The following is a 53,787-nucleotide window of genomic DNA, read 5'->3' on the forward strand; positions in this document are numbered from 1 at the left end:
TTGTTTCTAGTGATTTATCTGTTCCAGGCTTTGTTAGTTTTAATTTTGAAGGGGCTGGATTTTTTATTTGACGTCTTAATTTGTCCATCAGTGAGCAGCAGGAATTGCAGTCCTGCCTGTGCTGTGGATGCTGCAGGCAGTGCTGGGGTCCCTGGGTGCAGGGGGCTGTGTGCTCTGGCTGCCCCAGTGTCCTGGTTTGAAGGACAGGTGTCTGCCAAAAAAGGCAGAAGCTTCTTTGAAATTGAGAATGCAAACCCCCTCCCTCCAAATTATTACAATTTTGAAATTAAGGGACTCTCAGGCAAAGATATGGGAATTAGAAATAACAGTTCTTTACTAGGAAAATTAAAATAGAAATGCAGTATTACACAGAACAATCCCAAACCCTGCCAGAGTCAGAATCCAAGCTGACACAGTCAGTCAGGGTGGTGGCACAGTCCCATTCCATAGTGGCTGCATCCTCCTGCAGGGGCAGATGTGGCTCAGCTGGAGCAGTGCTCCTGGAGAAGGTGCAGTTTCCTCTGAAGCTCCAGGGATGATGTGGAAAGGTCTGGTTTTCCTCTGCAATCCAGTGGAAAGATGGATAACTTGCTGTTCAAAGTCTCAGTTTTTATCTGGGTAGGAAATGTTTGGCTCCTCCCCCTGGGTGGAGCATCTCCCAGTGGGATGATGTAATTTTATCAGTCATGCACTGGGACTCAATGGCCATGAACAGGAGATATCTCCTGGAGGGAGGACGGGTTGTGGGAAGATAAAGATGATTGCCCCAGCTGGTTTAAAGATGGCCCATTAGCAGATAGTGTGTGCCAGGAGATAAAGATCACTGCCACACCCAGTTTTACACAATGGCCCATTAACAGGAGATATCTCCCACAGAGGTAAGAATCACTGCCACACCCAGTTTTAAACAATGGCCCATTAACAAGTGATGTTTCCTGGAGGGAGGATGGGCTGTGGAAAGATAAAGATGATTGCCCAGCTGGTTTAAAGATGGCCCATTAGCAGAGGATATCTCCAGGAGATAATGAAATCACTGCCCCACCCACTGCAACAAAAGGTGATAGAATTGACGTTCCCGGGCAGAGCTGTGAGTGCCCCGTGTCTCTCCCCAGGCGCAAGTCCCGCTCTCCCTCCCCGCGGCGCCGCTCGTCGCCCGTGCGCCGCGAGCGGAAGCGCAGCCACTCGCGCTCCCCCCACCACCGCACCAAGAGCCGCAGTGCCACCCCTGCCCCCGAGAAGAAAGAGGCCACTCCTGAGCCAGAGCCCTCCGTGAAACCAAAGGAGACTGTTGTGCAAGAGGCAACTTCAAACAGGTGAGAATTGCCTCTAAAAAAGTGGAATTATTATCCTAATGCCTCGCTGGAGCTTGGCTTGGGCGCTGCCTGCTCCTCCCTGTGCCCCTGCAGCAGCCAGAGCATTTCTTTTAGAATCTCAGTGAGGTTTCTTTGTGCTGTGTAGAATTCTAAGTGCTGTGTGCTTTCCACCGCTGTGATTTAATTGTCTCGGTCATCACTGACACTTGTGACAATGTCATCCTGACTTCCAGCTGCTTGTCATCATGTAGCCTTATGTTACTTATTCTCCTTTTGGAATCATTGTACCACATTCTAACTCTTTTCATAATTCTGGAGTGATTTGTCAGAGAACGGGCAGGAGAATATTTGTTGTAGGGGAATATCTTGGCAGCTGCTAAAATGTTACTCAGCAGTCTGTGGTTTGTATGTGCTTACAAATGAAATCCTTACTTTTAACAGTGATATCCCAAAAGCTCCTAAACCTGAACCTCCTGTACCAGAGACTAAGGAAACTTCTCCAGAACGTAATTCAAAGAAGGAGAGGGAGAAAGAGAAGGAGAAGACTCGTCAGAGATCCCCAAGTCGGTCCAAGTCCAGGTCAAGATCCCGATCCCGTTCTCCATCTCATTCTCGACCCAGAAGGCGCCATAGATCACGGTCAAGGTAGGGCTTCAGCTGCTGCTTCTGAAGGATATTTCTGCTGAAGGTGCAACTTAATATTCTTGGTTAGTCATGTTTTTAGAGGTGTTGTTTTGGGCCAAATGAGAAGGATGCTTCTGGTGCATAAATGTGTTTGGGAGTGTTTTGTATGTACTGATTTATGAGAAGATGTTCACAGTGACCAGTGCTGACTGGAGAAGGAATTGTGCTGCTTAATATTAATAATGGGAGTTGGGCAGCTTTTCTTTAACACATGGGTTTGATACTGAAAATGCTGTGAAATTATAAAAAAAGGTGAAGAATATATTATTCTACTACTTAATACAGAGATGTTGTTAAAACTTCAACATCCTGATTGTGTCTGTACATTTGACATCCTCCCCTAAATACAACCTTAATACAATGCATTTGGAGGAAAGCAACTCTGCACTCAGTGCCCCGAGGATAAATTTCCTCTACTAGGGAAGTTAACTAGTTGCTTTTCATTGGGATTTGTGGTTGTGACAGCTCTTCCCTCCCCTAGAAGGCGACCCAGCCCGCGGCGCCGGCCGTCCCCGCGCAGGAGGAGCCCGCCCCGCAGAATGCCTCCCCCACCCAGGCACAGGAGGAGCAGATCCCCTGTCAGGCGGTAAGAGCTCTGCTTTTTGAGACAGCTGCAAGTGCTAAACCTGCAAAGTTGAAGGGAACTGTAGCTGTGTTAGCAAAATTCCCAGGTTCAGCTCACCTTAGTGCTGGCAGGTGTGTGGTTAGAGCGATGGAAAAACTGCCGTGTCACATTTCCTAAGTGTGTTGTGGGGCAGCACAGCTGCAGCTGTGAAATGATTTCTTCTGACTTAGGGTAGGATGAGAATTCCACCTTTTGGAATAGTGGCAATTTCAGAGCTTTGTTTCTTTTTTACTTTTTCAAATGGCTCTGGGTAGCTTCCAACACAGACTGACCTGACATCTCTTAGAGCTTTTTTGCTTAAGTTTTAGTACTTTTCTTTCCTGCCTGGGGAAAAAAAAAAAAAGAGAAGTAATTGAATTTTACTCGTTGGGAATTTTTAATTATGACTTGTGTTTCTAGCACATAAAATTAAATTTGGACTTGAAATATGTTTCTCCTTCGTGATCTCTTACTTAAGATTCTTCAAGATTTGCCCTTTGGTGTTGAAAGTCACATTTTCCACAGCATAAGAATTGATCTAGAGGCAAAGCTCTTAGCTGCCTTGCAGAGTAAATGATATGCTCTTGGCAGTGTCAATACAGACATTTTATTTCATGGGGAGAGAACAGATTCTGATCCTCTTCATGGGAAGAGAATCAAAGTGATGCTTCTTGTGTACAGCAGTTGTTTTTGAGGAAGGAACACTTGTCTTCCTTTCTGTGACAAGGTGATGACTATTTCCTGAGTTTGTCAATATGTTCATTTCACACAGTTACTGGGAAAACTGTGAAAAGTATCAAACATGTATGTTGCAAGATGTACAAGAGCTCCCTTTCAGCAAATGTTTATCTCACTCAAGGTAGGGTTTCTTTTTTCCAGGTTCTCAGGAATTCTGCAGCCAAAGGTGGATTCTGCAGGTACACTATTGCAACAGAACTTGCCACAAATTTTGCCGCAGAATTCTGAGGCCCTACCTTTTAAAATTGCAAAGTAAAGATGAAAGACTAAAACATAAGGATGGATAGATGGATTCTGAATTGTTAAGTTGTTAAGTTGTCTGAAATTTTCACCTCCTGGTGTAAAACATTTTGGTGTCTTTGCACACTAAACTCTTACCCAGATCTGCTCTGGGGATCAAGTCACATGTGCTAACACAGACAATTCTCTTAACCACCCAGAACTTAGAGAGCCCAACCAAAACTAATTGTTTCCAGGGGCAAGGCTTAGCTGTAGCCTGTAGATTGACGGAAAGCCAGTGAAGGTGACACTAACAATTTTTAGCTCACTATTGTAGTTTAAGAATAATTGTGAAAGATTGGTCGTTATCCTCCTCTTCTCCAAACGGAGTGTTGCAGGCTGTCCACCATGTTTGGGAAGTGCTGTTGTCTGTGGCTCAGTGTCTGTGCTTGCAAACAACTGCAGTTCTTTGTTCATTGTGCTGAGATGTTCCCTGTGTGACCGGCCAGGAGCTGATGCGAGCTTTGATTTGCAGGAGACGACGCTCCTCGGCCTCGCTGTCCGGCAGCAGCTCCTCCTCGTCCTCGTCGCGCTCCCGCTCTCCGCCAAAGAAGCCTCCCAAGCGCCCCGCGTCCAGCCCCCCGCGCAAGACGCGCCGCCTGTCCCCCTCTGCCAGCCCCCCCCGGCGCCGCCACCGGCCCTCGCCCCCCGGCAGCCCCCCGGGCAAGGCGCGCCGCTCGCCCTCCCCGCCGCCGTCCAGCCGCGCCCGCAAGAGCCGCGCCTCCGCCTCGCCCGCCCGGCCCTCGGGTGAGCCTGCCCTTCCTCTGCTCCTCCTGGGGCTCCTCAGGCCTGGCAATGTGTGCACCTCTGGCTGAGCTGTCTTGTTTTGTCTTGTAGCACCCAAACATAAGAGTGCTGAGAAAAGAGAATCTCCTTCGCCAGCACCCAAGCCCAGGAAAGCTGAGTTGTCGGAGTCAGGTACGGCTCTGCTTTCTCAGCTCTGCTGCTGGGGGGGGGGGGTTTAGTCAAAAATGCTTGGGCAGGGAAGTGCTGAGCCCTCCTGGAAGTCTGGCACTGAAAGCAAGAGTTTTCACAACTCTGAAGGTGGTCACTCCTACTGCCTCGTTCTGTCCAAGATTGCTCAGAATGAAAGTTCAGCCCGAGTGTATCCCAGCCCTATGTTATCCTAAGATTTGAGTGGGGGAAAAGGCCACACCTGATGGTCTGCTGTCCATAACTTTGCTTCTGCTTCCATAAGGCAAATCTGTACCCTTGGTTTAAGTGCCCTGTCCTTGTGTGTCCTTTCAGAAGAAGACAAAGGAGGCAAAATGGCTGCAGCAGATTCTGTGCAGCAGAGACGCCAGTACAGGAGGCAAAATCAACAGTCTTCATCTGGTATGGAGCACAGAAATTCCCTAAAACTGGGCTGTAGTTTATTTTGCAGGAACTAGTTAACCTCAAATAGAGATTAAAACTGTTTGCTCTGTGCTCTGCAGTGCTATTGTAAACTTAATTACAGATTTGCCACTCATAATGAGGTCAGTTTAATTATTGCTCAGGAAGAATGAAAGTATGACTTTTAAAGGTTATTACATCTTTTGTTAATGGGTTTGCAACTTTAGAAGTTGTGCTTTTAAACTCTTAACATCACACACAAAGATTGTGTGTTGTGGATTACCTCATCTGTCCTTACTTTGGACTCTTTTATGCTTGAGATCAGTAAATTCACCTGGGTATTTTTGTCCAGAAAAAAAAGCAACTGCAGTTCAGCTTTTAAATTATCTGTCTAGCCAAATTTTATAGGGACAGTTAGCTCGTTGCTGGTATTTTTATGAATCACTGGGAGGTTTATTTATCACTTCAGTTCCACCACATCTGCTCTTAAATTTCAGCTTCTCATTTTGTGTGAGATGAGCTGTCAGTGAGCAGTGTCCCAAGGACCATTTCCCAGAGAGTGATTGTTCTACATTTGCAGATTCTGGTTCTTCATCTTCCTCAGAAGAGGAGAGGCCCAAGAGGTCGAACGTGAAGAACGGGGAGGTGGGGCGGCGGCGCCGGCACTCGCACTCGCGCAGCCCCTCGCCCTCGCCGCGCCGGCGCCAGAAGGACCCGTCCCCTCGGTAACTGCCCACCCTCAGCCCTTCAGCCCTCACAAATACACATCAACTCATGCCCACTCTGCACACTCTCATTTCAAGATTTCCTTCCCATTACGCTCATTTGGTAAAAATTGCTCTGATTTTTTTTTTTTTTTTTTTTTTTTTTGATGGTGTTCATTTTTGACTTGGATCCGTGGCAGATAGATCTGTTGTTTTGTTTTGTTTTCCCTCCACTGCTCTCAGGATGCAGATGGAAAAGAGGTGGCAATCACCAGTGATGAAAAGGTTGGTTAGAAATTCATCTCTTAAGCAGGCTGTCATTTATTTTGGCATGGATAAGCATTTGCCATCCTTTGTCCTTTGGATTTGCACACTCACGGTGAGGGAAATTCAGGCTGATGTGTTGGACCTGGAACCATTTCACTGGCAAAAAGAGAAGGAACAGCTCCTGCTCTGTGTCCCTCACTGCTCACCCCTTGTCAATTCACATCAGCCTGTGCCATCAATAACTTTGATGTTATTACATCTCACTGATATCTAAAACCAGCTGAACACCTGTGTTCCTCCTTGCTGCAGACACCCAGCTTTGGGTGAGCAGTGTTGGATTCCTGCTGCCACTGACTCAAACCCTCCTGCACAACATGCAGCAAACAATTAAGATCTTGATCTTCTAGGTCAGAGATGATTGGAGTTTTCAAAACTCTCATTCCTCAATTCATGAGATATCTGGGACTACTGGAAGTAGACAATCAGTAAAACAGCAGTGATTTTTTTCATTTGTGACACTTTTTGCTGTATGTTGATTTAGGAAGACAGAAACGTGCAGAAAGCTTGATAGGTTTATTAATTGGATTTAATGACCCTTGAGCAGGCTGTAATTAAGCCTTAGCTAGCAGATACTCACAGACACATCATGATGTAGGAGATAAGGATGACTCCCTCACCAATGCAGACCTTCCTAATTATGGATCCTGTCAAACACTTGTATGGAAAACAGGTTCAAAGGCTTTGATCTTGTTTTGTAACACACTGAATTCACGTACTGCCTGTTGCATAAATACATGTTTAATTAGGACTCTTAGTACATTTGAAGGCTGAGGGGTTTTTTGGATCATAAAAGAACATTGTATTTTGGAGCAAACTCTTATCTATAAAATGTTTCTCATTGCTTTGGAGAACAATACTCAGCATATTTGAAATCAAATCTCACTTCATGTAAATGAGCTGCTTTGCCTTTTAATTGCTCTCATTTTTCCCTTAACCAATCATTTTATCTTAATTGCATTTTTTAAAAAAAGGAATATTTCACTTTACCAATATTCCTCTCCTTTAAAATTCTGTACAAGTATGTGTTGGATTAAAATTCCCCCTTCCAGAAGTCTGTTGTAAACCCTCAAAGCAGAAAATGGCTCATTTGATGAACAATTTTAATCCAGAGCTGCAGTTTAGCAACCACTCTGGGTTTTTTTCACCACATTTCAAGAAATAAATAATATCAGCTTTCAAATGAAGCACAGTTTCACACTGTGAAGAACATTAACTCCACCCAAGGCAAAGTCAGCACATGATCCATCACTTATTGCAACCACTTGGTGTTTCTCTGGCTACAAGGTGGTGATGGATCAGATTGTGCAGATGTGGGATTGTGTCCTGGCTGATGTGGTGGATTCAGGGTCACAGTCAGACACCTGTGATGGATTCAGGGTCACAGTCAGACACCTGTGATGGGCTCAGGGTCACAGTCAGACACCTGTGGTGGATTCAGGGTCACAGTCAGACACCTGTGATGGGCTCAGGGTCACAGTCAGACACCTGTGATGGATTCAGGGTCACAGTCAGACACCTGTGATGGGCTCAGGGTCACAGTCAGACACCTGTGATAGGCTCAGGGTCACAGTCAGACACCTGTGATGGATTCAGGGTCACAGTCAGACACCTGTGATGGGCTCAGGGTCACAGTCAGACACCTGTGATGGATTCAGGGTCACAGTCAGACACCTGTGATGGATTCAGGGTCACAATCAAACACTCACCATTTCGCACTCTTCGGGAGCATTTAAGTACATTTCTTTCCATTAGTGCTCCCAGTAGAATTCCATTATAAGGTGCATGAAGGAGCAGATTTGAGCCCAGAGCAGCTGGTGGCTCAGCTGGCAGTTGCCTGACCTGTGCCTGTTTCCTGCAGCAGGAGGAGGAGGAGCCCCTCGCCGCCCCCCGCGCGCCGGCGCCGCTCCCCTTCCCCGGCGCCGCCGCCCCGGCGCCGCCGCTCGCCGTCCCCGCCCCGCCGCAGGTACCGCAGTCACCATCACTGCTGCTCTGGCCAGGGGAAAGGGGCCTGCTCCCAGTTCCTCACTGGGAAGCTGAGGGGGCTGTGTTGTGCTGGGAGGTTGGGTGTGGTGGGTGCACGCTCTGGATGTCATTGGGTTGCTGCTGCAAATTGGGAATCACAGAACGTTGGGTTGGGTTGGGTTGGGAGGGACCTTCCACTAGCCCACATTGCTCCAAGCCTTGTCCAGTTTGGACACTTCCAGGGATAACAACTTTTAAACAGTTTTTTTTTAAACTCTTAAAACTTCTAGAGAATTCTAGTTAATTTTTTGGGACTTCCTCTTCCCCCTCTTTGGGTGCACTGACTGCCATGCCTGGGTGAACGTGCCCTAAATGTTTATTCTCTTTGCAGGTCTCCATCTCCACCCCCGCGCAGACGTTCTCCCTCCCCACGGAGATACTCCCCCCCAATCCAGAGGAGATACTCCCCATCTCCCCCTCCCAAAAGGAGAACAGCCTCTCCTCCTCCCCCTCCCAAAAGAAGGGCCTCCCCTTCCCCCCAGTCCAAGCGCAGAGTCTCCCACTCCCCACCACCAAAACAGAGGAGCTCCCCGTCTGCGAAGCGGCGCTCCCCTTCCGAATCTTCCAAGCACAGGAAGGGGTCTCCTCCCAGCAGATCCAACAGGGAAACACGTTCTCCAGCCCAAAACAAAAGGCATTCACCTTCACCACGGCCTCGAGCTTCCCACCCCTCGTCCAGCCCCGCGCCGCGCCGGGGAGCGTCGGCGTCGCCGCAGCGCAGGCAGTCGCCCTCCCCCAGCAGCCGGCCCATCAGGAGGGTCTCCAGAACACCAGAGCCCAAGAAAACAAAGTAAAAACACTCACCTTGTCTGCTTTGGGTTTGATATGGACTTGTTGTTTAGTTGTAATGCAGTGAAAGTAGTTGAGGAGTCATAGGATCCCACAATGGTTTGGGTGGGAAGGGAGCGTAAATCCCCTCCAGTGCCAACTCTGCCATGGAAGGGACACTTCCCACTGTCCCAGGTGCTCCAGCCCCAGTGTCCAGCCTGGCCTTGGCCACTGCCAGGGATCCAGGGGCAGCCACAGCTGCTCTGGGCATCCAGTGCCAGGACCTCCCCACCCTCCTAGGGGAGAAGTTTTTTCCAATATCCCACCTATCCATGCCCTCTGGCAGTGGGAAGCCATTCCCCCTTGTGCTGCCTGCATAAAAAGCTCCTCTCCCTCCTTTTTATAAGACCCTGGAATGCTGCCACAAGGTCTCTCCAGATCCTTCCCTTTATTTGCTGGCTTTAAAGAAAACTAACTGTGAAAGGGGACCAACACTTCTCAATAGCTCAGAAATAATTCCATAATAGGCTGTTCATTATAAACTGCTACAATTGTAATTATTTTCATCTTTAGTAAGATGCTACTTTTCTGAGCAGACAGTTAAAAGTGTGGTGCTGGCTTACAAATTTTTTCAGAAGGAAAATGTAGCTGAAAATGTAGCCTTGCACAATGAAACAACATTGCTGTTCCCTTGACTTTTAATGTGATAACTCAAACCAGAAAGGCAGTGATCAGTGCTGAGCAGCAGCAGCAGGATTGTTTAACAGATTTCAGGCTGCATTATGGATCCACTCTGCTATTGGATTGTTTTATCACATCAGCAAAGTAATTAATAATTTTTTTAAAATCAATTTAAATTTTAGTGCAGCTTGTCCAAGTCAAGGTGTTCATCTGTCTCTTGTGCTGCCCTTGCCTTGCTGTGTCCCCCCTGTGACTGTGCTCTTGTGTCCCCAGGGCTCCCAGCCCCAGCCCCCGGCGCGCGTCCTCGTCCCGCTCGGCCTCGGGCTCGCCTGAAACAGCTCCCAAAAAGCACCAGGGACCTGCATCTCCCACCCGCTCTCGCTCTCCTTCTGCCAACTGGTCACCTGCAAAAAAGGCCAAGAGCCCAACTCAGAGCCCATCACCTGCCAGGGTATTTGTCTGCTCATCAACAGCTCTGCTTTGGGTTATTCACAAGGGGGAAACTCTCATTCTTCGTAGCTAAAAACAATTTGTAACATAAATTTTTTTAAGCTTAACGTCTCCAAGTGTGGAAGAAAATGGTGTTCTGTAGAAAATGAGACTTGTGGGAAAAAGTCTGTTCCATTTCATGAATGTACATGAGTTTCATGGTCTGCAAAGGGAGGGAGGTTTATTTATGCTCAGCATCCTGTGTGCAAACTCAGAGTATTCCCAGTGGGAAGAGAACAGATTGTTTGGGATCTTCACCTCTTCTGAGGTGTTTCCCTGGGGCAATTCCATTCTTTGCCAGAGAAGTTCAAAGCCTTAGAGATGAGTTGTAACATCTGTGGAATTATTTGTTACAGAATTCAGATCAAGAAGGTGGTGGCAAGAAGAAGAAGAAAAAGAAGGATAAGAAGCATAAAAAGGATAAAAAGCACAAGAAACACAAAAAGCATAAGAAGGAGAAGGCAGCAGCAGCTGCAGCAGTTGCTGCTGTAGCTGCAGCAGACACCACCTCAGCACAGGGAGAGCAGGAAACAGAGACAGAACCCAAAAAGGTGAGAATTTGGGGCTTTGTAAAGGCCCAGTGTGAGCAAACAGGGGGGTGTGTGCCCTGCCCTGTTCTGGCAGCCCTAATTCCAAACTGGGATTGGGGTGTGTGGTTCCATGTGGGAATGCAGTGCTGGGAGGGCTCAGCCTGGCTGGGCCTGGGGTGTTTGAAGCAACTCTTTGTGTTTGTTTGAAGGAGACAGAAAGTGAACCCGAGGACAACCTGGATGACCTAGAAAAGCACCTGAGGGAGAAGGCCCTGAGGTCCATGAGGAAGGCACAGGTGTCCCCCCCCTCCTAGGCCAACCCTTTGATATAATGTACATTTTATTTGGTTTGTACTCAGAATTCAATTTCAAATTGCTAAATGTGTTTGAGCTTTAGAATATAACATTTGTTGTAATAATTGCTAGGTTGAGGTTCACCATGTACAAAGGGCATGGATTTACATTACAAAAGGTGTCCACAGTGTACTAGTGACATTCTTTCATTGACAGCATAATTTCATTTAGAGTGAGACTTTTTAGAAGCAGTAGGAATTTGTTTTGGAGGTTTGAAACATGACCGTCAGTTCCCTCGTTTCTTTGAAATCCAACAGAGCCTTGAGCAGAATTTGTGAGGGTCTCATTTGACTTCTTTTGTATCACTTACATGATGCTACTAACCTTTGTGGTTTGTAGGCTTGCCCAGGAGTAAAACCACTGCAGAATTCAAGGAAGTACATCTCTATTTTAATGCTTTCTACTGTTGCCTGTATAGTTTCCATTCAAGCCAATCAAGAATAGCAATTTAGAGTGGTACATAAATGAAAGCATGTTGTTTACCAGGACACTGTGGGTTTATATTGATGTAACATGTTGATTTGGAACACTGGAATTTCATTTGTATTTTTATGTTCTTTTTTTAAAGGGCAGTTTCCATGATCAGCAATCCCAGAAAAACAAAATAATTCCTTCAGTTCCATAAATTTTGTTTGTGAGCTGTCGTTGCCCCATTCATAAATCTTGTCTCGTTACGGTTCTTCAGAATGGTCTGAGCAACTTTCAGAGCTGTGTTCTTTGAAAGTTTAGAGGAACCTGAACTTTGGATATTGTCATGTTTTCACTGTTCTTTGTTTTTGTTTTTTTAACTAAAGCTATATAAAGCTTGTGGATTAAACAAAATAAATTTCTAAATTTAAACAGATGTTGGCTATTTTTATCTGGACATTTACATTTGCTAATCAGCTTTGTTTTGTGCAGGATTAATGACTGCTCAGAGATGAGAAAGAATTTGATCCACTCTGCTGGCTCTGGAAAAATTGGGGCTTTTAAGTGACCTGGGGGAGCAGGAAAAGCCCTTTAATTAGTGATGCTCCTGTGGAGTTCTTGCCAAGCACAGGAGTCCCACAGCCTCACCTGGGCAGTGCTCTGAGAGGATGGAGAAGCTCAAACTCAATATTTGCTGTGAAAATTGCTGGTCAGAGCAGGTCAAGAAATGAACAGCAGGTTTGATTGACTTGGAGAAGGAGCTGTAGTGGTGAGAGGAGTTCTGCTTTACCATAATCATGGAATCACAGAGTGGAGTGGGTTGGAAAGGACCTTGCAAACCATCCAGTCCCAACCCCCTTGTCATCCCACTGGAAACTGCTGGGTTGCTGCTGTGAATTCTTGTAAAAACTCGAGCTGTGTTTGTGAAATCAGCTCAGCTCTGAAGCCTGAGGTTCCTCTGGAAGGTGCATTTGAATTCTTTCAGTGCTGCAGCAGCTGTGATGTCCACAGTGTGCAGATTGATGAGTCTTTCCTTGCCCTTGTGCAGGGTTTGAGCTGAGACAGGGCTGCTCCAGGTCCTGGCAGGGAAGGGAGGTTTTAGAGCAGCTCCTGCACTTCCCTCTGTGCTGAATCTTTTGTTTCTTCACATGAATATCATTGTGTGATAAAGTACTTGTAAACTTCCTCCAGCAGCTGCAATGCTGAGCATCAGCTGTTACTAAAATGTGATAATTCCATCAAGCTTCTGGACAGAGACAAAGTGCATCTGGGTGAGTTTGGTGCTCATGGAGCCACAGACCTGAACTTGGGACGTGCTGATCCTCATTGCCTTGGGTTTTCCCTGGATGTCCCTGTGCCTGCAGGGCTGCAGCAGCTCCCCAGGGTTTAATGCCTCCTCCTTTATCATCCCCATCTTGCTTCCACCCAGGTTTGGTGACCTCTGAGTGCCTTTTAATCTTAGCACTAATAGAAGTTCTTTAAATACATTCAGGACCTGAGTCAGTGCTTATCTTCCCTCACACCTATTTCCATCTCCTGCCTCCAGGACTGATAAAGGGCTTCTGCTGGGTTTGGATGGGCCAGGCCTTCCCTCCACCTTCCCACCTCCCCTGCAGTTTCTATTGTTGGTGCTCCCTCTGCCTCTTTTATCATCTATCCATAAAGAATGGTGTAGGCTTAAAAAGAGCAATTAAATGCAGTGTTTAAAAAGAATGTAACTTCTAAATTGTGTTTAGCTTAGTATTTTAATTCCTTCCTACTTACCCATTCAAGTGCTAACTTTTCATTTAAATACCAGTTGGGATAATGAGCCCTCTCCTCTCCTGAGCTGTCCCTCTGTTGCACAGAATCTCTGCTGGGCTGGGTTCCATCTGTGTCCCTGCTGTTCATGACACCACTGAGTTCACTCCTGATCCTCTGATTGAGCTCCCCTCACCCAAACCCTAACTTGTCTGATCCCTTTTCCATCCCAGCTTCTTGATTAACCTCTTCTCTCTGTTTTTAAATCCTTGTATTTGTAGTTCAGAAATCACCCTGCAGGTGCCTGGTGTGATGAGGCAGGAGCTGCCTGGATCTCACTTCTTGTTATCCTGGATCTGCTGATGCTGAATTTTGGCTTCTTGACCCAGGCCATCCTTGTGAAGTGACAGACATAGGGTCTAGGTAAGGGACTTGCTGCACTAATTGTGTCCAACTCCACAAAAATTTTAATGGGGCTCTGTAATTGCAATGCAACTGAGTCCTCAGGAGTGAGTGTGGGGCTGAGGTGAGTCACAGGTCAGTCTCTGTAGCTGCTTGTGAAGAAAGATGTGTTTGTTGTGTCAACAGGTGAGACAATGGCAGGTGTGTGTGTGCAACAGTTTCAAGTTTATAGAAACTCAGGCCTGGGCTGTTAAATTTTTCCACTTGTGTGACTTTGGCAGTTTGCCTGGGAGTGCTGTGTGGAGCTCCCTGAGCTGAGGGATTTACCCTGAATTGCCCCAGGACACTGAACTGGGCCCAGGGATAAATCCCAGCACCAGGGCTGAGTTTTGTGCTGGGAGCCATCCCAAAACCTCCCTCACCTGACACAAATCCATGTTCTGAGCAGTGAGGGCTTGGAGGGGCAGTTCTGCACTCTGACTTTATTCCTACAGCACCAAACACCAAATCTCTGTGTGTTGGTTTAAAAGGAGCTCTGGGAGGAGCAGCTCAGCAGGGCACAGAGCTGTGTTTTGGTGGAGTTCCATTCCAGCTGTTGTGTGTCATTACTTATGATTTAGCACAGGATCATCTCATAAAACCTTGCTTTGCCTGCTTGAAGTCCACTGTGGATGTCAGCAATGTCTCAAATCACTGACAATTCAATGGAATTGTGTTTCTCTTAAATGGGGTCTTACTCATTCCAATAAATTACTATTGGAAGTAATTATATCTCTTCCAGGATAGTAAAAAGATGAATCTCAGCACAATGGGATAGGGAGTTGTTTATTCCCAGACTAATCAGCAGTTTGACTTTTGAACTTTATGCAACAACCCTGAATGAGTTCAGAGAGGCTGGAAGTGCTGGAGTCCCTTCAGCTGGGTGTGAAACAACAGCTGGGGATGGTCCCCCCCTGGCTGGAGGCAGAGGATGTCCTGTACCAGCCACTCTTATCTGGACTCCCTCTGCCTCAGGGATCAGAAAGTCCAGCAGAGCTGAGCTCCTTCCTGCCTGTTCCACTCAAGGGGTAGCACAGCTCAGCTGTTCTGCAGCCCTGGGTTTGTTCTGAGCCAGGATCTGGGGGAAAGAAATGCTTGGCTTTGTTATCACTTGTTCAGTTTAGTTCTGATTTGAGCCAGAGCATTTCCTTTTGCTGTGAGCAGAGCTCAGGGAACATCCAACATGGTTAAAGATCTTCTGGTTCACTTGTGATGGTTTGTGTCTGCTGCCTTGGTGGCTGGAGGCAGGCAGGCAGATATGTGGTTAATTTTTCATATGTCCCATCCTGAGTGTAGATTAAACCTTGGGAAGATAGCTGGGAAGAGTGGGGCTAATTTTAATTGCTCTTTAATTAGGAGAACAACCAATATAGAGAGGGAGATTATGTTCAGTTCTCAGTGCACCTAAACAGCCCCGAGTGGCTTTGGCTCTATCTCACTGGGCTGGGGATGGGCTGGAAGCTGTTCCTGAAGGGATGAGGATCACAGTTTGTCTTGGAGCTGGAAAAGAGGCTTTGGGTTTTTCTTCCCTCTCTTTCCCAGTCTTTTATTTAAAATCAAGAGCACAAAGTGCCTCCTCTGGGGTTTGCTGGTGTGTAGGGGCTGTGCCTGAGCAGCACACGTGAGCTGTGTGGCTCCAGCCATCTCCCAGGGGGAGAAAACTGAAATTCTTCCTTAGCTGGGAGTGTCGGATTTTGTAATGGGAGCCGGGCAGCTCCCGGGGCAGGTGAGTCAGGAGTGAGCCCCAGCCCGGCGCTGCAGGGTGACTCACGGTGACAGTGACACACCAGGGGCCACCCGCGCCCCTTTGTGCCTGCTTTGGGCTTGTGCCGAGCTTCTTCGGGGCTTTGGATAATCCTAAAAATCAGGAGGGAAGGTGCTGGCTCCCAGACTGGGGCTGGGGTCAGTGCCAGGGGTGCAGCTCCCCAGGGTTGGGATTTGCTTCAGTGCAAGGTGTTTTAATCACCAACCATTAATTATCTTTAGCGTTCGTGTTGTGGCAGGTCCTGTAAGAATCGTGTTTTTTTTCTCATTCGGGATCAATGCATCAGGAATTGCTCCTCATGGAGCCGGGGCTGCTCCTCATGGAGCCGGGGCTGCTCCTCCTGGGGCCGGGGCTGCTCCTCCTGGAGCCGGGGCTGCTCCTCATGGAGCCGGGGCTGCTCCTCCTGGAGCCGGGGCTGCTCCTCCTGGAGCCGGGGCCGCTCCTCATGGAGCCGGGGCTGCTCCTCCTGGGGCCGGGGCTGCTCCTCCTGGAGCCGGGGCTGCTCCCGCTGGAGCCGGGGCTGCTCCTCATGGAGCCGGGGCTGCTCCTCCTGGGGCCGGGGCTGCTCCTCATGGAGCCGGGGCTGCTCCTCCTGGAGCCGGGGCTGCTCCTCATGGAGCCGGGGCTGCTCCTCATGGAGCCGGGGCTGCTCCTCATGGGGCCGGGGCTGCTCCTCCTGGAGCCGGGGCTGCTCCTCATGGAGCCGGGGCCGCTCCTCCTGGGGCCGGGGCTGCTCCCGCTGGAGCCGGGGCTGCTCCCGCTGGGGCCGGGGCCGCTCCTCATGGAGCCGGGGCTGCTCCCGCTGGAGCCGGGGCTGCTCCTCCTGGAGCCGGGGCTGCTCCTCCTGGGGCCGGGGCTGCTCCTCCTGGGGCCGGGGCTGCTCCTCATGGAGCCGGGGCTGCTCCTCATGGAGCCGGGGCTGCTCCTCATGGGGCCGGGGCTGCTCCTCATGGAGCCGGGGCTGCTCCCGCTGGGGCCGGGGCTGCTCCTCATGGAGCCGGGGCTGCTCCCGCTGGAGCCGGGGCTGCTCCTCCTGGGGCCGGGGCTGCTCCTCCTGGGGCCGGGGCTGCTCCTCCTGGGGCCGGGGCTGCTCCTCCTGGGGCCGGGGCTGCTCCTCCTGGAGCCGGGAGAAACGCAGGGGATGCCCCGCAGGTCCTGAGAGCTCCGGCAGCTTTTGCCGAGGGGCTGATCTTGGTGCTGATCCAGGGGATGCTCCGGATCCCAGGGAAGTTCAGGATCTTTCTGTTTCACTTCAGAGAGAACACGGAAAGCAGCTGTGCTGGGAAAGGAAGGGAATTGTAGGGAATTGTTCGGTTCCCCCACAGTTGCTTTGTGTTCAGTCCAGGGGCAGAGCTGCAGCTCGTGTAAATTGTTGTGGCTATGAAATAAATGGAATTTAATTCTGCTGCCGACATCAGCTGGGGAATGGCCCCTGGAGAGGAGGGTCAGCCTGAGGGGCCGGACTCTGCAGAGCACGTGCAGTCCTTATCTGCCCGGCCAGAGCTTCCTCTGCCTTCTGTCCCCACCCCTGGCCGTGCACAAAGCTCAGCCCTGACCCTCTGTGGGGACACAGCCTGGGAAGCTCTCAGGAGGTTTCCTACCTGGAGAGGGGTTTTTTGTAATTCTTCATTCAGGCTTTAAAAGTCGAGCTTCAGATGAAACCAAAGCTGGTGGAACAGTTTGAAATGTGAAATGTGGATCCCTTTTAAGAATAACCCCCCCCAGGCTTCCCCTCTCCAGGAGGGAGGAAGCTCCCATTAAAAATTGATAGTCTCCCTGTCAGCTGGATTTTAATTCAGCAAGTGGATTTGACTACTGATGTGAAAAAAATTACTTTTGTCACCGTGCTGATATTTTTTTAATGAGACAGAAATGGTTTGGCACCTTTCCAGCTTATTAAAACCTTTGTGAGTCTGCAGGCACCGGCACAAGGGGATGAGAAGGGAAAATTACATTAAGTGCATGATTGGCAAAACAAAATTGAGCTCTTTTTTATTTATTTATTTTTAATCTATTACAAGCCTGTGAATGAATCTTGTATTATTTATGGGGGAGGATAAAGGGAGCTGTCCCTGTGGCTGCAGGCAGACTCCGCTTTCAGTTCAACTCTTCTTTCCAGACAGGGAAAGGGGACACCTGCTGTTATCCAGGACAGAGATAAGTGAAGGGAGCTGTGTGAAAAGGGAGAAATCTGCATGTTGTGTGGGAGAGCTGGGGATGATTGATCTCATCTCCACTCGCTGGGTTTGTGTCAGTGGTCTGTGTGTTCCCAGCTCACCGTTCCACTGGACAGAAAAAGCCTTTTCCCATCCCGAGGGGATCAGACCCTTTCAGCCCTGCATCCCTCGAGCTGAGTCACCCCAGGGTCTCCACGGCAGCCCCAGGAGCTGCTGCAGCCCCGAGGTTTTGCTGCTCAGAGCCCCTCCCAAGCTCTGGCCCCTCTCCAGCTCCGTTTCCTTCCCTCCTGCACAGAGGGGACACTGCAGCCCGTGTCCTCAGTCCCTGCTCCCTGCCCACCCCGGGGGTTTGGCAGGGAGGGGCTGAGCTGGGGGTGCCACACACTGTGGGGATCCTCGTGGGATCCCCTCAGCATCCCCGGTGCTGGAATGGAGATTCCTGTTGATGGAGGGTTTGATGAAGCTCATGTGATGAGTGTTTGGTAACTGAGGCTCTTCCTGCAGCTCAGAGGGGCAGAGGAGGGGCTGGCCCTGCTGGTGCCACCCCCCAGGACAAGGGGGCTGTGGAGAGAGGGGCTTCCCCTGCTGCCAGCAGAGGATTTGGGTTTATCCTCCCCAGCTGCACATCCCACTATTAATGAGCAGACAGGGCACCATTTGAATTTTAATGGCATCACAGATGCAGCGTTGCTAATTGCTCATTTGCTTATCTGGAATGAGTTTTAAATCTGTGAAAGAAACCTGAATCATGGAAACCTCTTGTGCAGCTGATGAGGGCAGGGTTAGAAAAGCAGCTGCCCGTGGTTTAACCCTCTCAGTGGCAATTCCTCCCCTTCCCAGCCTATTGCTCACCTTGCTGCACTGGTTAGCTGGGATAAAAGCAAAGGGTTTAAAATCTCCACAGTCTTGGTACTCAGATGCTCTGAGAGCCTGGCTGGGTTTGGATATCCCTGGCTGGGCTGTGGGGCAGAGGGGTGGCTCCACTCATCAATTATCTCTCCCAGGTTTGTGCCTAAATTTTTGGCCCTTATCTTCCCTCATTAGGTGCCTGAAGAGCCTTAGAGCAGTCATTACACAGACAAACCACCGGGGTAAAGAGGTGATAATTAAAATTGCAAAAGCAAGTACCCGGTGATCTGAAATACCAGAATTTCAGCCTGAGCAGGTCGAGCATGTGCTGCAGATAAGGAGCAGAGAGATGGGAAGATTTGGGAGCTCTTTGCTCCTGCCCTGCAGGATTGTTGTTGTTCTCCCCATCTGCAGGGCACGGTGGCTTTGCTGGGGACCGCAGCAGCTTTTGGAGTCGGTGACTCAGGAGGTTTGGGTTCAGTTCCCCATCCTGCTGTGGGGAATCTCAGGGATTTGGGATGTCACTCCCTTGGCAGTGCCTCAGGCTGTGAGGTTTGGAGAAGGTGGAGGAGTTTCTGTCCCCGTGTTTGGAGAGCTGGAGCACTCTACGTGCTGCTGCAATGCAAATAATTTTATCAGAAAGATTATTTCTAAATCCTGATAGAACTGCGAGGTCTTGGCCTCTTCTCCTGCCCACAATTCCTTTCCTTTCCTCAGTACTTGGAAAAAAAAAATCTGGCTCCTTCCAGTGTGACTCAGGTAGGAGGAAATAAACCCCACATTCATCATGTCACTGCTTGAGTCAGAGCAGCATTTACGCCATCGGTGCGGAGCAGGGTGGCTCAGGGAGAGGTGCTCCCTTTGTTCTTGGCATGAATGTCATTGATCCAGCTCTGGACTTGACCCAGAGAACCTCCTGGAAAGCTTGGGGAGTTTGGGATGCACAGCTTCACCCCACAGGCAGAGCCCAGCTGTGGTCTGGAGCTGTGGAGGTGACAGTCCTGCCCTAAACTGGGATGGGTTATCTGATCTGATGCAATCACAGAATCATGGAGTGGTTTGGGGTGGAAGGGACCTTAAAGATGGTCCAGTTCCACCCCTGCCATGGGCAGGGACACCTTCCACTGTCCCAGGTTGTTCAGCCTTGGGCACTGCCAGGGATCCAGGGACAGCCACAGCCAGGGCCTGCCCACCCTCACAGGGAAGGATTTTTCCCTAATACTCACAGCTTTGGATCAAGCCAGCCTGGAGATAAAGAGGTTTTATGTTGGACTTGGTGTTTTTGTGGATCTTCTTCTCTCTGATGTTGAGCTGCACCTCAGAGAGAAAACAGAGCATCTTGGTGTCATTGCTGTGACTGGAGTGATCCCTGCAGGTCCCTGGGAGGGTGGCTGAGCTGGCAGGGAGCTGCTGCTCCCCTTTTCCCCCCCACACACACACAGAGCAGCTCTGCCTTTCCACAGCTCCCCTTCCCCAGGTCCCTCTGACCCTGCAGCCCATTAAAACCCCACAGCAAACTGAATTTCAGCCAGTTCAGCTCTGTGACAGACCAGTCCACGGTGCTGAATCCAGCTGGGATATAATGGGCAGGGTTCACTGGGCTTGTTATTTTGGGAGAAGCAGGTTGTGTAGTGTTTTTTTCTTCATCAAATCTCCTTATCAGCCCAAGTGTTTGAATTACTTGGGGACTAACCTTAAAAGAAAACAGCCAATATCTGAATTTATTTACTTTCAAGCAACTTCTTTACGTAAAGGTGGGGAAATACAGATTTTAATCAGGCTCACAGAACTATCTTTTTTTTTCTTTCTCTCTTTTCCAAATAATTTTTCAAGCCAGGAATGCAGTGGATTTGGGGTTTATATTGAAGGACTCCTTGTGTGTGTGCATCTGCACAGTGCTGCCATGGGAAGGTTTCCCAGCACTCAGACCCAGCTCCATTTCTGCCTCTTTATCTTTTCCTGGTCTCTTCCTGCAGAAGGGAGAAGCCCAAATCTTTGTTTCCTGATGCTCAGAGCAGAGGACAGGCTGATATCTGAATTTGGAAAGTAGGGCAGTGAGAAACCCCAGGCAGAGCAAGGCAACAGCCTCCTGCTGAAAGGGGAGAGTCAGGCATTCAGTTACTCCTGAGTGTGGTCCTGGGAGCCAACTTCCCTTCTCCCCCTCCTCAGATGTCACCTCCAAAGGCAGGGAGGTGACCAGCACTTCAACTTCCCCCTGTTCCAAAGGAAGTGAGGTGAAAACTCTGCCTGTGTCAGCATTCCCAAAAAGCTGCCCCTGGTGCCTGGCTGGAGGGGACTCAGAGGGAAACCTGCAGACAATGCTTGCTTTGTCCCCTCCCTGCTTCTCCAACGCCCTGAGATGCTGAGTCCAAACATTTAACCACAAAATGCATTAATTACCATCCAGCTCCCTGGGGAAAAGACCATATGCCAGTAACCAGGGGAAACAAAAAAGGAAGAAGCAGGGGAAGGCCATTGCTTGTTAAATGACTCCAAGTGCAATTACTGCCACTGAAAGTTCTTGATGAGCTTTTCCTAGAAACATGGAGTCCTCCAGCCTCTGAGTGGACCATGGAGTGACCCAGAAATTGTGAGGTGAGGTCACCTTCCCACACAATGACACAGGATGTGTCCTGTGCTGGGGTAGCTCTGCCTCAGCCCACAGCACTGAGCAGTTTTCCATGGGCTCCTCCCCACTGGCAGCTGTGAGCTCTGGGCTCCCTGCATGTCCTCAGCTGCTCACTGCAGCTAATCCCAAAGTTTGGCAGCCACCCCGGAGGAAAATGAGCCATCCAGGGACAGCTGGTTGGGAATCACAGCAAACTGCAAACAGTCTGACACTGGCACAAGTTGGATTTCCCCCACAGTCCTTGGAAATCTGGCGAGCTCCCAGCAGCTCCAGCCCAAACTCTGCTCCACGCAGGGCCAGTAGAAGAGGAATGAGCCACAACAAATTCATCCCTCCCAGGAGGCAGGTGGTGGATGGAGCCCAGAATCCCTCTCAGTGCCTGGATGGGAGGGAGGAACGTGGAGCTCCTGGGGTTCCTCTGCAGCTCAGCAGAGCATCTGTGACACCAGGGCTGTGGCTGTGCTCCTGCTGCTGCATCCCAGCCCAGGATCCCAAATTAGCTGTGGAATGGGCATGCTGGTATTTATAACAGGGTGTGACTGTCCTGCCTTTCCTTTAATAGGTGTCCCTGGGCAGGTTCTTGTCCCAGCTGTGTCCAGCAGGGCTTTCAGGAGCTCTAATGAACCCGACAGTCAGGACAGGCTCCTGCTGCCAGCCACAGCCAGTACTGGGTTCTCTCCTCCCCAAACCTCCTCAGCATCTTTCTTCTCACAGCACTTTTGCTGTAATTTTAAACATGGGATGTTCAGACATGTGTCCCACTGAGTGACAACATGACCTGTGTGCTGAGCTCCTCCCATGCCTGAAAAATCCCCCGTGGAAATAAAAACCCATTTTTGAGCACCAGGGTCAGCGTGGCAGCAAATTCCACTGGAGGAGCACTCACAGCCAGGGCAGGAGAGAGCCTGCTTTGATATCTTTAACATCTGATGCCTCCAGTTTCAAAAGCACTTGGAAAGTTTGAGATGGAAAAAGTGCTGCAGAAAGGCCAAAAATGCCAAAGAAGCGAAACAATCCCACATTGTTTTGCTGCTCTGCCAAATGGGAACGAAGCTCCTGAATGCAGCATAAAATAATATTGAGGGAGTGACCCACTGAGCACACGTGGGGGGCCAGAGTTGCTTTGTTCCCACTCTGTGGCTCGGTGCAAATTTAGCTTTGAGTAACTCCCAGAACTTCCCTGACTCATTCCTCACTGCTGTTAAAGGTGGGTGATGCTCATTTCCCTTTGGATTGTTAGGAGCACTGGTGATTTATTATGTAAAGTGTGGACAAATTAATTCTAAGTGTTACAAAGAAGAAATAAATAAATCCAGAATGATACAAGCAGCAATTATTGAAGGAGGAAAGAACTGAGAGCTTTGAGATTGAGCATTGCTAGAGGTTTCATTTGAATGGGGAGCATGAGGGGTTTGGTAAGTGGCAGCTGGAAACCAGGAAAATGTCATCTGAAAGTGAAATAATTGAAAAGATATGAAAGCAGAGCCAGGGCTGGTGCAGCTGGGTATAAATGAAATAAGCTATTAGCTGCTCTGCGAGATACCAGCAGGGGAGAGCTTTTGTTAGAGCAGAAATGCAGCAGTGGTGAGAGAAAAACAGCCTTGGCAGCTCCTTTGTGGGGCTGGGAAACATAAAAAGGCCCCAAGTGCCTCACAGACCTCAAATTTGTTGCTCTACACCCACCTTTGTGGGCTCTGTGGGAGAGCTGTTTCTTTGTGCTAAACCACTGCCTGTTCTCCAGCAGGTGGGTCTGTGCTGTGGGGAGCCCTGGAAACTACTGCAAGTTGGACAAAACCCTGGGATTTTCAACTTCTTGGTGAAGCAGAGAGGGGGGCTTGCTCCTTGGCTAAGGGGGAGTACCTGGCTCAGCATTCCTTGTCCTGGAATAAGGACTCAGCTCCTGCCTTTCCCAGCAGACAGAGGATCCAGCTTTCCTTTGCCCCTCGTTAAACCAGTCCTTGAATCCACATTTGGCCTCAACTGGTGCAAATTTCTTACTCTGCATGCAAAAAAACAGTGAATGCAAAGCCTAAGACAGATGTTTGTGGAGTCTCCGGGACAGCCCCATTTAAGGGAAATTTCTTTCCTTGCCTTCTGTTGGAACCCATGTTCCAACAACAGCGGTGGGACAGTGTCCTTGGTGGTGCAGGCTGCAATTAATTAACGGGTAATTACCAAGGGAGGCTCCTGGCCAGGGCTGGACTGCACAGCCCCACATCAGTTTGGTCGCAGTGACACACCGATTCCAGCCCCGACTGTCCCACCCTGTGAATCAGCGAGATTCCTTGGACTCTAATCCAAAGACAGAGATATTCCAGCGGCTCTGGAGCTGGGGCCGTGCAGAAGCGGCAGGAATGGGAATCAAAAGGACTTTGTCACATCGGTGCCACAGCCTTATCAGCTCCGCAGAGGGGCTCGCAGCAGTTTTTCCTGCTCCAGATGAATCCAAGGGCATTCAAAGCTGATATTTGCGTAAAGACATCCGGTTATGCAGAAGCGAGGGCAGCAAACGCCTGGGGAGACGGGAGGTTTTGTTATCAGCAGCGAGCGCCCCGCTGGTAACCATTGCACGCGGAGCCATGCCGGCTGCATTTGGGTACAAATTACAGGAGGCTCATCCCGGGTCACAGACGGCATTGAAGTCACTCCGCGCCACCCGGGGCCATGCCACAGCCGCGGCCTGCCCTGGGAACGGCTCTGCCGAGACTCAGACTATTAAAAACAGTCTGGGCTCCCAAAGGAAGGCAAGGACTGGGAGCGAGGGCGGCAGCGCCGGGCCGTGAGAGCCGCTCTGCTGCCGAGGGCAGGCGCGAACCGCGCGGGGAAAGTGTGATGGCGGCCCTGCTGCTCTGAGGGAAAGGCTGGATGGAAAGAGCGCTCTCCTCTTTCCGATGTCTCACCCAATTCTCCCGCACATTTTTCTGCCCTGCTCCTCAGTCCCTGACCTTAACAGCGAGGGGAAAACTAGGCTGGAGAGTCAACTGCCTGCTGGGATGGATTTTCCCCCTGCCAGGAAAGCAGTTCGTGCTGCTGTGGTCTGTGAGGGGGAAGTTTCTAGGTTGGAAGTTTTTCACTTGAGGGTGAGGCGGTGGCGGAGTGGGACACCCACAGGGCTGCGGCCCCGCCAAGGCCGCTCCCAGACGTTGTCACCGAGCACGCCACCAGCCGCGGGCGGTGCCTCCCGCCTGACACGGGGGTGTCCCCACCGCCATGGGGGGACCGCGGGGAACCTGAGGGGACCCCGCCACCGCCATGCCCGGTGCTGCCCCTCACAACTGTCCCCTCACGGCGGCCACGCCCCTCGGCGCTGCCCAGCATTGTCCCCTCAGCGAGGCCACGCCCCTCAGCGTTGCCCCCTCAATCCTTGCCCCGCCCTTTCTCGCGGCCCCGCCCACCCCCGCGCGGCCCCGGCGGGCTCCGGGCGCGGGGCGGGGCCGCGCTCAGTCGCGCGCAGGGCGGGTGAGGGGAGCGGAGCGGCGTCGCCGTCCCGGCTGTGGCAGCGGCGGGCGAGGCGGGGCAGGGCAGGGGCTGCAGCAGCGAGAGCAATGGCGCTGTCCGTGCCAGTCAACGGGCTGAAGGATGGCGACAAGGAGCCGGTCATCGAGCTCTTCGTCAAGGTACGGCCGAGAGGAGGGGAGGTGCGGCGGGGGGAGACTCGTCCCGTCTGGGCGCCGGAGCGCGCGCGCCGCGACCGTTGGGCGCTCCCCCCGCTTTTCCTCCCGCCGCTTTCCCGCCCGGCGGCTCCGGGTCCCCTCACGGCTCCCTCAGGGAGCGAACCCCGCTCCCCGCCGGGCACAGCGCGGGGAGCCCCTCCGAGCAGCCCCCGAGCACCCCCCGAGCAGCCCGGGGCGGCTCCCGGGCACAAAAGCGGGGCCGAGAGCCGAGGGCGTGTGCCCGGCGCGGCGAGGGGAGTGCGGGAGCCGCGGTGAGTCAGGGCGCGCCGATAGCGCTCGGACCGCGAGCAAAGTCACTTTTCTTTCTTTCTTTCTTTCTTTTTTTTTTGGGAAGGTGGGGGAAAAGTGCGGGTCCGAGTGCTTTTTGCTGGAAGATTCCCCGGGCGGGCGCGGGGCAGCAGCGCTGGCACAATGGATCGCCCTGGCTCGGCTTTGTGTGCCCGCGCAGCAAAGCGGCAAAAACGCACCAAAAGCGCCGGTTACTCCTCGCTCCCCGCACTAAAGTCTGCTGCTTGTGACGGGAAGCCAATATGTAAAGTAACGCCAGGGTTTTTATCCAAACTAGAAGAATGAGCATGTGTTGTACTGCCCTTATCTGGCAAAGATACCATATGGTATCTCCACATGTTTTGCATTCATTTATTGCTGTATGATGCAATATTTTGCATCCTCCGGGGCTCTGGGTGATGCAGCATCTTACTTTTACTTCATATCAAAAGTAACGCCAATTAATCCGTGCAATCTTCTCTTTCTGTGCTTAAACGTCCTTTAATGAAAGCCTCTGCAGAAAAGTATTTAAATGCTTCAGATGAAGTTTCTTCCAATTGCGGTGAGAAAATCAGAGATCTCTTCATCTGGGAACTTGGGAATTGCTTTGTGTAAAAGCAGCGATGACAAACGTGAAAATTTCCAGCTAGAGCTTTGAAAATAAGTTATTGAATATAGATTTTATTTCTTAAATGATACCCTAAAAGTGATGAATTTTTCCTTTTTTCATACTTCTTTATAATAGTATCAAGTGGCAGTAATGGGGCACAGGGAGTGAGCATTGCAGTGGAGAATTCCAGACCTGATTTTAATCAGAATATTTAGGCTTTTAGTGAGGAGGTTAGAACTTACAACTGCAGTAATTAAGTTACAGATTACTTTGAAATATTTATAGCAGCGGATCATTAATATAAGATGCCAATTTATCTTCATCTGTCCTAAAGTTCGTCAGCTGATTTTTCTTATTTTTAAACAAATTGGAGCAGTGATTGATGGCACAATGATTTGGGGGCAGAGGGAGATCAGCTTTGTGGGTGTGTTTAAAGAGAATATTTCATGCATGAGGAGTGGCATAGAAGAAGCTATAAAAATAGTTTTGAGAGATATGTGTTCATTCTGATTAAATCAGAATTGGACCAATAAAACTGTGAGATGATATGCAAGGGGGAAATCAGGGAATTCTCCTGTCCTTTTCAGTTGAAATTTCTTTATTGGCATGGGTGAAGAAGGCTAAATTTGAGGTTATCAGTGAGGATTTTTTCCCTCAAGGAAACCTTTTGCCATTGTTATGGATGACTGCTGCACGCTGAGCATTGTCTGCCCTAAGGATAAAGTTCAGGTTAAAATAAGAAGTTATTCTTGCCTGCCTTCACGATCTTCAGGTAAAAGTTATTTCCTGTAAAAAGGACAAACCCCAGCCCCAGCAGACAGACCCAAAATAGTTCTTTCACCTGGGTGTTGCTGCCTGTCCCACACTTTATTGAAGCTGTTGGGGATTATCAGGACAGTGTTTTTGTGAAGCAAATAAAACGTTGTTTTCTGACTCACTTAGATGCTCACTTCGGAAATTGCTAGCAGAATATGTTTTTTGAAGAGAACCAACAGTGTCTGTCTAGAGAAACACTAAATTTGGATTTTAGCGATTATTTTTTCCACTGTGAATGGGACACTCACAGTTTTTCCACGTGGTTGTGGGTGCAGTCTAGAAAAAAAAAAAAAAATCCGAAGTTACTGTGAGTTTCTCTGCACAGAAAATCACTTTTCAAGCCATGCCTGGGAATCTCCCTGTGCCCTGAGCAGCTCTTCAGGCATAGGTAGTGGGAAAAATTCTGGAAGAAACTCGAGCTCTCAGCCCCACGGCCCAGGGGCGGTGACTGCATGACCTGAGCACAAAGGATTGTAGCAGCCAGAGCCGAGATGAAACAAAGGTAGGGATTAAAGCTTGAGAAACAAACCTGTGAAGCAGGAGAAAGGCTTCTGGCTGCGTGCCCCAACTGCGGGGTTTGAGCCTTATTAAATTGTGATCAGTAAGGAAATAGGATGGGCACGGCCTGGGGAGGAGCACACGCATGGCTGCGCTCCTTTGGGAATTATTCTGTCGGGGTGTTGTCACCAGCAAATTCATGCGTTTTTTTTCCCACAAGACAATGTATCGATGTGCTGTTACTTGTATTTTCTGGGAGAACTCCAGGATCGGGGTACTTAGATAAGAAAATTTGTTACAGTGGGGAATCTGTTTCTCAATGTCACAATGAAAACTTTCAGCACTTTTTTATTCCAGAGCTGGTGGGCTGCCTGTCTTCTCTTAAACCAAGTGTAAATATTTTCTGAGTCTTTTCTCTTGAGAGCTGATTAGGCTAAAACCAGTGGTGTATCTGATTTCATTTTGTTTCCTCGTCTGCTCCATGTTTTATTGAAGAGGGAGGCTTCCATTGTCTAACAGGAATATTTTTATGTGCCCTAGTGGCATTTCAGAGCAGTGAAGGCTGCACTGTCTGTGGTGGATGTGCTCGGAGAAACTTGAGCTCTGGGATTTGAGTGCAGCTCAGACAGGTCATTTGGAATAAATAGCTGAGCTTTAATTGATGGTATGTGGAATTTTATTGTAAATAAAAACCGTGGTGAAGTGACTTGGTCAAATAGACCCAGTCACCTGTGGAAATCACAGGACAGAGTTACAAAACTGCCAGTGCAGTTCCTGTTGGGGGGAGTGTGTGAGGATGGAGCTGCTGAAAGCTCAGCCCTGGCTGTTCTGGGGGGCACCCAGTGATTGCATCCTCTGCTAACAGCGAGGTGAGGAACAGAGGGTCAGCAGGCTCAGTGTTCAAGGGAACAAGCTCCACAAATGAGAGATTCAGAGCTGTGTACCTCTGCTGGCACGGCAAGGCTTGGAGCAGATGGAGAAGCAGTGAGGAAAGTCTCCCCTCTCCTCTGGAGAACGTGTGTGTGCTTGCTAATTAATCAGACCTTGGGTTTCTGGCAGCTCTCAATAAGATGTCATTGCGAAATGGGGCACCTGGGTTGAAAATCAGATAAAGTCTACTCTCTGTTTACCTTGGAATTGTCTGAAATGTGATTGCCCATTTCATGAATACCCCCCTCTGAAGCACTCACAGTGATTGTAGCAGAAGCTTGTCTCCACTTGTATACCTGAACCCAGCAGAGGTTTGCAGGTGAACTCTTTGTCTTCCAGGCTTGGGGTCAGTTTTGTGGCAGGAAGGGGATGTGAGCAGCAGCTCCATGGGCTGGATTTGTGTGGATCCAGCTCTGCCTTTGTCCCACCCTGTGCTCATTCCCTTGGAGTTTTCTCAACCCTTGGAGCTCTGTACATTGGTTTATAGCAAACCATCCTTGAGCTTCTTTGTCATCAATTTTTATTTATTTATTTTTTTTCACCCACAAAGTAGCTGTACAATTTAAAGGCACATCAGTACAAGGAAATAACAGGACTGCAAACATGCAGTGCTGCCTCTCAGAGATAGTCTTGCCAGGGTTATTGCTTGATAATCTTATTAGATAAGTCTCCTCCTTATGCACCAGATCATCCTTGGAGGGTTTGATGTAACCTCAGCAGCTGAGAACCTCCTCAGCCTGCCTTTGATATGTGCTTGGTGCAGACAGCAAAATGTCATGTGAGGGTTATTTCTTGGGAGTGTTGTAAAGGAGTCCTTTGTAAACTGAGGTGTAACAATTTAGTTATATCCTGTGCCCAGTGGGTATCAATCAGGCCTTTTTCTGCTCTGGCCAACAAACTGTAATTCCTTTAAATTCTGCCTGGGAAAGTCCTTGCAGCCACAAAAACATCCTTGGCTTTTTCATTTGAGTCTGGTTGGTGATACAGGATCTGGTGCTCTTGGTACAGAGTTGCTAAAAGTACAGAGATGGTCTCAAGTGTAAATGTTAATATTTTTTTTGCAAATAATTGGTAAGTAAGCTTAAAACCTCCTGGCAATAATTTCCAGAGGGATTACACAGATGAGTTAGCTTTCCTTCAGTCAGGAGTTGCTTCTGAGTAGTGGTTGTATTTCCTGGCATCCCTTCTCCCCTTCCCAGTGATTAACATCCTGACAGCTCTAATTGTCAGGAGAATTCATGTTTCACTGTGCAGATTAAATATATCTTAACACTCAGGCACTTCTCCTTTCCTTTCAGAGGGATCTAAAACCTGTGAATTCCCAAATTTCAGCTCACGGGTAGGGCTGTGTGGCCAGAGCCCTGTGAGTCACTCCCTCCATGGGACACGTGCCATGGACACATTCCTGCAGCACAGACCCTGCCACAAAGCACAGATCTGTCCTCAGTTCTCCCAGCTGCCATTTCTCAGGGTGTGCATTGAGGTTTGGAACAGTCTGTGTGTCAGACAACACTTTGTGGGGCAAACTTTAGGGTCTGACAGAGTCAGGGATAAAGGAAAGCTGAGGATCCTTGTCCTGGTGGTTTGGATGTCAGCCTGTCACTGCTGAGCTCACCAAGCACTGTGAACAGCAGAATTCCTGTGAAAACCTACCAAGACAGTGAGAGCCTGTTTAAAGAGAATTTTGTGAGGACATGAAGATACTTGAGAAGTAACAAAAGAGAGAAATCCTTGCAGCAGTCCAGGGAGGGAGTGGGAGGCCCTGCTGATCTGGCAGTGGGACAGGATGAGCTGCTCCTGATCCCCCTCCCAGGCTGTGACTCATGGCACTGCCTGCTCCTTCTTGGCCATCCTGACCTCATCCTGGCCATGGAAGGACTTCTGGATTCTGTCTGCCTTGCAGTGGGGAGAGCACACTAGTCATGGATTTTTGAAGGCTGACTTGTCCCTTCCAGAAATCTGTATTTGGAAGAATCTAATTGGGGAATTCCTTGAACTCCAAGCTAAACAGTAAGCTGTGTACTCTGGGAAGTGACTGTTGGACTCTAAAGTTTGATTTTTTTTCAAGTGTTCATTAGCTCAAAGAGAAAAAAAAAACACCAAAAAGAAAGCCCTGGACTGTTATTTCTCACCATTTGTGCTCAGATTGTGTTTAAATAAAACATTTCTTGTGATGTGACAAACTCAAGGCCTGCAAGCTTTTTAACAGTTCCTGCATCAACCCCAACTTCTGGCCAGGCTGGACCCACCACTTAAAAATCCACAAGAAGGACTTTTAAGACTGGATAACTGTAGTTGGCAGTAATTGGATTTGTTGCCTTGTTTTGGTAGATGTTCTCTTTTCCCAGTGAACTGAGCAGTGCAGTTCTGTAAAGCCTGAACTGGACAGTGTGGGAGAAAACAAGGTGGTTTTTGTCTGCCAGGGGAGGCACTTGGTTTGTTTAAGACAACAAAATTTAATTAAGGTGGTGGTTGGTTGCAAATTGATGGTTCATGAAAAAAATAGTTTACATCTGTATTTGTTATCCATCTAATTTGATTTTTATCTTCAAAGTTCCTGGTAAATAACCTGTAACAAACAGCTTATTGTCCTAATCAGCTTTGGGTTTTTTCCCCCCTGCATATTCTTCAGTGTGGAATAACATAGTTTTAGGCTTAAAATAGATGCTTGTGATATTAAGTTTGTGTATATTTCAGCAATAAAAACACCCAAACCCAAAATTATGTTGTCTTCATAGGAGTTTAAATAGAGGTTTAACTTCAGGAGCTTTAAATCCTTTATTTAGAATATTTTTTCCCTGAAAGAAAACCCTCAAAACAGTTGATTTTTTAAACTTGCTTTGAGTAGTTTGGGATTTTTAATTCAGATCAAATACATTAGTGACACAATGTGGATTTTTAAGGTGTTTGCTTCTGCTGAAGTGAAAAACATAAAGTGTTAATTACAAACATCTTTGTGTGGGAATTCTCAGAGAGTTCAGACTTATTCCTTCTATTGTTGGCCACACAAAGGGCAAGGAACTTACCCGAGGAAAGGAAATGACTGAGTTCTGCACACACTGCATCTCCATATTAGGAATAAACTAAATATAGGGGAGTAATCCAGGAGTGAAGTCATATCTGTGTGTTTTCCCCAGAGGAGCTAATGGGATCAGGCAGAGCTACTGGACCAGCCTCAGAGGTTTTTTGGCTCTTTTGGAACTTCACTATTTTGGCTGGACTTTGCTGCTCTGTGCTTTGGAGAGCTGCTTTTCTGAAATGAAGGAAATAACTTTTCTACGTGGTTTTATCTAAAAATAAAATCCAAGTGAGCCTAAGGAGATTTCTGTGGTGATTCCTGCATTAGGTGACAAGGTGCTGTGGGACTCAGGAGATCAGGACACAGATCCCAGGGGAGAAACTGGGCTCCCATCCCCCAGGGCAGGGGGGATTCAGCCTTTGGCTTGTGCTGGAGAGAGATTATTCTGAAATAAAACTCCAGCCCCACTTCTGGTCTCACAAAATGTTCCCACCCTAGAGATTCTGAGTGTTCTGAGGTTCAGGACTGCAGTGGTTTGGGGGAGAATTTGGGCAGTTTGTGTTCATTAACACCTCCCTGTGTGGGCAGTGCTGCTCACAGCCCAGGCTGAGCTGAGCTCTGGTTTTTTAGCTGCACATCCTGTGTTTTTGAGCAGCTTTTGAAGCTCCCAGCTGGTGCCTTTTGGGCTGGGATTTTGACCTGAAACTCCTCGGAGTTCTGCAGCTCCTGGGAGGGTTCAGTCCAAGGAGGAGCAGCCCAGGGTGAAGCTGGAGCAGCTCTTGCTTTTTCTCTCTGCTCATCTGCACAGCCCCTCTCTCTAAATGGGATTATAAAATACCACAAGCACAGCTCTGGCTTTTCCTGTCCCACAGCAGTGATGCACAGGCAGAGGTTGGTTTGAAGGGCTCTGAAGTGTCACAGATGCAGATTTGACTCAGTTCTTCCAAGCCCCAGTGACAGAGTTTGCAGCTCTTTCCTCTCACTTTGCTGCTTTGTGATTTGGTGGGGGAGGTTTGGAAATGGGGCTCTTGGGCTCCAGCCAAGGCACACACTGTACTTCAACAAATTTAATAAGCCCAGGGAGAGAGAATCACTGTCATGAACAATTCCTGCTCTAGGTTTATGTGCTGGACACCCAAACTTTGAGGCAGTGTGAAAGAAACCCTCAGTGCTGCAGGGTTAATTCTCTGCTTCCCAGAATATTGCAGTTGTGTCAAGATGTCACCCAGCACCTTTTAATCAGTGTGGCCCCTCTGATCTGTGGGGTTTGTTCAGCAGCAATTCTCTGTTCAAGGTATTGCCACAGCACAGATGCCAGGCTTGTGCCAGTAGTGAATAATTGTGCCATTAGTGAATAATTGGATTTTTCTGTGCCAGGGCAGGAAGTGTCCTGAGTCTGTCCACAATAAACCCAGGGGTTGCTGTTCCTGTCTTTAAACTCATCTCTTCACTGAAGAAAATGGTGATTTGTATTTAAACCAGGTTTGGCACTCTCCATCTGATTCTCCCAAAGGATGAGCATGGAATAATTCCTGTTCTTCAGAGGACTAGAAGCACTTAATTAAATTCTGCTGAATTGTGAATTTACTTCCATACATCATGAGGATCCCACAGCATTTTCCTAAAGCTTTTCAGTGAGAATTGGGCAGTGATGAGCAGGAGTTGCAGGAAAATGTGCAGGATGAATCTGCTAATTATTTTCTTGGGAACAGCATCACAGGGCTAAAAATAGCATCATCCTAAAATGGTCAGTGCCTGTTCCAGTGCAGTGTGACACAGTGGGGGCTTATCAAAGGTAAGGGCTTAAGAGGCAGCTTGGATGGGCTGACAAACATTCCTTTCCCTGCTGAAAGGGCCAGATCTCAAGTAAACACAGGGACCTGAGTTAATTATTTTTTGAAGTATTTTCTTGAGTTTTAAAGGAATTTCAGCTGAAGTGGAACTTGGGTTGGTTAAAATGGGGCCAGGGGTCATGAGAGGCACTGGTAACTCAGGTTGGTTTTGCCCTGGGTGTGTCAATGTCAGCATATAGCAAATATACACTAATTATCTTAGGCTGATTCTCTTATAGAATTCCAGGTGTGAGCACTGACCTGATGCTTTTTGTTTCCCATTTTCCTGTGTTTTTCTCAAAGGAATGGCTATTTAAAGTAGCAGTGACAGCCTTAGTAGTTGAGTAGAGCCAAATTTGGGCAGGGTGTGGTGGTTGTGACTTGAAAGTTTACCTTCACACAGTTACCAAATGAAAAATTCACTTTCTAAAGGCACTTGTGACATCCTGAACCCTCTGCAGGATGTGCTGTTGTTTTTTCTCCCTAATTCCCACCTTTCCTGGTTTTGTTCATGGTGGCAGGGAAGTTCTTTGTGTCAGCCCTGTGTTGAGAAGTTCTGTTTGTGTGTGCTCAGCCTGTGAAGGAAAAGCTTTGCCCTGGGGGTGGTGGCCCCAGCTGTGGCCTGTCCTGGACAGGCAGAGGTGACAGCAGGAAGTGTCCCTGTCACTCAGCCCTCAATTAAATCTGGTTGAACCGGATTTAATCAGGGCCTGACCTGTTCCTCCCCTAAAAACACAAACCACCTCCCTTCTCAAACTGCAGGGCTGGGAGGAGTGAACACCACTGCAGATAAGCTTTTGCAGCCCTTATCACCTTGTCACTTGTTTTGCTGTTTGAATAAGAGGAAAACATCAATATTCATCAATATTGGAGCCACTGGGAGCCTTTAAGGTTGGCAGAGCACCCCGGGGCTCCTGATGCCCAGGGAGCCTTGGGATGGTGAATGGCACAGTGGGAGTGTTTGTTCCATCATTGCTGTCACTCTGCCATGGGTGTGATCCTCTGCTCTTATCTGCAAACTCCCTCAATCAGCACAGGGAATTCTGGCTCTGCTTGGCCAGATAAAGGTCCAAGGATTTGGGCAGATCCAGATCCCTTTTCATGAGTGGGACATCAAACTGTATCCTCTGGTCCTTTATCTCAGCTGCAGGTTTTTCACTTGAATGGCTTTGTTAGCTCACCTTAAACCATTTCCTCTCAAAACAGTAATCCTTAAAGGATTATTATTAATTACTCAGTTTTGGAATGAGCTTACTGCTCATTAAACATGCAAAATTGATTGTTATCTGCTGGTTTGAGGCAATGGCTTTGCCTCATGCTGGGTTGCTCGTGCAGTTTTCTCAGCAGGTTTGGTTTTCACTGTTAAAACTCAAGACATATTTCAAGATTACTGAGTTCAGAATTTGAACACTCTCATTTATTTTCATTTTCCCTCAATCTCTTTATTGGCTGGAACATTATTCTTCTATATTTTGCAGATTTCCCACTTGGAGTGGGGATTTCCTTGGTGCTGCACTCAGATGGCTCCACTGAAAAGTGTTCCATGAGATGCTTCTAAAATGTCTTTATCCCTCTTCATACAAACTTTTTACCACTTCTGGTATTTCAGATCTGGGAGAAATTCTCTTGAAAGTTTTGAGTAAATTAAGAAATGGTCTTCTGGTGTTCTGCTCTTTCTTTTGTTTTATTTTTGCAGGCAGAGACTGAGCTGTATTTCATTGCTTATCAGATGCACTTTGACTCTATTATTTTGACCCAGTTTGGGAAACTTGTAGTGGGTTCCTTTTAACTGGTTAATATTTGAAACAATTTTGCAAAAATCTTTGGGACCAAGGATTTCTAGAATTCTCAGATCTGTGCTGTATAAGAAGAATTTTGTGCCCTTTGAATGTTTCTTTGCTTGTCTGGTTTTTTGTTAGCTTTGCAATAAACTTCAGCACTCCCTTGCTGAGGTAAATCCACACAGGTTCTCCTGTCAGGACTCAGGTTAATTTTTATGCAGCTGTAAAGACAAACATTTCACAATTTAAGTGAATTTTTTTCCCTTTCCTTAGCTTTTTCAGCCACCCAAACAGCTGGTTGATTACTTGTACTCTCTGGGGTTTTGTTTTCTTGGAAAAACAGTTTCATTTGAATGAAATCACTGCTCAGAGGAAGAGAAAGGGAGGAGGTGGCTTCAGACTTGCAGATAAGTCAATTTTGGGGTTTTTTTCCTTTCCAAAGGGGCAGAGCTGCCAGGAGTTTGTGTGATAAACCAGGCTGGGTGCTCAATGAGCAGCTGCTCTGTGTTACTGCCTGCAACTCTCCCATTCTTCTTTAAACTTCCTTTCCTATTTAATGTTTCTTTAAAAATAGCTTTATTTGTTTTCATAGAAGGCTGTGGAGCAGTGCTCTGGTGGGTGTGTGCTCTCCTCTCCCTGGGCCATGTCTTACAGTTAACAAAAGTCCTTTTTGCCACCTCAGAAGTTTTTTGAATTCAGTTCAGTTACAGAGGGTAACACACAAGTGAATAATTCCATGTTTCTTCACTGTGGGAGAGGTGTGGCACTTTTCTTCTGTCTGGTCCTAATCCCTGCAATTGAAAACCTGAAATTCAGTGAAATTAGATATATGGTGAGGTTTTTGAATACATATCCTTCAGTGGGTGAGGGAAGAATTGGAAATTAGCCCTAATTGCAGGCAGTTGGCATTGGTAATATTTCCAGTATTACTGGCAGTAAAGATTTTTAGACTGGTTTTAAAAAGAATTTGAAATAAAACCCCAAAGCTTCTCAGTATAGAATGACTATAACCTTGTTAAATAACAACCTATGCTGAGGTTAGTGCAAAGAAGTCAACATTTAATATTTACTTTACTCTGATGGTGATGAGGATTAGACACCAAAGACATCCTGGAATTTTATGGCCTGAATTAAAGTACAAGGCAATGACAAAGAACAATTATTCTGTGATTAACCCTCTGCAGGACAAATCGTGACAGATTTCAGAATATTCTTGTAATATGGAAAGTTTGGAGTTTACTGCCAGCACAGCTCTGTTCTAGCAGAGAAAATCAGAGCCAGGAGTGGTGATTGTGGGAAGAGAATCCATGGACTGAGGGAGAATCCGGGACTGAGGGAGGATCCGGGACTGAGGGAGGATCCGGGACTGAGGGAGGATCCGGGACTGAGGGAGGATCCGGGACTGAGGGAGGATCCATGGATTGAGGGAGGATCCGGGACTGAGGGAGGATCCATGGATTGAGGGAGGATCCATGGACTGAGGGAGGATCCGGGACTGAGGGAGGATCCGGGACTGAGGGAGGATCCAGGACTGAGGGAGGATTTAGGATTGAGGGAGGATCCGGGACTGAGGGAGGATCCAGGACTGAGGGAGGATTTAGGATTGAGGGAGGATCCGGGATTGAGGGAGGATCCAGGACTGATGGAGGATCCGGGACTGAGGGAGGATCCGGGACTGAGGGAGGATCCGGGACTGAGGGAGGATCCGGGATTGAGGGAGGATCCATGGACTGAGGGAGGATCCATGGATTGAGGGAGGATCCGGGATTGAGGGAGGATCCAGGACTGATGGAGGATCCGGGACTGAGGGAGGATCCGGGACTGAGGGAGGATCCGGGACTGAGGGAGGATCCATGGACTGAGGGAGGATCCGGGACTGAGGGAGGATCCGGGACTGATGGAGGATCCAGGACTGATGGAGGATCCAGGACTGAGGGAGGATCCGGGACTGAGGGAGGATCCATGGACTGAGGGAGGATCCATGGACTGAGGGAGGATCCGGGACTGAGGGAGGATCCGGGACTGAGGGAGGATCCGGGACTGAGGGAGGATCCGGGACTGAGGGAGGATTTAGGATTGAGGGAGGATTTAGGATTGAGGGAGGATCCGGGACTGAGGGAGGATTTAGGACTGAGGGAGGATCCGGGACTGAGGGAGGATCCGGGACTGAGGGAGGATTTAGGATTGAGGGAGGATTTAGGATTGAGGGAGGATCCGGGACTGAGGGAGGATCCATGGACTGAGGGAGGATCCGGGATTGAGGGAGGATCCGGGACTGAGGGAGGATCCGGGACTGATGGAGGATCCAGGATTGAGGGAGGATCCAGGACTGAGGGAGGATTTAGGATTGAGGGAGGATCCAGAGCTGGATTCTGCTGCTGGGGAGGGGCATCAAGCACAGACACAGAATGGGCCTCTGGGCAAACAGTTACAGAGCAGAATTTCTTGGCTCCGGAGCACTGGAGCTGAAGTTTCTTGGCATTCTGAGTGCATTCCTTTTCCAGTATGTGCTCAGAATAACTTGGGACTTTTTGGAGCAGAAATGGGACAAACGTTTGCAGACAGAAAAGTCTGGGCTGTGTTCAGGCTGTTGGGCTTTGGGAGTGCATCAGGGTTTGTTCTTAGCACTGAGTGTTATTGGGCTCTAATCCCTTCTTCTGACTCAAATAATCCAAAGAGCCTGGCTTAAACTGAAGCAGATGCTGTTGCTTGGTTGTTCACTTTGAATGTTGCACTTGTGTTGGGAGAGAAGGAGAGTTTTGGGGTCAGTAAAATCATTTGACCTTTTTTGGTCACTTTGATTTTGGCTTAGGAGGATAGAGCTTTATGCAAGCTACAGGTCAGTGCCATGCCTGAAATTTTCAACAACTTTTTGTGCAGTTCTGTGATTCTAAAGTAGCTCTGGTTTGGATTCCAGTGGGCCAAGTAAAGTTTAGTGGGATGGGGGTACAGAGAGCAGGGATTGGGATCCTCACACAGGTACAGAGTGCAGGATTGGGATTGGGATCCTCACACAGGTACAGAGTGCAGGATTGGGATCCTCACACAGGTACAGAGTGCAGGGATTGGGATCCTCACACAGGTACAGAGTGCAGGATTGGGATTGGGATCCTCACACAGGTACAGAGTGCAGGATTGGGATCCTCACACAGGTACAGAGTGCAGGGATTGGGATTGGGATCCTCACACAGGTACAGAGTGCAGGGATTGGGATCCTCACACAGGTACAGAGTGCAGGGATTGGGATTGGGATCCTCACACAGGTACAGAGTGCAGGGATTGGGATTGGGATCCTCACACAGGTACAGAGTGCAGGGATTGGGATTGGGATCCTCACACAGGTACAGAGTGCAGGGATTGGGATCCTTACACAGGTACAGAGTGCAGGGATTGGGATTGGGATCCTCACACAGGTACAGAGTGCAGGGATTGGATTGGGATCCTCACACAGGTACAGAGTGCAGGATTGGGATCCTCACACAGGTACAGAGTGCAGGGATTGGGATTGGGATCCTCACACAGGTACAGAGTGCAGGATTGGGATTGGGATCCTCACACAGGTACAGAGTGCAGGGATTGGGATGGGATCCTCACACAGGTACAGAGTGCAGGGATTGGGATTGGGATCCTCACACAGGTACAGAGTGCAGGGATTGGGATTGGGATCCTCACACAGGTACAGAGTGCAGGATTGGGATCCTCACACAGGTACAGAGTGCAGGGATTGGGATTGGGATCCTCACACAGGTACAGAGTGCAGGATTGGGATCCTCACACAGGTACAGAGTGCAGGGATTGGGATTGGGATCCTCACACAGGTACAGAGTGCAGGATTGGGATTGGGATCCTCACACAGGTACAGAGTGCAGGGATTGGGATTGGGATCCTCACACAGGTACAGAGAGCAGGGATTGGGATCCTCACACAGGTACAGAGTGCAGGGATTGGGATTGGGATCCTCACACAGGTACAGAGTGCAGGATTGGGATCCTCACACAGGTACAGAGTGCAGGATTGGGATTGGGATCCTCACACAGGTACAGAGTGCAGGGATTGGGATTGGGATCCTCACACAGGTACAGAGTGCAGGGATGGGATTGGGATCCTCACACAGGTACAGAGTGCAGGGATTGGGATTGGGATCCTCACACAGGTACAGAGTGCAGGATTGGGATCCTCACACAGGTACAGAGTGCAGGGATTGGGATCCTCACACAGGTACAGAGTGCAGGGATTGGGATTGGGATCCTCACACAGGTACAGAGAGCAGGGATTGGGATCCTCACACAGGTACAGAGTGCAGGGATTGGGATTGGGATCCTCACACAGGTACAGAGTGCAGGGATTGGGATTGGGATCCTCACACAGGTACAGAGAGCAGGGATTGGGATCCTCACACAGGTACAGAGTGCAGGGATTGGGATTGGGATCCTCACACAGGTACAGAGTGCAGGGATTGGGATTGGGATCCTCACACAGGTACAGAGTGCAGGGATTGGGATTGGGATCCTCACACAGGTACAGAGTGCAGGGATTGGGATTGGGATCCTCACACAGGTACAGAGTGCAGGGCACAGTTCCCACACTGGTTCTATTTCTCCTTTTTCTGGATGTTTTCATGACACATGGCAGAGTTTAATCCATTAAGATAAAGCAGGCAATTTGTGATTTATGGCAGCAGAACAACTTCTTTTCTCTTTCAAGTTCTCATTAATGACACTAATAAAGATTTGAAGAAAACTGACTCTGTATTTACAGCCCTGTCACTCAGGTCTTTGGAAACTCTGACAGGAGGGACACTTGCAGAAATGAGTCCATTTGCTGTAGGAACATTAATTAATTTATAAATCTGCAACAGCTGTTAGAGAGACTCAGCTTTATCTGCAAAGGACTTTACAAAACCCAAAACAGCTTTCTGAATTTAACACAGTTTCACTGAAAAACTTTCTCTTTTCCTGACCTTTGAAAATCCTGCTGTTACTCTTCTTAACTTGCAAAGTCTTTTTGAATTCTCCTCACTATGATGATGAAACAATTGGCCAGACTTTGAGAGTTGCCCCGTTGAAAATCTTTCTTGGAGGGACTCTAATAATAATAATAATAATAATAATCAAAATCCATTGAAACTCATCTAATATAAAATACATGTCAGGATAATCTGACATATTTGGCTGCTTTAAGTACTGAACCAGTTCTCAGTGGACTGAATTTTATAACAAAGGTTTCCAGTGCCTCATTCTAACCCAGTAAAAAGTAAAATTTTCCAGCTCCATGCATCCTTCATTGTCAGTGATGATGAGATGTGTGCTATCCCTGGGGAGCTCACTGCTGCTTTCTATTGGGCCTTTGTTGTTCTAGGACAAAGACTGATTGATAAATTGCCTATCAAAAGTGCCTTTGGGATATTATTTAATTGTCAGTGAAGTCTCTATGTACTCACAGTCATTCTTTCCTCACAACACCTGCAGTACAATCAATTCTCAGTTCCTGGCTGCACTTGGCTCCCTGGAGCACTGCACAGGGAGAGATAGAAGCACTGAGCTGGAAGATGACTCCAATTAATTAGCTATGCCTTGGAGAAGGAAGAAAAAAAGAATAATAAAGAGCAAAGAACAGCATTGACATTGGAGAAGTGCCACTAGCAGGTGTGGCTGCTCAGAAGAGGATGTTCCAAAGATAACTCAAATATTGCTTAGAATTTTTTTTTTTTTAACAGCTACAAGCAGAATTTCCCAACTGTGGCAGTTTGTTGTGCTGTGTGTTTGTAACTGAAGGTGCTGCAGTGTTTGAGAGGTGGCTCAGCCCTCCCACACTGATGTCTGCTCTGTCCTGCAGGCTGGCAGTGATGGGGAGAGCATTGGCAACTGCCCCTTCTCCCAGAGGCTCTTCATGATCCTGTGGCTCAAGGGAGTCGTGTTCAGTGTCACAACAGTGGACCTGAAGAGGTAAGAAACACTGGATTTATTGCAGCAGCAAGAGTTTTCAGCACCCTTGGAACAGAGATTTTATGGCTTACAGGCTGCTTTTCTGAAATTAAATGGCTGAGGCAAGCTGGGTGTAAAAGTGCATTCATTGATGGTTTAACCAAAAATAATGGGTCTGGTAAGTTCTCTTGGATTGTTCAGTGATGTTTTTCTGTAAAACTCACACAAAGTCTTTTATAACCAAATATTGACTCTACTGATTTCACATCAAGATCTCCTGAGTGGGGACAGATGGATATTTTTAATCAAATCTCCAGTGATGGGTAATTGTCACAAACATTGGGCAGCCTCCTCCTTCTCTTAATGTTTTTAAGATAATTTTGATTATTGTACACTGCCCATGAGGTAAATCCAAGTGAAATGGGTAGGAAGAAAATGTAGAATATTCTGCCTTTGTTCAGTGTCAGCCAGATAAATCAAGATGCTGTCACCTAAATTATAACTGCTCCTCTGTGAAATGAGTACCTTGGTGGCTAAAACCAGTGAAAAGTGAATTCAGGAGTCTTCATTTCCTCAGGCTGGACATTCTTGTTTTTTTCTGAAAGTGCTAATTTCAGCAGGAGCCTTGTGTTTGCTTTGGGTGTGAAGTCATGTTTTCCCTGCACTGATGGAAAACTGTTGGTCACAGCTCTGCAGAGAGGGGAGGCTGCCAGTGCCTCCAAACCTGAATTTCAGGAATAAAGCCAACAGAAACAGTGTCTGCACTGAGTCCAGAGGGAAGGAGAAATCACCCTGCTGCACTTAAACCTCTTGGGATTTTTTTTTTTTTTTTGAGGGAGGTGATTTGTTTAGATTTTAAAAATCACTGAAGTTGCTGTTAAAGTGTTAAAGATTTCCATGTGTGGTGAGGAGCAGAAAGCAGCTTTTGTCAGCTCTGGGTGCATTTGGAGCTGCTCAAAGAGCTTTTCTGGCCAGGCTGGGATTTCCCTGCAAATATTGGTGCTGCCAGCCTCATAAAACAAATATGTCACATCTTCCACCAAGCCCTGCCTGTGGTTTGTGCAAAGCCAGGAGCAAAACTTGTGCTTGTTGCAATTTGGGATTTCCTTTTCCTTTTATGATGGGGCTCTTTAACCTATTGCAGTTACTGGGGTGGGCAGGAGGAGAAGGTGGACAGAGATATTTTAGGTTTGGAAGGTTTTTTATTGCTGAACCAGTGTAGATATCATTAAAATGCCAAATATTCCTGATGAATTGGCTTTATTTTGTGTCCCCTTGGCAACTTGGAGTTAATTGCATGGGGGAATGGGATGTAGGACTTAACTTTTAGCTTATAAATTGCTTGCAGATGTTTAAAGTTGACCTTCCTTACACAAGGAAAGCTTTCTTTCAGTTTTTTTTTTTTTTTTTTTTTTTTTTTTTGTTTTTTTTTTTTTTTTTCTGTTGAGGAGGGGTAAACACAAAATAAGTGCAGAATTAAAGATCTGCAGGGGAATAGGTCAAATAAATCACCTTTGTGTAGTGCACTGAAGGGGTTCTCTGGGAAAGGAAACAAAGGAGCACTGAAGCTAATTCAGGTTGGGACAGATTTTGATACAAACTTAATTCCTTTTAGATTTTAGGTGTCCATAAATACAACTTGAACACTGTGGATTGATCCAGTGGCAGAGCAGTGCAGCTTGCAGATCATCACATCCAGCCAAGTGCTCACCAGGAAATGTTTGATATCCCATGGGGCTGTTTCCCCTTGTTATCACCACCAGAATGATAATAGATGTTAGGTGGGGCCTTAATATTGCCACAAGAAACTGCTTTTATGAGCACATTATTCCATCCCACCATCTCTGCTCTTTGCTCCTGTGAGACACAAACTCCAAAAGCAGAGCAGGAGTTGTTTGAAACAACTGCATTGATTTTGTTGCCAAAAGCAGAAAAAAAAGGCTTTTCTTGCCTCAGCCTCATAAGGTCAGTGCTGCAGAGCAGCAAGGCCAGCTCTGTCTGTCTGTCAGGCTGGAAAGGTCATGGTTGGGTACAAAAGTTCACAATGAGGGACTTGGGACACAGGAAAATCTCAGGCTGCTTTGGGGAGTTCTGCCCTGCAGAGCTGCACAACAAAGGCACATTCTGCAGTTCTCACTCTGCTCTCAACACACAAAATATGCACATAGGCAAGGGAGGAGGGCAGTCCCACCCTCTGCAGGGAATCAGGCATTTCTTCCTCTCTTTTGGGCACACAGAGCTTTCATTCTTCCCTTCTGGGCAGCAGCATCTCAGTGCTCAGAGCTCTGCCTTCTTCTGGGGGCTGCAGTGCACAAACCATTTGTTGGGCTTGGAGCAGCACTCAGGGCCAGCTTGCCTTCAGCTGAGTGCTGAAATCCTGTTTGAAGCATCTCATTTGCAGCTTTTGCAGTTCCTTTGACAGGCAAAGCTAAAATAATGATAGGAAATATTAAAATGAAATATTTAAGACCACCCAGAGGTAAATCCACTGCTGAGGAAATGGGGTTTTAGTGCTGACTTTTCCCCATGTTACAGTTCAGATCCTCATTGCAGTATTTGTGTAATTTATAAAAATGTATTACATTTGGGGGCTGGAGTTTGCTCCACAAGAAATCATTTGCATGCTAATTACTATTCTGGTTTGTGGCAAAGCCATGAGGTGTTTACACCTTAGTTCTGGGGGTAGGGATGGCCAGATAATTAATGTGGCCCTGCCTCCAAAACCCCTGGTAAACTTTGGGGTAAGCACAAACCATGTTGGAATTATTTGGAGTGGTTACAAAAGGCTTTTTGTTTGGGTTTGGTTTGTTTTTTCAGCTCTCCAGCTTTATCTCTGAAGTAGAACTTGACTGTAACATTAATTGCTTTCTTGTTTGACTGTTAAGGGAATTTGTACTCTGAGCCTTTTGAGGCTGTTCCTGTGTGTTTGTGCTCCAAGGGCTGGTTCAGAATCTGCTGGCAGCAGCAGCACACTGCAAATCAAACCCTGAGTTATGTTTGGGCCTGAGCTGGGGGATTTTAATCTCTGCTTGCTTTCTCTTGAAAGATCCAGGTGGTCTGACTGCATGAATCAAGTGCTCTGAGATGCACTCTGGTTCTTTGGAAAACTTTTTTGCTTGGTTCTTTGGAATAAAGTGTTTCTGAATTAAAGCTTGCCTTTGATAGTGTCCCTGCAGATCCAGTGGTCTTGCCCCTGTTTGTTTTTAAAATAACATTCCTTTTGAGGAATTTTATCTGGCCAACATGGGGAACTGGAAGGGAGCCACGATGACTTCCTGTAATTGTTGGGAGTTCCAAAGCTGTATTTAAATGAAGTGTTAAGCTACTTAAAGCATTACCCGATGGCAGACCTGAAATCCTAAAAGTGAGAGAGTGCTGGCAACTCTTAGTGAGAAATAACAAAATTGAGAAGAGTTCAATTCCTGTATTCATGGCTTACAGCAGGGTGTGGAATATTCTAAAGTATGAAAATCACTTTTCTCATTCAGTCTTACAAGTGAGCACACCTTGGCTCTATAAAAGGGACAGTGTGAAATTCTCCAGGGGTTCTTAATGGAAAACAAGATAGACTTGTAAGCTCAGTGCAGAGTCCAGCTGCTCTGCAGGACTGGCCCTGTGCTCTCACCACTTTAGTTTCCCTGTCTGGAGCATTTCTGGAGCTGCAGTTGCAGTTTCCAGTAAATCCAGTTCCTGCATGCCTGGAGCTGCTCAGGAACGTGGCCACAATGGACAAGGCTCAGTCCCACTCAGGCTTCTGCTCCAGCCAAGGGGCCAGCAGGAGCTGGTGGCCAGGCTGCTCTACTGAGGGAAATGTTAGTTAGAAATAGTCAGAAATGGCTGAGTAGTTCAGCTTTTTGCTGTTTCTCTCTAAGCCTGGGATTCCTCTCCCAGGTGTGCTGCTCTTGTTTGTAAATACTTTTTTTCACTGGAGGAAACTGAAGTTTCATTTTAACCACGATGTTCAAACATCTGTCAGCCTGCCTGGAACCAAACTCTGGGCACACAATAAATGGTTTATACACTGGGCTGGCTCAGAGTTGGTGCTTTGCAGAGCAGCTCTGTGTCAGGGGGGAGGATTAGCACAGATTATGCTATATATAAACTGTTCTGTAGGGCTGGGGAGAGAGGGAGAGGTGGATGTAGACATCACCCTCTTTGAGTCAACATGGTATTGATTTGAGAATAAACACAGCCAGAGGTAGGAGGAGATTGGTTTTCACTGTTTTAAATTAATTGTTAGCAGGTTTATTCAAAATGTTTAGTTGTAAACTCACTTTTAGAAAGAAAACTGGTGGTGTCTATTTAAAACTGAGGATGTCAAAACCTCAGCAGTGCTTTTGTGGTTGTAGCAATGAAATTTTGTCCCCTGCTTACACTTCATGGGTTTGCATCTCACCCCAGGAAACCAGCAGACCTTCAGAATCTGGCTCCAGGCACTCACCCACCCTTCATCACATACAATGGGGAAGTGAGAACAGATGTGAACAAGATTGAAGAGTTCCTGGAAGATGTTCTGGCCCCACCCAAGTAAGTGTTAAATTGATAATTTGTCACCTCAGATAGGCACAGTTCTCACAGGGGATTTCTGCCCTAATTAAGATGTTCTTCAGCATCAATAAACTGAAGTCATGGAAGATGGTTCTTGCTGGTCACACCTTCCTCCCTTCAGCTGCTTTCTCTTTAAGATTAGTTTTTAATTATCCCTGTATACCCCAGTCATCCTTTCTGCACTTTCAAACCCTTCCTTTTGGTGACAGGCACATTTGTGTCCAAATAATGCAAATGGAGATGAGTCTGCTGTACAAAACCCAGTCCTAAACTAAGTGAGAATGTGTTTTAAAGTGTTTAAACTTTCTCCAGACTTTTGGCTTTCTGCTCTTCAGCTGGCAGGCAGACCCAGACACTGCCTTTAACAGACTGAACTGTTTTGTCTTTTCAGCATGGCAAAACTTCAGACTTTTGTTAAAAATGTGCACTCCACAATTCTCTGATGATAATTGAAATGGAAAACCCTGAATTTTGCTTACAGATGTGTGGATTAAGGGAGCTCTGGGCTGCCTCAGACACTCTGCTTGTACCAAAAGTCTGCTTCAGAGAGCAGGAATGAGCTTTGGTGTCCCTCTGGGCAGTGCTGGGTTTAAAAACCTTAATGTGTGACACTAAATGTCAGAAGCAACTATGGAAAAGGATAAATTAGTATCAAAGTGCCATTTTGTGCTAGTTAATAGATAGTGAGCACCATTCTGCTAAATGTGCTGTAGATCTGCTCCTTGCTGCTTTTCAGGTACCTGAAACTCTCACCAAAGCATCCAGAATCCAACACTGCTGGGATGGATATATTTGCCAAATTCTCTGCATTTATCAAGAACTCTAGACCAGAAGCTAATGAAGGTGGGTCACTCCTGCTTTCCCTGTCTTGTGTTTCAGAGCAGCTCTGTGGGAAGTGCCTCCCTGACAGATTCAGCTGCATGTTGGTGGACACTTGAGAGTCTCATGAATTAAAATCTTATTTAAATTTAATGTCAAAGATTTGAAAGAGAACTTCAGTTCAACCAGAATTTCAGTGGGGTGTACATGGATTGTGAATATCCCTGGAATTGGATCTTCTCTGTGCAACAGCCTCTCAAAACTCTTGAATGAAGGAAAAATATTTCAACATCCAGAAGCAAATTTCAGGCAGAGTTTGTGTCATGCCCCAATGGTTGAATTTTTGTGCATCTGTTGCTCTCATTTCACCTCTCTAAGACTGAGGGCTCCCATCAGAGTTCTGTGTTTACTTTGTGTCACTTCCACTAAAGGATTAAAACCTTTCAGTGTGAGGGAAAACAGATTTCACATGAGGGATCAATAAGTGGTAAAGAACTCACAGCTGGGACTTTAAATATTTCAATACAAATCAATTTTGTCCTCCAAGGACTTAGAGGGAAAACCAAACTTAAGGAATCAGGATTCCTTTGTGCTACATTTCTAAGGGAGAGATGCAAAATATTTGTAAACAGTTGGGAAATAAAGGGGGATTTTATGGGATGTGCTGCCCTCTGCTGCTGCATTCCACACCCTGCTGTGCTCCAGCACCAGCCTGGCTGCTCTGGGTTTGGTCAGGGCTGTTTGCTGAGCATGTGACATTAAACAGATTATGTTTAAATGTATATAAACCCCAGCATAGCTTAATTCTAATCAGTTTAAGCCAGTTAGGCACAGTCTTAAGAAACTGACATAAGCCACTTTTTAAACCAAAAATAAACCCTTGTGGGCAGTCTTACAGTATTTTAAATTAGTGCAAACTCTTGTATCAGCCAGCTTTTAAATAACCTGCATATGTGGGATATTTAAAGAGATTCTGGTCCAGTTTCAGTGTTCTGGTGAGCACAGGGGCAGCTCCAGCAGTGCTGTGGCCACAAAAACTGGCCAAGGGTTACAAATCCTTCAGAGTTTGTGGGTAGCACAGGGATGTGGGGTTTGTATTTCAGATCTGGTAGCAGTCTCAGTTGAATGTTTATTTTGCACTCATCCCTTCCTGTGCAGCCTTAGAACGTGGCCTGTTGAAAACCCTGCAGAAGCTGGATGAGTACCTGAACTCCCCTCTCCCTGATGAGATTGATGAGAACAGCCTGGAGGATGTCACAGTCTCCACCAGAAAGTTCCTGGATGGCAACGAGATGACCTTGGCTGACTGCAACCTGCTGCCCAAACTGCACATTGTCAAGGTAAAACCCTGGCCTTCCAAGGGAAAATGCAGGAGGAAATGTTTATGGCTTGTGGCATTGCTGAGGCCAGCTAATTTCAGCTGTCTGTGACTGCACTGGGTGAGGTTTGAGTCACAAGGGCTCTGGGCAGTGCTGTGGGCAGGTTGGGCAGCACAGGGTTTGATTTCCCTGCACTGACCCTGTGGTCTCAGGGAGCTGCAGAGCTCCCAAGGTGAAGATCAGGGGAGCAGCAATGGCTGGAGTGGGTGTCTGCTCATTTCTATAGAGAAAACTGCTCCAGAACAGTCAATGGCACAGTGGGAAATAAAGGGATTGTATAAAAAAAAACCAAGTTGGAATTTTGGAAGAGGCAGCCTGGGGTATAACCACAGGAGTGCAGGTGTGCCCACATCAGTGGGGTTGGCTGCTCTCCCTGCTGCAGTGATGTGTGATCTGTGCCAGCTCTGGACTGCAGATGGAGCCACAGGCTCAGTTTCTGCTGCCTGCACAGTTCCCTGGCTGAGGACAAACCCCAAAGGGAGCAAGGCAGGAGGAGCAGCCCTCAGGAACAACCTCTGGAAACATCCAAATAGGAAGGAAAACTTCACAAGAGAGTGACCAGGGCTGAAAAAGTGTTTGAAGTTCAGGATATAAATTCATAAAGCAATTCTTTCCTTCCAGGTGGTGGCCAAAAAATACCGTAACTTTGAGATCCCCAAGGAGATGACAGGGATCTGGAGATACCTGACAAATGCTTACAGCAGGGATGAGTTCACCAACACCTGTCCTGGAGACAAGGAGATTGAAATAGCTTACAGTGATGTAGCCAAGAGACTCACCAAGTAACCAGCACTTGCAGAGGATGCATCCTGCATTTCCCATAACAATGCTTCTAACAGACTGCTCTCCTCTATCCCATAGCCATGTGCATGAACTCAGTTACTCCAGGCACGCTGGATAGACCAGGTACAGTCATGACCTAAAGTTTCAGACTCTGATTATTTTGATTTTTCCTCACCTCCTCTCCCAGCCTCCCACTGTGATCAATGCAGTCGTGTTCCTGTGGCACTGGGGTGACTCTGGATTCTTGTGTCAAGGGTTGTCTTGCCCCCCTGCTGCTTTTCTCTGTAAACATTTGGTCCATGATTTGTCCAGGAATTGGTTTAGGGTCCTGTCTCACTGTATGGTACACGGAATATTTATGTATTTTGGAATTTATTGCTTTTCCAGATGATCTGTGACACATTGAACTGTACCTGCTTGTCTATCCTATTTACATAGAGAAGGGAACTTAGTATCCAAAAGAGCCATTTGCAAAATATTTGGCAACGTTTTGTTGGTTTGTTTTGTTGTATTATTGTTTTTAAACTCTTGGATTTGAAGTCACTGTAGTGGTTGAGAATGGACTCAATGTGAACCTTGGATTTGAATGAGCTCAGCATCAGGGAAGTTGGAATCCAGGCTTGAGAGCTGGGGCAGGAAGCTCAAAGCTCAGAGTTGATGTTTATTGTGTCTTCAAGAGCTTGAGGAGATTTAAACACCTGCATTGTCTGAATTTTGAGTTGCAGCAAACAAATAATTGTCAGGATTTCCCATCAGGAAACAGCAGAGTTGGAAGCTGCCCTCTGCTCACCTTAAGAATTGCAAGTGGCTTTCTTTTTGGTAGTTAAGAGCCTTTGTTTTGTATAGGTCTTTTTTGGTGATTTTTACTTAAAAATCTGTTCTGTCCTAGCCCAAATTTATGGAACCTGTAGTGTCCTAACTCTGGAATAGCAGTGCAATGATGAGTGATGCAAAATGGACTGAGAGCCATGAAATGGGAACCTTTTCATGCCCTTTCTTCCCTGAAGAAAGCTAAAGTGACCTTTAAAAAGAACATTTGCCTTAAATGATAGTAGGGTTTTGGTTTTTTTTTTCCTGAAAGGATATCTGGGAATTCTGTAAAGAAATGGTGGAATCCAGTCCTTCCCATTGAATATTGATCCCAGTTGTTTCTGTGCACCTGGACTGCAGTTTTGCATACTCATAATCATTGCACTACTATACTTAAAATCTTTTTACAGCAACACTGAGGAATAGCACTACAATTTTTTTTTAAAAGCAATTTTCAAATGTTTCTAAACCAGGGAATAGTTTTCTTGTTTAAAGTTAATGGTTTTGATGCATGAAACAAACTGCTAGTTTATTTTTAAAAGACCATCATAAACAACTCCAAAGAATGCTAGACTTATATGCCTATTTTTTTGTAAAGATACTTTTATATTTAACTGATTTTAGAAGCTGGAAAGTGCTATTCCTGCTAGGTTGTTCTTGGAATATTTAACATTCTGCAATAACGTGGAAATGCTCACATAAACACTTTTATACACTAAAATTTTTTTTTTTTTTTTTTTTTTTTTTTTTGGTAAGCACTGGCTTTCTGAAAAGCAGCCTGACTTTTCTAAGCATCCTGCTTTTGCTCCTTTATGTACCCATGGAGTTAGTTGCACATAGAAGAGGAAGAGAAGCAGATCCATATTTGTGTACCTGGCTTTGTGGTGCCTTGCCTTGCCTTCCCAGAGCTAGAATTCCAGGATAAAGGCACTTAGCAATCACATCTCTCTCAAAGGCAACTCTCTCACATACACTTAATCCCTGTTCTGATTTCTTACAGGAATGTTTAAACAGAGAGAAAATCCTGATTAGCAGAACCTTAACTGTAGCCCTTTAATAATTCCTGTGTTCTAATGTCACCTTCCCCTCCTGAATAAAGAATCCAGCCATAAGAATCCTCTGCAGGGCTTCAGTCTCTACTGTAATGTGACATCTAGAAAAAGGAAAATGAATTTTTATTCAGAAAACAGCATTTTTAATGACACATAGGGTGAAAAACCCCCAAACCCCCTCCTTGGGTGGTGCTCTTGGCCATGGCAGAGTTCCCAGAGCTGGGCACAGCTTTGGTGAGTTTTTAACTCTCCTTTCAAACCCAGATCAGGCTTTCAAACCCAGATCAAGCTGGGCACAGCTTTGGTGAGTTTTTAACTCTCCTTTCAAACCCAGATCAAGCTGGGCAGAGCTTTGGTGAGTTTTTAACTCTCCTTTCAAACCCAGATCAGGCTTTCAAACCCAGATCAGGCTGGGCACAGCTTTGGTGAGTTTTTAGCTCTCCTTTCAAACCCAGATCAGGCTGGGCACAGCTTTGGTGAGTTTTTAGCTCTCCTTTCAAACCCAGATCAGGCTGGGCACAGCTTTGGTGAGTTTTTAACTCTCCTTTCAAACCCAGATCAAGCTGGGCACAGCTTTGGTGAGTTTTTAACTCTCCTTTCAAACCCAGATCAAGCTGGGCAGAGCTTTGGTGAGTTTTTAACTCTCCTTTCAAACCCAGATCAGGCTGGGCCAGAGCAGCAGCTCCCAGCCCTGAGCTGCTCCTGCACAGCAGTGTCTGCTGTGGGCACAGCACTTTCATCACCAGCTCCACACTAATTAAAAAAAAGCCCTTTCATAACTATGTAAATTCTTGACTTCTGTCAACTTGTTTACAATCTGATCTTTAAATGCATTTTTAATTTCATCAAACAGCAATTAATCTACCCCCTGTTTAAATTTAAAATGCTGCTTCTAGCCCCTTCTCCAATTTAAAAACAGCAGTTACCCTTTCAAGTAGGCATTCCAGTTTGCAAGTTGGTTGCATGTATTAGCATGCTGAATAACTTACTTTATTCTCAAGCTGAAATATGCTTAAATTCACATTAAAACAGGTGACTTGTGTATTTCCTGAACACAAAGGGAAAATCCATCACCTGCACCCTGTTTTTGTGTGGGAGAACAATTATCCTAGGTGCATTATTATTTTGTTTTTTCCCCTTAACAAAGCTTTTCTTCTTGAAGAGATCCCTGCTGTGGAAGGTTGGTTTATTGAACAGGAGATGTGTGGGGCAACAATTCCATCCCCTCCACAGCTCCCCTGCATGTCCCACATGGCCAATCCCAACTTTTACCTTTGTATTTCCCCAGAAAATCCCTGTTTTCTCCACACTGGGCATGTCCAAACTGATCAGAGCTGCGTGCAGCTCTGTGATAAGGAGAGAGATGTAATCAAATTTTTATGCTAAAGCAGCAAATTAGCATTTGGTATCAAAGGAGCAGAGACAGGAATGAATGGGAGCTGCTGGAGCCAAAGGCAGCGATGCCTATCTGGGTGCAGAACAAAAAGTGAAGTGCAGCCAGCTCTGCTGCTCCCCTTTGCCACTCAGAACCATCCTGCAGTGAAGAGTTTTCAGGAGAAGTGAGAAATTCTCCATCTGCCCCAAACTGTGCCACCAACTCCTGCAGTTTGTTTCTGGAGGGGTGGGAGCAGCAGGAGGGGATGGAGATCCCAAGGCAGCACATCAAAGCTTGGAGGGTTTCTTGCAGAAATACTTGAAGAGTTGATATCATTTGTTGTAGTTTGCTTAATGTCTTTCACTTTCTGGAACTTCTTTTACAGATATACCAGTATACTGCTGGCAGCTATTGTTAAATAAAATTATATTTTCACTACCAAGCAGATCTTTCTCTTATTTCTGAAGGTTTCGTGTTGGAATCCAGGACTGCAGGGTGCTGGGCTGAACTGCACAATGAAACTTATAAATAATTCTATTCTCCATTCTTGGCCTTCAGGTTTAGGGTTTTTTCAATGATTTAAGGCAGAATTAGTGTTATTTCTAACATTATAAATACCTGTGATGCCCCTGAAAATTTAGAACTTCCTTAAAATTAGGAACAAGTTGAGAAATAATGACTTCCCACAATTTCCTTAGGAGAAGTGAGATTTTTATTTCCAGATTTTCAGTGGAAAGTTAAGAACAGATCTTGGTAGCTTGATTTTCCATGGAATACAGATTCTCAGAGATGTGTGAGATTTGATTACAAAAACATCAAAAAAAGTATTTCAAGTTTGGTTCTACTTTATCCCTGAGTGGCTATTTCAGGAGTTGAGATTGAAATGATCCCATTCCAGAATTCCTGGATTTCAGAGCTCTGAGTTTCACATGGATTTCTTTGCTGTCTTTTCCTTTCAAAGGAAAGTACCAAAGCATTTCAATCTGGGTTAGTGTTTTTTCCAGGAATGCCAAAACCTGTGACTGAGCAAGCTGAAGTTGTGATGGCAAAGTTTAAAATAATCACAGTCATGGAGGTGAATTAATCATGAGGTAATTAATGAAAAGCATTAATTTCAGGGCACATCCAGAGCCTGGCAGAGGGGAGCAGGGGAGGGGAGCAGCTCTTCTCCCAGAACTCACAGAATTCTCCCCCTGAGCTCCTGCACTGGGCTCAGCTCTCCAAGTGATGCTGGATGTTTTCCAGAGCTGGGAAAAGAGAACTCATGATTCTTTGAGTCAAGAGAAGAACTGCTGTGTTCTTACCACTGGACAGGGAGATGAAAACAGTTGCTAAACAAAGATCAAACATGTGAACTTTATAAATAAACAAACAAAATTGATGCTAAGGGACGTCTCAGCTCCTTTGCCTGAGGCAAAGGGCTTGGCAGGACCCAGGGAATGGCTTTGTCAGTTTGCACACAGAATTCTTATTTTAAAGAGGCTGATTAAAGTGATACTGCTCCTCTTAATGAGCCTGAAGGCAGCACTGGTGAAAACATCCCTGTCCACACACAGGGGGAATGTGGGGGAGAGGAGAAATCATTTCTGGGGCTGAGCCCTGTGTGCAGAGCACAGCAAGGCTGTAAATTGATGAAAAATGCTGATGGGGCAGCAGGTTTGAGAGGGAGCCAGGCAAGGCTGGGCAGCAGGGGCTGTTTGATCTGAGCCTTGCCAGGCCTGACCTGGACCTGCACTGGGGCTGCTCAGGGGCTCACAGAAAGCTGGTGCTTGCACAGGAAGAGGAGCAGACAGATGTTGTTTGTAGTTTTCCACCTCCTGTCCAGTGTGAACTGGTGTGGGTCAGTCCTGGGCACTGGCCAGTCCTGGCTCCTCATCCCTCCATCCTCAGCAGCTTCTCCTGTTTTCCCCCCTTGCTTCCATGGCTTTGCTGCTGCCTTATCCAGCTGTTCCCAATGCAGAGCAGCCCCAGCTCCTGCAGGGAGCCCAGCAGCTTCTCCCAGGGCAACTCCAGCTCCTGGATGCTCCTGCCATTGTGGGATGCCAGGAAAAAGGTGAAGAGCCCCCAGTTGTGTTCCTGAACCCTTTCCTGCCTGAGGCTTGGAGCTGCATTTGAGGCTTTGCTGCCTTCAAACACAGAGCAGAGGAGCTGGACCCTGTGGGCAGGCACATGGAGCTCCTGCTCAGCTGCTGGGGGTTGTTTTTGGGGTGAAGTTCTTGTTGGGAAGAGTCTAATGAGGAATGGGATGATCTGGATCCCTGGAGTTGACTTTAGAGGCCATGAGTTCATTTCTTGTCTGCATCAGGCAGGCTGTTCCCATTTGCTGAGAAAATGTAAGGGAATTAAAATGTTGGGCGAATTATTCCCCTTTCCTTGATTGGGTGTTTTTTTCCATTGCAATTAATTTAATTTCAAAAATTCAAAGAAATCATTTCCTTTGGAAGATTTTGGTGGCATTTCTCTCTGAGAGCTGAGTGGGGGAACCTGCTCTGCCCCAAACTCTCACTTGTGGCTCCAGAGGAGCCCCAGCACTGCTGCACCTCCAGCCCTGAGGCTCCTGGGGTGAAGAGAGGAGCTGAGGTCCCTGCCCTGGAGGCTGCTTGAGGACAAGGACACCTGCTCTGAGGAAATTGGCTTTTATTGGCACTGCTGGTCACAGTGACTCCAGTTTATCAGCTCCTCTGGCTGCTGGAGCCAAGATCCAGCAGAGTCCCAGAGCTCAGCCTTGGAGCTGAGATTTTCCCTCCAGCCTGGGTGGGCATCACCTGTGGCACAGGATGAGGATGCCCAGGTGAGGACAGAGGGCAGCAAAGTGCTGGGAGCTGTGTCAGCT

At 47.3% G+C, this 53,787-nt stretch overlaps 2 protein-coding genes across 6 annotated transcripts in view; both read left to right on the forward strand.

Annotated features, from left to right (window-relative positions):
* SRRM1 (serine and arginine repetitive matrix 1) overlaps window positions 1-11,668 on the forward strand; it is a 17,982-nt gene extending 6,314 nt beyond the window's left edge. For 2 of the 5 annotated variants that reach the window (XM_079325742.1, XM_079325746.1), the window contains 12 exons: window positions 1,113-1,313; window positions 1,755-1,958; window positions 2,479-2,583; window positions 4,094-4,365; window positions 4,456-4,536; window positions 4,867-4,953; window positions 5,534-5,678; window positions 7,843-7,947; window positions 8,338-8,796; window positions 9,729-9,906; window positions 10,301-10,495; window positions 10,684-11,668. In XM_079325742.1, the coding sequence (XP_079181868.1) occupies window positions 1,113-1,313; window positions 1,755-1,958; window positions 2,479-2,583; window positions 4,094-4,365; window positions 4,456-4,536; window positions 4,867-4,953; window positions 5,534-5,678; window positions 7,843-7,947; window positions 8,338-8,796; window positions 9,729-9,906; window positions 10,301-10,495; window positions 10,684-10,788 (2,137 nt within the window). In that variant the 3' untranslated portion in view covers window positions 10,789-11,668. The remainder of the gene's footprint in view (window positions 1-1,112; window positions 1,314-1,754; window positions 1,959-2,478; window positions 2,584-4,093; window positions 4,366-4,455; window positions 4,537-4,866; window positions 4,954-5,533; window positions 5,679-7,842; window positions 7,948-8,337; window positions 8,797-9,728; window positions 9,907-10,300; window positions 10,496-10,683) is intronic. The other 3 variants (XM_079325743.1, XM_079325745.1, XM_079325744.1) reach the window with 3 other exon arrangements.
* A 12,607-nt stretch (window positions 11,669-24,275) lies between these two features.
* CLIC4 (chloride intracellular channel 4) lies at window positions 24,276-49,083 on the forward strand. The gene is made up of 6 exons (XM_079325619.1): window positions 24,276-24,454; window positions 40,100-40,209; window positions 44,590-44,715; window positions 45,473-45,579; window positions 46,714-46,895; window positions 47,556-49,083. Exons 1-6 carry the CDS (start codon window positions 24,383-24,385, stop codon window positions 47,718-47,720), a joined length of 762 nt encoding a protein of 253 aa, XP_079181745.1. The 5' UTR covers window positions 24,276-24,382; the 3' UTR covers window positions 47,721-49,083.
* Window positions 49,084-53,787: the final 4,704 nt, after the last annotated feature.

Source organism: Erithacus rubecula, assembly GCF_903797595.1.
Source record: "Erithacus rubecula genome assembly, chromosome: 23".
Lineage (NCBI taxonomy): Eukaryota > Metazoa > Chordata > Aves > Passeriformes > Muscicapidae > Erithacus > Erithacus rubecula.

Bases quoted from the DNA above. Each gene is read 5' to 3' on its own strand.
- CLIC4 (XM_079325619.1), top strand. From the start codon at position 24,383: ATGGCGCTGTCCGTGCCAGTCAACGGGCTGAAGGATGGCGACAAGGAG. The intron at 40,210-44,589 runs GTAAGAAACACT...ATCTCACCCCAG, and splicing joins ACAACAGTGGACCTGAAGAG to GAAACCAGCAGACCTTCAGA. The intron at 46,896-47,555 runs GTAAAACCCTGG...CTTTCCTTCCAG, and splicing joins CCAAACTGCACATTGTCAAG to GTGGTGGCCAAAAAATACCG.